Source organism: Lissotriton vulgaris, chromosome 5, assembly GCF_964263255.1.
Source record: "Lissotriton vulgaris chromosome 5, aLisVul1.2, whole genome shotgun sequence".
Lineage (NCBI taxonomy): Eukaryota > Metazoa > Chordata > Amphibia > Caudata > Salamandridae > Lissotriton > Lissotriton vulgaris.
The window spans coordinates 1,706,780,724-1,706,852,812 of record NC_141693.1 but is presented as its reverse complement, the minus strand read 5'-3'; positions in this window follow the sequence as shown (position 1 = coordinate 1,706,852,812).

Genomic DNA, 72,089 nt, shown 5'->3' with positions numbered 1-72,089 from the left:
GGAGTAATGTTTAAAGAAGAGCTGGATTTCAGACTCCTACAGACTAGTGAAGTAGAGGGCATAGAAGTGATGGGGTTTGCATTAGACTCTCTAAGTTGGAACCTACTTACCGGACTCCTATGCTATAGGCCCCCGGGGGGTTCTACAGACTATCAGAACCTCTTTGATGTTATTACCAATCTTACGCTGGCCCACTCTAGAATGATTATTCTTGGAGACTTTAATCTATAGGAAGATGGGAAGGCTAAAAACCACCTGCAAGATTTAAAACATACTTGTACTAATCTGGACCTCACCCAGATTGGGGAAAGCCCGACACATGTAGGGGGACATGTACTTGATCCGCTATTTTCTAACCAAGGTACAACAAGGGTACAAAATGTAATGCCTCAGAGTTGGTCAGACCACTTTTTAGTCCTCTTTAGCATCAGCACGATGCACTCAAGGGACAGTGAAGGCCAGCAAATGGGCGAAACTGGGTCAGATTAGACCACTAGTATTTGACCCAGAGGTCACACTCTTCGACTCCATGCTATCGGTAAAAGAGAACTATTCTCTATATACAAATCATATATCTGCCATCTTAGACCAGGTAATCCCTATGAAGAGGATAAAAATTAAAAGGAAGGCTTATGGCGCCTTGGTTCAATGAGGAGCTGAAACAGCTCCGCATGCTTCGCAAGAAGGCGGAGAGGAAATGGAGGAAGGGGTATGGGGAGGAAGATAAAATTGAACTAAGACGGAGACAGCTGTATTATAAGGAAAGCATCCTTAAGGCCAAGGCTGACGTCTATGCCAGGTCAATCGCCCACGCATCTGATGGGACAAAAGCCCTCTTTGAAATCACTAAGGCTTTGTCTGCCCTTAAATGTATGGATAATAAAGTGGCAGCATCTCAAAAAGTTTGCGATGAAATTGCCACACATTTCCAGGATAAGATCACTAAGATCGTGGATAGTCTCATTGCTAATAACAAGGATGAACAACTTAATCCTGTACAGACGGGAGCTGAAGATCAATTACTACCAGTATATCTGAATAATTTTCAAACCCTCCCAATGGCTGCATTTGATAGTCTGGTAGAGAGTGTATCTTCAGGCTCATCGAATGATCCCTTCCCCTCCAGAATATGGAAGTCATCTGGCTGTGATACTCTTCCCTGGCTGAGGCAGATATGCAATCAGTCCCTGGAGAAAGGAGAGGTCCCAGAGGAATGGAAACTGGCAGCGGTGACTCCACTCATTAAAAAGCCTTCCCTGGATCCCTCAGTACCGGCCAATTTCAGGCCTATTTCTCTCCTGCCCTACCCAGTGAAGATCCTGGAGAAAACAGTCAGTAGAGAACTGTCGCGTTTTCTGGAGGAGAACTGCCTACTTGATAAAGATCAGCTTGGCTTCCGCCCTGGCCAAGGGACGGAGACGGCCTTGGTCACAATGTTGGATAACCTGCGGATGTGTGCCGACAATGGGAATGAAACTGTGTTAGTGCTTCTCGATATGTCGGCCGTATTCGACATTGTGAACCACCTTATCCTACTGGGAGTGAAGGGGCGAGCATTGTTGTGGTTACAATCCTACCAGGCAGGACGCCACCAGGTGGTAACATTAGCTCCTTTCACGGCCAGTAAATCATCAGTCGTCCATGGGGTGCCGCAGGGCTCTGCAATCAATCCAATCTTATTTAATATTTATCTGCAGCCTCTGCTCCCCATTATAAAGTCTGCCGGAGTCTACACAGTCAATTACGCGGACGATACACAACTGGCATTCTCTCTAGAAGGAGACAATACAGTATCCCTTGACCTGTTTCAGGAATGCATGCGGAAGACAGCCAACTGGCTTAGTAGGAATTCACTTCAGTTTAATGCAGGAAAGACCGAGGTGGTCTATTGTTCCTCCTGTAGGCCACCTAGACAATTACCCTCTGAATTTAGGCTGACCGCAGAGGAGGAACCACTGACCCCGGCAAGCACAGTACGTAATCTGGGAGTGCTGATTGACAAGGATCTCCAGATGGAATCACAGGCTAATAAGACCGCCAAGGTCTGCTTTGCCCTAATACGCATACTGCGCAAAATACTGCCCTTGCTACCTATTGAGGTGCGCCCACTGGTAGTAAGTAGTATAGTAGGTAGCAGGCTGGATTATTGCAACTCCTTGTATTTGGGGGCTCCACTATACATTCTGCAGGGGCTCCAAAGAATCCAGTCTTCAGCAGCTAAACTTGCCCTTGGCTGGCAACGCTGTTCCTCGACAACAATGGCATTATGAGAGCTGCATTGGGTACCAGTGACGGAACGTATTCACTTTAAATCCCTTGGTTTGATTTTTAAAGCGGTACATGAGCTAGGGCCAGTTCCTATGCGAGAAAGGTTCTCCTGGTGTCAACCCACTAGGCAGCTCCGATCGTCCAGTGCTGCCCTACTTACGGTGCCTAGGTTCAAACGGGCCAGGCTAGGATGTAGAGCATTCAGTGTGTCCGGCGCTCGGCTGTGGAATGGACTTCCACAGAGCGTTAGACAGATTAGCGCCCTGCTACAGTTTCGCAGAAACCTGAAAACCTGGCTCTTTTCTAAAGCCTAGTTTGAGCCCCCTATTTAGGCTCTGGCAGATGCGACCTACTCAATCGTGGCTCAGTTTTTTTTGTCTGAAGTGCCAGGATACCCGTGGGGTGACAGTAAGCGCTATATAAGTTTTAAAATCAATCAATCAATCAATCAAATTGGTGTTACATTTTTATTTTTGGTTGTGTCCTAATTGTTTACTGAAATTTGGTTTTGAAATGCTTTACATACCTGTCTTTGAAGTTAAGCCTGCCTGCTCGCAGCCACATTGCCAAGGGTTGAGCATAGGAATACTTTTCCAAGACCTATGCTGAGTCCTACCATGTGCTAGTGGCCTCATTGCTACTGGCAGACCTACATTTGCCCCTACCAATAACCCACTTTCCAACAACATCTAATTCAAGTTCTCTCTCCTAGTCACAAAGTATCACAACACATCCCATTTCAGCTCTCGCTCCTAGTCACAAAGTTTCACAACACAACACATCCCATTCCAGCTCCCTCTCTTGGCCACAATGTATTACAACACAACACATCTCATTCCATCTCTTTTTTCTAGCCACAACATATTACAACACATCCCATTCCAACACTCTCTCCTAGCCACAAATTATTACAACACAACACATCCCATACCAGCTCTCTCTCCTAACCATAAAGTTTTACAACATATCCCATTCCAGCTCCCTCTCCTGGCCACAAAGTGTTCCAACACAACACATCCCATTCCAGCTCTCTCTGTGAATAGAACACTTTCTCTGAACCAGCAAGTATTACACCACAGACCACTTCAACACTGCCTCATTGCTGCCGTGCACTGCAACACACGTCATTCAAACTGTTCCTCCAAGCCATCAACTGCAATAAGATTCCACTTCAGCTCTTCCTCTAAGCAATGGAGGACTTCAATGCATGCGTCGTAGCCACAAGATCATACACCCCATCCAATTCCAACTCTACTTTTTTGCCATTGAATGTAACAACAAATCCCACTCCTGTCCTCCCTCATTGCCAACAAGAGGTACCATTTCAGTTCTTCCATCTATCCTCAAAGTCTTGCATCACATTCCATTCCACCTTTGCTTACTAGCCATCGAGTGTTGCATAACATTCCACTCCATCTGTACGCCTGAGCCATGGAGCACCTCAACGCATGCCATTCTAACCTTACCTCCAAGCTTCCAAACATTGCACCTAATCCAATTCCAGTTCTTCAACTTAGCCATCAAGTATTTCTCCACATCATTTTGCAATACTACCTTGTGGCCATAGAGCACAGCAGTGTGTCCTATTGCATCTCTTCCCCCTCTGGGCAGAGGGAGGAATGCAGAGTAACTCATTTGTGAGACCCATGTCTGGTTACTGTGATCCTGCAATTTCTCTCTGTCTAGTATCAATTCCTGGTAAAGGCTGGTGAATGTGATGCAACATGTCTCTCAGAAAGGCTGAATTAGATTTCCCAATCAGTTTTTTTTTGCACTTTTATATAGCCCGAAGGTAAAGGAGCGCTTACATGAGCACCAGTTGCTTTACACAAAGAATAAAGCCAAAAAAAACTGTCCTACAAAAACTCAGCCAAAGACCTTCTGGTTTAGCATATTTCTAATCCTAATAATTATTTCAATTATGTTGGTGGTCCCATGGAAGATAAGTGATAAGGCATAGGTGAATAACTGGTAGTGAAGTGCCCATCTTGTGGAAATGCAGCCAGAGAGGCTTAAGGGCAGCCTGCATTTTGAACTGCAAATGAACTAGTTTTTTCCAAACACATTTCAAAAAGTAATTGGGATAAACTGAGATAAACCAGACTGTTTCAGTACCAGATACAATCTACAACCATTCATACAGAAGTCAGAAAAAAAACAATTAATTTAGGTGTAAACTGACTGAGTGTGGAGAGCAGGACGATACTCTGCAAGTCTACAATGTGAACCCATTGACCTAGCAACATCTTAGAAGTTCAACACCACATGCTTTATTGTGCCATGGGTTCTCTCTTTATTCCAGGTCTCACATTGCAGCCGGTATCATCTCTCTCACCTAGCCTGCTGCTTGTTTCATGCAAGCATTATCAAGGTTACTTCTTGCTATGCTATAAGTCATAAATCTGAAGCTCCAGTTACACCTCTTCCATTGCAGTCAAGTACTAAGATCTTAAAGGCGGCAAATTGATAAATGGCCTTGCCAAACAGGCTTAATTGCCTTTTCACATCTGCTGATTTCTTCCACTATGTTCCACAGGGCATCGCTTTATAACCCATGGTAATGTTGGACCTCTACTATACAATAACAGTTTGTGGCCAGGAAGATTATTATTATTCCAAAATATAATCTTTTATTGAAAATTATCTGATATATATATATATATATATATATATATATATATATATATATATATATATATATATATATATATATATATATATATATATATATATATATATATATATATATATATATATTTATATTATTTATATTTTATGTAACATTGTTGCTCATAAATAGAAAGACAATAAAGTGCATACAAAATACAATATATAGACTACAGGCAAATGTATAGCAAATGACAAATTTGAATCAAAATTTATACCAACAAGCTGGTTATGAATAACATGCTCGAAATCAAGATAAGATAAACCATTTCAAATTTTTAACAAATGTCCAAAAGAAACAAAAATGGCTAACATAATTAGAATCTACACGCGTTTCGGCGGGATGCCTTCTTCAGGTAGCCATAAGTCTTATGCGAATGGTCAAAATAAAGGAAATAGAAAAAATAGAATTTCTTGAGAAATGTGGCCAGACAGTTGAATCTGGGCCTACTTAAATACTTTCACTGGAGAACTGTCATAAAGATATATGAATACTTCGGATGCAAGTCATAAATAGATGCTTCTTCAGATACAACGCTATGCCCCCTGAGTTCTCTTAAGGATATGGTAGGAATTGTTTCAACCTCACAAGCGCGTTCCAATTACTTCAAAACCTTGCTAGGTGGCAAACGAAAGTTGTGTTAAGATTTGACACCCTTAGATCACGAGGTATGGCATAAGTGGGTCAAGATAATGCCCTGACTAATGGCGAACGTCTTATTGCCTGTTGTTGAGGCTAGACAATGAATGATGTTGTGTTGTTCACTGTGACGCCATAAAGACATTATCTCCAGGATGAAGTAACGAACCAGTGAACAGTAATGGAACGTTCACTCATGAGCTTAGCATCTCCTATTCAGATGGTGAGGCTGCCGTCGTCTCCATATGTTCGGTCCCTCAGCACCCGCTATAGCGGTGTCGCGTGTTATGAGGAAAAGTGGGGCTATAGCGGGTGCCGAGGGACCGTACATATGGAGACGGAGGCAACCTTACCGTCCATAGGGGTGTGCACTATTTTTTAACACCGTACTTATAAATATTAGTTAACATACAATAAAATAATAAAACATTTAAGAATAAGTAAAGATGGATATATGTACACTCGGATAATTTTATAAAAATACAGCAAATAATATGATACTAAATATAAATTTATATTTTTTTAATGAAATAATGAAATACGACATAACATTATTTATGAAAAAGATTTATTTATTAAAAAAGATATAATATTGAATGAAAAATGTAAATTAAATTAATATACATACTTTTTTTATTAAATATTATTTTGCAAAAAAAACTTTTTCAAAGGAGTAGGTTAACATTTTTTTACATATTTTTTAGTGTTTTCCTACGTTTTTGAATTCAAGTCAATGGGTGAAATTGTCCATTTTTTTCTTTTTACTTTTACAGATGACGTTCGCGGTTGTGCGTTTGTTTCTACAGTCAGTGGAGCGTCGCAGTCAAGTAAGGAAGAGCTGTGGTCAGTTAATACAAAATGTATTTATTAAATAGAGATTATGGGTGACATCGTTTATTGGAAGGAGAGAGGAGAGAGGTAGTTGGATACATGTTCCAATTTGGTGAATGTTTAGAATATTTAACCATATTTCATTCCTATGCAGGTAGCTCACATTGGGTTGCCACCTGCAATGGAATGCAGGTAGCAACCCAACGTGAGCCCACATTGGTTTATTGCTTTTTTTTTCACTTTTGGTTTAAAAAATAATAATTATGTTGAAAGAATTATTAACATTTCTTTTAAACCAATGTGGATTTCAACTGTATGGAGTGTGGATTGCAACAACGGATTCCTTGTTGCGTTTTTTGCCAAACTTATTTCATTTTTAAGGATTTTTTGCGGGATGTGTTTTTTAAAGTAAATTTTGCAGCAGGGTGTTTGCTGTAATATATGCCTATGCCAATCTGTGTCTCTTTTGATAGGTTTGCACGGACTTTGGATTAGATAGTGTATTATCGATTTGACATTTTGAATTTTTGGTTTGCTCCAGACTCTAGGTGAACTATGGAATTTTACTAAATACCAAGAGTCGAAGAAGGAAGACAACTGAAGGTAGGAAACCCAACCTGTTTTTCTGATTTGGGAAAATGTTTTGAAAAATGCCAATTTAAGATTTATTTTTTTGTACAACAGGTAAGTAAGATAGAATAGGTGTTAGTGGTAGTTAAAAATGTAATATGCGTGCAATATTGTCTAGGTATTCTGAAGCCACCATCAATGAAAACTGTTGAATTTGTCCCAATAGTCTCTCGGACATTTCTTTTGTTTTTTGGAAATTTGTGTGTCCAGACTACCAATCAATGATTGTACTATTCCCATTTCTTGGAAACTTTGCTCCTTCTTCAAAATTTTCAAGAACTGATAAAAGTTTGGGTGAGATTTTCCAATTGATTTATTGAAGGAGTTGTGCCATCCCTCTATGGCATTATTGGTCTTTGCTCCTCCCTCTAAGCAGGTCGTGTATTAACAGTTCCACCACTTCACAGAAAACTTTGGATTCCCTTTGTGACCCAACTTGCTTAAATAGCCAATCCATGTGTCTTTAAAGTAATTTAGGGGCCGATTTTGATGTCATTCGGAAAGTTTCCGAATGGGATTCAGTATTGTAGAATCTGATTTGTAACCCTTGTTTTCGAACAAATCGTGCACATTTCTCAACGACCGATTATGATGCCCGGAAACTGTTTGGGCAGTCCGAATTAGTTCCAAAAGGCATTCGGACAGTCATAGTCTTTCGGAGCCGGATCGTACAACTCTATGGACACGGTTTCCGAACTAGCGTTTGCGATGACCGATTCGGACAGCTGTTCCGATTTGGTCTGCCCAACACAAAGCGGCTGTTGGAATCTGTCTTTGAGGACCCGTTGCCGGCTCCCCTTTACCCAGAAGCATCTGAGTGGGGCACATGGGGTACCCAAGGGACCCTTCTTCCCAACCATGCACAATGTTGCAGGCACCATGGGGTGCCCACCACAGGGTGCAAGGTTTTCCCAAACCACCCCTTTTTTCAATGGGAGCCTGTGTTCTCATTCGGTATACTGGCTCCCATTGAAGTCAATGAGATCTTAAAGGTGGCAAATTGAGAAATGGCCTTGCCAAAACAGGCTTCATTGGCTTTTCACATCTGCTGATTTCTTCCACTATGTTCCACAGGGCATCACTTGCAAACCTGTGGTAATGTTTGCGAATAGACATTGAGGAAATGAATAAAAAGGTGGACCTATAATATACAATAACAGTATGTGGCCAGGAAGATTATTATTATTCCAAAATATATTATTTTATTGAAAATTATCTGATATATATATATTTTTTATATTATTTATATTTTATGTAACATTGTTGCTCATAAATAGAAAAGCAATAAAGTGCATACAAAATACAATATATAGACTACAGACAAATATATAACAAATGACAAATTTGAATCAAAATTTATACCAACCAGCTGCTTATGAATAACATGCTTGAAAATCAAGATAAGATAAACCATTTCAAATTTTTAACAAATGTCCAAAAGAAACAAAAATGGCTAACATAATTAGAATCTACGCGAGTTTTGGCGGGACGCCTTCTTCAGGTAGCCATGAGTCTTATGTGAATGGTCAAATTGAAGGAAATAGAAAAAATAGAATTTCTTGAGAAATGTGGTCAGACAGTTGAATCTGGGCCTACTTAAATTCTTTCACTAGAGAACTGTCATAAAGCTATATAAATACTTCGGATCCAAGTCATAAATCGATGCTTCTTCAGATACAACACTATGCCCCCTGAGTTCTCTTGAGGATATGGTAGGAATTGTTTCAACCTCACAAGCGCATTCCAATTACTTCAAAACCTTGCCAGGGGGCAAACGAAAGTTGTGTTAAGATTTGACACCCTTAGATCACGAGGTATGGCATAAGTGAGTCAAGATAATGCTCTGACTAATGGCAAACGTCTTATTGCCCGTTTTTGAGGCTAGACAATGAATGATGTTGTGTCGTTCACTGTGACGCCGTAAAGCCACTATCTCCAGGATAAAGTAACAAACCAGTGAACAGTAATGGGACCTTCACTCATGAGCTTAGCATCTCCTATTCAGATGGTCAGTGTGCCGTCGTCTCCATATGTTCGGTCCCTCAGCACCCGCTATAGCGGTGTCGCGTGTTATGATGAAAAGTGGGGCTATAGCGGGTGCCGAGGGACCGTACATATGGAGACGGTGGCAGCTTTACCAACCTTAGGGGATGTGCACTATTTTTTAACACCTTACTTATAAATATTAGTTAACATACAATAAAATAATAAAACATTTAAGAATAAGTAAAGATGGATATATGTACACTCGGATAATTTTATAAAAATACAGCAAATAATATGATACTAAATATAAATTTATATTTTTTTAATTAAATACGACATAACATTATTTATGAAAAAGATTTATTTATTAAAAAAATATATAATAGTGAATGAAAAATGTAAATTAAATTAATATACATACTTTTTTAAATTAAATATTATTTTCCCCCAAAAACTTTTTGAAAGGAGTATGTTAATATTTTTTTACATATTTTTTAGTGTTTTCTTACGTTTTTGAATTTAAGTCAATGGGTGAAATTGTCCTTTTTTCTTTTTACTGTTACAGATGACGTTCGCGGTTGTGCGTTTGTTTCTTCAGTCAGTGGAGCGTCGCAGTCAAGTAAGGAAGAGCTGTGGTCAGGTAATACAAAATGTATTTATTAAACAGAGATTATGGGTGACATCGTTTATTGGAAGGAGAGAGGAGAGAGGTAGTTGGATACATGTTCCGATTTGGTGTATGTTTTGAATTTTTAACCATATTTCATTCCTATGCAGGTAGCTCACGTTGGGTTGCCACCTGCAATGGAATGCAGGTAGCAACCCAACGTAAGCCCACATTGGTTTATTGCTTTTTTTACACTTTTGGTTTAAAAAATAATAATTATGTTGAAAGAATTATTAACATTTCTTTTAAACCAATGTGTAAAGGAAGCAATATTTGTCTATTGCGTTTTTGGAGTGTCATATTTTATTTACAAAAAATATAGTGAATTTATGGATGTTCGAGCACGTGGACGTTTGGAGAACAGATAGCATGGATGACTAAATTGGTGTTCTGGACAATTTGGAAGTTTGTCAAAAGGATTTTAACTTAATGCAGGAGGATTACTGCATGTTAAAGTTTGGATTTTTGGTTTTTGTAAAATGTTTGTCAAACAATGGATGGATTTCAACTGTATGGAGTGTGGATTACAACAACGGATTCCTTGTTGCGTTTTTTGCCAAACTTATTTCATTTTTAGGGATTTTTTGCGGGATGTGTTTTTTAAAGTATATTTTGCCGCAGGGTGTTTGCTGTAATATACGCCTATACCAATCTGTGTCTCTTTTGATAGGTTTGCACAGACTTTGGATTAGATAGTGTATCATCGATTTGACATTTTGAATTTTTGGTTTGCTCCAGACTCTTGGTGAACTATGGAATTTTACTAAATACCAAGAGTCGAAGAAGGAAGACAACTGAAGGTAGGAAACCCAACCTGTTTTTCTGATTTGGGAAAATGTTTTGAAAAATGCCAATTTAAGATTTATTTTTTTGTAAAACAGGTAAGTAAGATAGAATAGGTGTTAGTGGTAGTTAAAAATGTAATATGCGTGCAATATTGTCTAGGTATTCTGAAGCCACCATCAATTAAAACTGTTGAATTTGTCCCAATAGTCTTTAGGACATTTCTTTTGTTTTTTGGAAATTTGTGTGTCCAGACTACCAATCAATGATTGTACTATTCCCATTTCTTGGAAACTTTGCTCCTTCTTCAAAATTTTCAAGAACTGATAAAAGTTTGGGTGAGATTTTCCAATTGATTTATTGAAGGAGTTGTGCCATCCCTCTATGGTATTATTGGTCTTTGCTCCTCCCTCTAAGCAGGTCGTGTATTAACAGTTCCACCACTTCACAGGAAACCTTGGATTCCCTTTGTGACCCAACTTGCTTAAATAGCCAATCGATGTGTCTTTAAAGTAATTTAGGGGCCGATTATGATGTCATTCGGAAAGTTTCCGAATGGGATTCAGTATTGTAGAATCTGATTTGTAACCCTTGTTTCCGAACAAATCGTGCACATTTCTCAACGACCGATTATGATGCCCGGAAACTGTTTGGGCAGTCCGAATTAGTTCCAAAAGGCATTCGGACAGCGATAGTCTTTTGGAGCCGGATCGTACAACTCTATGGACATGGTTTCCGAACTAGCGATTGCGATGACCGATTCGGACAGCTGTTCCGATTTGGTCTGCCCAACACAAAGCGGCTGTTGGAATCTGTCTTTGAGGACCCGTTGCGGGCTCCCCTTTACCCGGAAGCATCTGAGTGGGGCACCATACACAATGTCGCAGGCACCATGGGATGCCCATCACAGGGTGCAAGGTTTTCCCCAACCACCCCTTTTTTCAATGGGAGCCTGTGTTCTCATTCGGAACACTGGCTCCCATTGAAATCAATGCGAGTCCGACCAAATGATGTTGGGAAGCATTGTGATCAGTCGTTCAGACTCGCAGGACTTGATTCGGTCGACATGATTCTGAGACCAATACGTTCAGTACAGTTTCCGAATGAAATTGTATTCGGTCCCTTAGTAGGACACCCAATTTGTCTTCATTTGCAGTAATATACTCAGATTCAGTAATTGATGTGTCGTATTCATCCACAGTCAGGAGGAACATAGCACAAGGCAGTTCATTTTTTTTAACTCAAGGTACAGTTTACTGCCTGCTATGTAAACCTCAACTAAGGTTGATTTTTTAATTTCTCTCCAAAATGCCTGTGAAAAGTGAAAAAAACATCCTTGAATTCGGGTTTCAGGATACATTTGGGTTATGGCGTTAATCATGGATAATTCCAAATCAATTATCATTTTTCTAGGACTTTTATTTTGTGTTTTAGATTTTACCATTGTAAAAAAATCAGTGTATGTTGAGGGTTTCTCATCAGGGAGTAAACTGTACACTAAGGGAACTACAGTGGTATTAATGGTGGTGTGAATAGTATTTATTTGTGTGAATGGATGGGTTGTGGATTTAAACATCCGCTCCATCATCCAATTATCACTAGTTTCCAATTTTATAAGGTTATGGGGTGTGCTAAAGATTAGTAATCTTTTCTGATGGTTTTTGTTCTCATGCAAAACAAGTTCAGGAGGAATGTTAATATCAGAGTATGTTCGGGATGCTATACTTTGGGGGATACTTGCCTGTTGTTTTTCTCTGTATAATTCTGCGTAAATTTGGGATTATGGGCATACAATTTGTTACATGTATAGGAGATATTACGTGATCATCACTGCTTGCACCCCAGTTTCTACATTTAACTTTGGGTGAACAAGAATTATTCAGATACTCTGCTAGACTACCTTGATCGTACCATTATGATACCAATATATTTAGGGCTTGACGATATGCCTCTATATATTTTTGATGTGCCCTGATGAAGTTGGATTTTAAGATTTCAGCAATAGACAAAACAGGTGTTGGCAGGAAGAGAAAAAGACTAATGTAAATGGTCCAATGAAGGACACTTGACACCACAATCTCGACATCAGAAGTGATTTTTTTGAGTGCCTGTAGACCTATCTCTATGTACTGGAATGTGTTGGGATACCTCCCTCAAAACTGCACCACAGGGTTCATTGGATGTGGATGTAAGTTCTTTAATTTGGTTTATGCTTTCTCTAACTTCCTTTGCAGAGGCTGAGAGGTTATGCTCTGTTGTCCTTTCAACAGTGTCACCAAGAATAACCGATCTGCTTCTGCAATGGGATGAGTCATACTGCACACACCTCCAATGACTCCTGGGGTCAGTTAATCTCTCCTTACAATAAAGGTAGCCACCGGGCTATAGGAGTTGATTTCCTCTTTGGGATTTCAAGTAGGTCACTTGTCTTCTTGATGCCATTATGTATATGTCTGTAAAAGAAGGGAGAAAAAGAGTCTGTGCGTTATATTTTTTAACTGAACGTTTAATATGAAAAGACATTTTTTTTAGTTTTACATGTTTGACTATCAATATTTCAGAATACACGTTTTACAATGTTTTGCTGTTATTATGTGTTTTTCTAATTAGAAATTGTTTATTGATTACAACCTGCAAAAAAATGGTTAATGGCTATTTGGTTGTGTATTGAGTTTTTTAAGAACATGTTGTTTATTACATTATTTGATTAAGATGTTGCCCGCTGTGATTTTCTAATATGGTTTGTTGTTGATTCCTGTTAAAAGATAAAGAGGCACTTCATATGGATAAAGTAGTATGACTCACCTTAGTTCCTTTGTTTGCTTGTTTGTCCTTTTTCTGGTGTAGTTTGTTATCCTCAGCTGTTTTTGCTGATTTACATTTCTCTCTTCTGGTGATGTTGGGTAGGTCTAAAAGGAAAAGTGGATATTTAATGACTCTTTGCTTGGCTTTTTGTTTTCTAAAAAGAAATGTTTTTTTTAGTTTTGGTTGCAACATTAGGTTTTTTAAAAATATTTTACCTATGAAAGGACTTCTGCGTGCTGAGCAAGTGCTTGGGAAGATGTTTTGTAGTCCAGTGGATGGATTTGATTGTTTTGATTTTAGATGGAGTTTTTTCAAGTTGTGTTAAAAAAAAGATAATAACTGTATGTATTCACTTTTTTTTGTTTACATTAAATAAAGCAAGAAGTGACCAGCACCTTTCATAAGGCAAGCACCCTGCGGAGTAAGAATATTAATTTTACTCCCCACCACTGACCAGCACCTTCTCTAAGGAAAGCATCCTGCAGAGTTAGAATTGTAAGTTTGCCCCCGCCACTGACCAGAACCTTCCCTGAGGCAAAGAGTTAGAATAGTAAGTTTGCCCCCCCAATACTGACCAGCACCTTCCCTGAGGCAAGCACACGGTGTAGTTAAAATAATAATTTTGCCCTACACAACTGATCAGCACCCCCCCTAAGGAAAACACCCTGCAGAGTTTGAATAGTAAGTTTGCTCCCACCACTGACCAAAACCTTCCCTGAGGCAAGGAGTTAGACTAGTAAGTTTGCGCCCCTATACTGACCAGCACCTTCCCTGGGGCAAGCACACAGTGCAGTTAGAATAATAATTTTGCCCCCCACAACTGACCAGCGCCCTGAGGTATGCACCCTGCTGAGCTACAATAGTAACTTTGCCTCAGACTACTGCCCAGCATCTTTTATAATGTGTTTTTTATCTAAAAATCAAACTTGTTTAATTTTTTTACGTTATAAAATTACTTTAGCAGAAACCTACAGATGAATTTCTTCAGAGATTTAAATTAATTCTGGTATGTGTATGTCTTTCTTCAAAATCTGTGTATGTATTAAAAAAAATTAAACTTTGGTTTGGGCTTTTTTGTAGTTTAAAATTAAATATGATTTATGTTAAACATTCGCTTACTTTTTTTCAAAAGATGAATACTGTTTTGCTGTATCTGTTTGTTCAAGATCTGTGAACTTACTATATTTGCAAACATCATTTTACGTTTAGGTTTATCAATTATTTGATTTCTATATAAATATGTTTCGTTTACAACTTTCACTTAGTTCAGCCAATAGAGGGCAGTGTTTGAAGTTGAAGCTCTCCCAATTCTCCTGTTACTGCAGTTGCGTGTGGTCACCAGGGAACCATTGTACCACTGACCATAAAATGGTAGTTTGCTGAATATGTGTGTTTTTTGGTGGTTAACAAAATTTTAAAAGAAAATATGTCTTGAATTCTATTTTTCCACATGATTCAGAACCTGACAGAATGTATATTTAGTATGTTGTGTATTTAATGTTATTTATAACTTTCCATTTCAGAATGGGTGGCATTATGAGTAGGTGATGGCTGTGCTGCTGTGGTGGAATTAGAGGAAGGACACGTTTTTAATGCATTGTATGTATATGATTGTTTTGCCAATGAATGCACGCTGTTTTCTTACTGTGATTTATATCCTGGAAATGTTTTTCTTCTTTAAAATATTTTTGCGAAGTATTAAACTTTTGATTTGTTTTCACAACTTTTTTTCGTACATAACTTTAATCTAAGTTTCAAACAGTTTAATTATTATGCAATGTAATGGTATTCATTGAATTAGTTTACGTTGTAATAGGATGCATTGTAATGGCATCCTTATAGACATGCATTATGTAAAGGCATGTGTTTTAATGTCATATATTTATTTGTAGCTCACGTTTCGCCATGGCAAGGACAGCATTTTCCACTTCCGCCACCTCTCTGATGGTTTGAGCATGGTTGACCTCAAACACAAATCAGTCCTTGAATGCCTCCCCTTCTTTCGGTATGAGAGAGCCTTACATGAGCATCAGTTAGATTACACAAGGACACATTAATTTTTTGTAGGCGCAGGGAAATTAAGTGATTTGCCCAGAGTCACAGGATGTTGGGCCAACGCTGAGACTCTAACTAGGTTCCCTAGTTCTAAAGTAAGCAGCTCTGGTTGTTACGCCACATCCACTCCTTGTCTGTATGATATCGCTCATGAGCTACAAATCTCATTCAACCTATTTTATCAACACAAGGCCTACCCCTGGCTCAAACTAGCTATGAACCAGGGTCTAAATTAGTGAGGTAGCCTTCTGAGAATCCTACCCTGGTGGGATGCTGGGGTCGACTTCCCTATATATGGGATATGCCTATATATGGGATATGCCTGATAACCCTCACACCCTTGGACTCCCCAAGAACATTTCTTGGAGTTGAGACAGGCCTTTGGCCAGGTTGCAAACAATTCCATCACAGAAAAAAGCCTTCTCCCATCATCCATCACACAACATTTCAAAATATGCATGTTTCTGATGCCTGTGGCTCCAGGTTCTGAAGAAATGTTTATGTTAGTGCTCATCCTGCCATACTGACCAGGGGCCCAGCAGCGCCCACTGTGGGCTGCTTCAGTGAGCTGGGGCCCATCCAGGCAGCGCCTGTGCTGGCAGGGTCACTGGCGTTCCATAAGGAAAGTGGCTCTATAAGGGCCTCGTCTGGTGCTGGTGATGCTTTTGTCCACCCTGTGCTCCTCTCGACTGCCCTGGGTCCAGAGGTACAACCAGACAGCAGTGAGCTGATAGTCCAGTCCCCCAGACATGTGTGCAGTCCATAAGAATAGACAGAGCAGGCACTACACACCTGGAGTGATGAGACTAGACGCCACATTCGTCACTCTTGAGGTGGAAAACCGAGCCCATTCAGACAAAAGGCAAGTACCCTTGCAGCGGGCACAGGGGCTGAGGTTTGGCCCAAAACCAGCTTTGGGACGGGCCCTTATACAAAGACAAACATGCAAATATATGCTGACAATACCTAAATCTCAGCAATCAAAAAACCTGGGGTAGCTCACAAGTAACAGATTGCCTACCACAAGTCCAAACCTGGATGCATCAGCACTGGTGGCATCGAACGACTATCAAACCTGAGGTCACGTTACTAGGGGGCACATGCATCAACAGATTTTGCATTCGCAAATGGTGCGAATCGCAAAATTCGGCTGTTTGCGAATGCAATATCTGAAAATGTGATGCATAATTTTTTTGTCTATTTTGGAATCGCAATTACTTTTGCGATTACTTAAAAATTCACAAAACTAATTGCGATTCCTTAAAAACTCGCAATCCCGTTTGCGATTCCCAAAAAATTCGCAAATTTAAGGAATCCTTAAAAATGTGCGAAAAATGGAATGTATCAATTTTCGCACATGTCAGTAATTCTAAGAAAACACATTTAGTGCAAAAATAAGAAGAAGTGAGAGCAGGTGGTAATTTTTTTTTTTTTACACTACACATGTGGAAATGATTAGCAACCTATAAAAGGGACTTCAGAAAGACTCTGGATATCTTCCAGGATGGCAGCAGCAATTTTCTTAGCACGTAGATGGCGGATGAGAGCAGCAGGGAGGAGGAGAAGAGAACTCAGTGAAAGGGTTTTTAGGTTGCGCATTACTTTGCTTGGGCAGACACAGGCTGACATATATGATAAGTATAGACTTAATGCAGACACCATCATTGATTTAATTGCAGAGTTGGACCCCATACTGCAAAGGCAAACGCGTAGAACTCAAGCTATACCCACCCATGTGCAGGTTTTATGTTGTCTACACCTTTTAGCCTCTGGCTCCTTCCAAGGTGTAATCGCAGTTGCAGGGGGTGTTTCACAGAGTGCATTGTCTAGATTTTTCAATGACTTCCTGAATGCAATGCTCCATAGGATAAATCACCACATAATTTTCCCCTCAACGCATCAGGAGTTGCTGCAGACCAAGTTAGACTTTTATAACGTGGCACACTTCCCACATGTCATAGGATGTGTTGATGGAACACATGTCCCCATTTGTCCCCCTGCTGCTAATGAGTAAATTTTTAGAAATAGGAAAAGTTACCACTCTTTAAACATACAAGCAATCTGTGGTTCCATAGGAATCATCACTGACTTAGTTGCCAGCTACCCAGGTAGTGCCCACGATTCATACATTTTCAAACATAGTGCCATTCATGATCGCCTACTTTCTGGAGAATTTGTAGATGGATATTTATTAGGTAAACTGTTTTTGTTTACTGGCAATGCTAATGTTTCTGACATCCATTGCAATGTCTGTGATGTTAATTTACATATCTCATCTTTCAACTTAGGAGATAGTGCATATGGAGTGAGGTCTTACATTCTCACCCTATACCTGACTCCAACTACCCGCAAAGAACAACTGTACAACAATGCCCATATCTCAACCTGCAGCATAATAGAGAGGACGTTTGGGGTCATGAAGTCCAGGTTCCGCATACTGCATAAGACTGGTGGAGCCTTGCAATATCGGCCAGATGTGTGTTGCAAAATAGTTGCAACATGTGCAGTCTTGCACAACCTAACAACTAGGAGAGGCCTTGAACTAGATGTAGATGATTTGCAACCAAATAATTTCAACCAGCCACAACAACCACATGCAAGAGTTCATGGACCGGACGCAGCGGAAGGGAGAAGAAGAAGGGCCGAAATTACACAACATTACTTTTAAAAAAAGGTAGGAAATAATTTTTTGCTTCCAAAATTAAACACTTTATTTTACCATGTTTCACACAATAGTATTTTGAAAAAACAATTCAAAGCATGACTTCTCAAAAAGTAAAAAAAATCAGATATTGGCCTAATGTAATCCTTAGTCCATATCATTGTATAGAGAAAATGTAATAAATGAAATGCAACAATAACAAGTAATCACTTCTTCCTTCCACGCAAACCTAAAGCTTTATTTTTAACCGAATCAGAAACCATGACTGGGCAAATATTAATTTATTTTCCTCTTTTGCTACGGCGTTCACCCACATCATTGGTGTGTGCATCACCACTGGTTCCTGCAGATTCATTGATAACATTGCCTTCATAAGCTGTATTCTGGTTATCATCAGGTGGCAGTACATTAACCCCACTTTTCATATTTTTAAATCCTTCACATAGATCTGCACAACACTTTTTAATTTCCTCTTGCATGCGCATTGTGTGTTTGATGAGACGTGCATTGCTGCTGGTCACCCTATTCAGAGCCCGGGCATAAGTGTGCATACTTGCCACAGTTCTCAAATGTCTATTACAATTGGCAATGTTTTGACTTTGAAAGACATCAGATATTGTCACTAAAGCATTTGCGAAACGCTCAAAATTCTAATTTGAGGCAGTATGCGCCCCTTCAATGACCTTGGATAATGTTTTCAATGTCTTATTGATTCCACTGAGGTCTTCAACCATATGACTCATTTTTCCCTTTATTACTCTCAGATCTTTACCCTGAAGACGCTGCACTTTCAATAATTTGAGTTCAACTGTACTTGCATGGGCATCATCCACTGTGGAGTCTCTTGGATTGGAAGAGCGAGGCCTTATTCGGTAGAATTGTTGGATTCTTCTACGACCACTAAACTGTTTTGTTGAAGTGGCAGGCTTCTGAGAATCATCAACCACAATTTCTGTGCCATTTGCATCTTCCTCAGACTCTAATTCCTGTACTTTGCGCACTGATTTTCTAATTTTTTTTACGTGCACAGAGGGTGAAGAACTCACAGTATTATTGTCTGATTGGCTATGTATATCCATGCTGATCTCATCAAAAGCGTTTGCTTCATTTTCCTTTTGTAAATCTAAAATAAAAAAAATGATGCATGATATCAATGTAATGTCTTCTCTGATAAAAGTTTACAAATAAAGACAACATGTGTTCCAGATGAAGGACGCCTTTGAAATCTTCATTTACCATGTCTTTGAAAATTATTTGATAGGCAAACTGACTATGTACTTATTGCATTCATGAATAATAATTTGGACTTAAAAACTACAACTCCCATGATGCATTGCACTGTTCAATGAAATTGCTTTTTACACTAGTGAGGATGTAACAGAAGATTAGAATTATGTTACAGCATCAAAAACATGTCTACATAGATCCTGCAACCCTATTTAATTTAAGTGCCAGCATGCTCAGAGGTGTCTATGTTTCTCACTCCTACTACAGCTTCTGTTACAAGTGTCCCCTCAACCAAATCCTCAAGGGGAGTTGTGGGTTTGTTGTTAGGGGAGCCTCCACCAGTCTTCTTGCAACTCTTCATTCTTGTCGCAATACTTTCTTTTGCGCATGAGCGTAAATCGTACCAACGCTTTTGGAGGTTGGTGATGTCCCCGTGGGCAACCCCCACTGCATTCACTTTAGCCTGTATGGCTAGCCAAAGTTTTCTTTTTACAGCCTCAGGGACCTTTAAAGACAGCTTCCCAAACAGCTGGTCATGGCGCGAAGTCACCTCCTCAATTAGTATCTCAAGTTCTTGCTCACTGAACTTAATTTTTCGTTTTCTGACTTGTAAATCCTGACTGGCAGTTTCTGTCTCCATTTCTCCAACAGTAGCACTCCAAAACACTCCTCTACTGCAGACAAACAGAGCTGAATGCACCAACTGCCTGTTTTCTGTTTGAATCAGCTGTGCAGGTGTGTGCAATCAGGCTCCTGGCTTCCTGGGTGTGTCCTGGCTGTGATGCATGAAAATGCGATTTTATTGCGAATTCGCTCTTTGCGAAATCGCAAATTGCGAATTCACAATAAAATCGCTAAAATAAATGCGATTTGCATATTTTTGCGATTTTTACAGAATCGGTAAAAAATCGCAAAAATATTCATGCATTCCATTTTGCGATTCGTAATTTGCGATTCTCTATTTTTCGCAAATTACGAATCGCAAATCTACACAATGATGCATGTGCCCCTAGGTTCAGGCTACTTTTCCCTAAGTGATGTAGGGGACACATTACATATCCCAAATGCACATTCACTTTCTGTTTTAACCTTACCCCTATCTAGGTTATAAATAAATCATTTCTTGCTAGATGAGGTAATTTTAGATTTCCTATCCTGATGCGGATCCCAATTAATTTCTTCGATCAGAGAGATTACCGCCTGGTGGAGGAAAAGACCCGATGATGATGCTACCAGCTACTAGTACGTCAATGGCAAACCATATACCCCTGACCGAAAATAACTGTTGAGGGTCCCACAGATTTTTCTAAAAGGGATTCCTCTAGAACATATGATCCCACTACCTATTGAGTGTTTTGGTATAAGTCCGTAAGCTGTGTGGGTTCTGATACTTGTTGCTTCTCCTTCCCTCCTATTATATTTATGGTAGGTTCAGGCGACTCCAACTCACCTCACTCTGAGGAGCCAATGCCGCGAGCCCCGCATCATCTCATCTTCAAACTTCCCACAAGCAGAGAGTCGCTGTGGATGGAAGCCTGTCATTGATTCCACGAGCGGACAACGTCACCAAAACTACCTCCTGTCACTCACGCTTTAACTGGCGGCACTCCAGGATCGGCCAGTGTAATGCAATCCACAGAGGCCAACTGGCCAGGAAATTGAAAACCCCAAATTGTGTAAAAGAAGTGTCGCTTTGTGAGCACTTTGCCATTTGACTCACTTCTGGTTTAAAACTCTCAGTGAAGAATTGTAACTTCACTCTGCTTGGTACAACAGCGGCCTCTGTTTTTGACATTTCTGGTTACTTTGGTTGAAATACATCTTTATAGAGCATTTTGATGCTAATTTACATCTTGGCATCACTATGAAAGGTATGCATTATGCAATTTTGCTACAAAATGATTTTAGGACTGCAAATATAAGATTGCAGGATCCAACTGCCCTGCATGGAAAACCTTTTGGTTTCTTACCTGTCTGGTGCCGCTGAATGGCATAAAGGGGGTCGACAAAAGTGTCCATCGGCCATATTCATCAACATGAATTGCACTCGCAAAAGGCCAGATTCTGAGAATCTGGCCGTTTGCGAGTGCGATTTTTGCATTTGGGATTCATCATCCCAAATGCAAGAATCGCTATTACCGAAATCGCATATTTGCGAGGAATTGGATTTAAGGAATCTCTAATAGAGATTCCTTAAATCCAATTCATCAACCAATTGGAAATTGCGAATTCGCAATATTTGGTCGCAATTTACCACCAAGTCTGACTTGGTGGTAAATTGCGAAAAAAGAGTAAAAAGCACTTTAGTGCATTTTTTTCTTTTGCATGTTACACACACACATGTCCTCTGGACATGTGTGTGCGCAACACCTGTTCAAATGTGCATTTGAGGGGTGCTACAGGGTGTCCTTTGGACACCCTTGGCACCCTTCAAATCGCAATCTTATTTGCGATTAGCAAATTGCTAATCGCAAATAAGGAATACTCCCCATTCATTCCTATGGGCCTTTTGGCCCATAGGAATGAATGGGGAGTTTTTCCTTATTTGCGATTAGCAATTTGCTAATCGCAAATAAGGAATCAGTAGGAATCGCAAGAAATTTTGCTAATCCTACATGAATCCCGTTTTGCGAGTCCTTAATAGCGAATCTCTATAATTCGCTATTAGGGCCTCGCAGAACGGGAGATTGATGAATCAGGCTGAAGGTGTCCAGCTCTACATTCAAAAACATTGTTACTTTTAGGTGCAACAGGCATCCCGATTAAAGCCTCCCCTACTGTTTTTATTGAGCCTTCACAGTTTCACAGCATAAAAGTTAAATGCATACCGATTTAAAAAGAAGTGCTGGTTGTTATAAATAGACACGTGGGGAATACCATTTTTTGTTCAGTAAGTCTAGAGCTATTTAACAAGGCATATTAAAGGACTGTCTCAACCCCTTTCTTGTCACAGGCGGAACACAATTTCACAATTCACTGGCATAGCACTAAATTATGCTATTCAAATAAATTGTCCTAAGAAATAATGATCTAATGATAGAAAATGTCGACGAAGTTTAAAAAGAAATTAGACAAAGTTGTGAAACAAAAGTCTTTGTATCTTCACACATCTCTAACAAACACTTGATGCTCCGACTGCTCATGTAAGAAGCATTGGCAAAGCCAATAGGTCTTGCCTATGGGAGAGCTAGAGGCTTTGTCTTTTGTTTTAGCCATGTTATACAGCAATGCGGATGTTGTTCAGCATGGCTGACAATTAGGAAAAAAAGTGCTATGATGGCGCCAGCGCTGACCACGAGCGGCAATGATTCATTTTCTTAGTATGGGATTATACTCTGCCTTAGATAAAACGTTTCATTATTTTATACCCAAGCTAAAGTTCGCCTTTTTGGCCCTGCATGAAGACAGCACCAAAAGGCCATGCAGAGAAGGGACCGAGGTGCCGTTTGCATCTTTGCAGCTTCTTAACATTAACTGATGTGACTTTTGTGTACTTTGTTCCCTGGCGGGACAGGAGGGTGCAAGTAACCAAGAGAGAGGGTTCTGGGTGGATGGGTCAAGCAACAACAGGGGATGGGTGCACTGGACAACCAACACTGCAGGAGGCAGAGGGGGCAGAACAAGCAACAATATGGGGGTAGGAAGAAGGGGGTGCAAGAAAAAGGAAAAAGTACCTCTGAAAGCGGTGAGCAGTATAAGGACATTGGGCAAGGGAAGCAATACTTGGTTCATGCTCCAGGGTAGGGAAAAACACACAAATAGGAAGTAAAGCTGTCAGTTGCTGACCAAAGAGAAGCTGGGAAATGAGATAGATGATTAAACCAACCACTGGTAAGAAATGGGCGGGCTCTAAGCCCACTGAGTAAACAAAATGTTTTGCATGTGACATTGTATGAGCTGTCACAGGCGAGACCTAAAGTATAGGGTGGGCAAACTGTCAAAGAGGTGAAGGTTACCGACAAACATTCTGAACATCATAAAACAACCAACAACGCCTCCAAAACATTTGTTTCTTGCCTGAGTGAAGCAGCCTTTACCTCGCAGCCTTTACCACACACAACCGTTACCGTGCATTCTTTAACTCACAGGTATTTCTTTTAAAAAGAACATACTTTTTATGTTATTTTGTAGTGTAGTTCCTATTTTCTCAATAGGCCCTGCGCATTGGAATAACATAAACAGTAGTATCGACGTAGAAGTGCGGATCTTCTAGGCCTCTACTGACTATGCTAAACTTAATTGGGTTTGTTACCAACTAGCTCAGAGGTCACTGGAAACTTTCTTGACTGAATAGGAAGTGATCAGCTTCCCTGGCACAGCCAAGAAGGGATTCAGTTTTCCAACAACCGTGTAAGCATGGGCGAATTTTGCGAATCTCGCGTTCGCGAATTTTGCGGATTTGCGAACTCGCAATCCGCAAAATCCGCGAATTCTCGCGAATTTGCGGATTTTTTTTTTTTGTGTTTGCGCGGGTTTCTGCCAGTTCGCGAGGGTTTTTTACAATGTCGCAAATTGCGAACTTACCTGTCGGGTCGCAAGTTTCGCGAACTTGTTGTTTCTACGTGTCCAGCCTGTTTGGGACACTCTTCTTCATCACTGCCACTCTCTGTCACCACTGCCACTCTCTGACTACTCATGCCACCCTCTGGCCCACCCATGCCACCCTCTGTTTCATCACAGCACCCTCTGGTTGTCCAGTCAGTGTACATTATTGTGGCAACACAAGCACACCTTCCCTGCCTCAAGTGACCTGAATTAATTTGGGGCTGATTAATGTGTCACAGAATATTTTTTTAGCTGGCACCTGCTTCCTTAGTGCTTCCTGATTAGTGATCTTTTGCACTTGCTAAGTGCTTTCATTGTTGCAAAATTAGTTACAACACCTGCCCTGCCCCAACTGACAATAATGCATTAGGGGCTGATTAATGGATTTGAACTTCCAGCCTGGCTCCTGCTTGTCTCCCTTAGCTGTAATTCAGGACCTTTGTGGCATATGTGTAACTATTCTGAGGTTCAGGGCAGGGTCACATAATAGTTTCAACTGGCAACTGAACTCTGGAGGGGCCCCTCAGGAAGCACTACAGGAAATGGCTACTAATGATGAGCCTGAACTTTTGAACCTGGTAAGTAGTTACTTTCAGTTTTGCTAAGATCGTATTTCTGCAATTTTGCACTTATTCGCGGGGCGTGAACTCACGCGAACAGTGCGAACAGTGCGAGCAAAATCCGCTGCTCGTGGATTTGCGGATTTTGCGGGAGATTCGCGAATCTCGCGGATTGCGAATTTACCGAAAATCCGCAAAATCCGCGAGCGAAACGGATTTTCCGCCCACACCTACAACCGTGCAACATGACAACTTTGCTCCTCAGATAAGAGTCAATCTCTAGGGTCGTGTGAAACAATAGACAGTTATTTTACTCAGTCAGTTGTTGTGCAGATTACTTTCACAATATGTAGAGAATAGAGAGACGGGCGTTTTCAATAAAAGGTATTATTTATTGAACAGTCTTTCTTCTCATACAAGAGAAATGAATTGCCACAATTGCAAGACTTGTTATTATAAAAAGTACGTACAGTAAAATGAGTATTGCAAAATAATACTGTAAAAGCATTGATATGGTTTCTTAGCCATACAATGGTTTAAAATGAATAAAACATATATACATTCATATATACATTAGCTAACCTATTCAACTGGTGCTTCTAACTACGCCTACCCCAGTGTACCTGACCTAAGCCTAATACTTGGAAGGGGAGTAAGTAAGTAGCTTTAGTTAAGTTGGTTTTACCAAGGTTTGCTTCAAGAATTCTCTCTAAGGGTTTAGTCAACAACATACCTCTGAAATAGAATGTTGGAGGGCTTGTATCTCCTTCCAGGGACTCGATATCCCAGTCACTCGCAAGAGTAGGCTGGAAACGCCGGAGCTGGATTTCTCGGCAGGAGAAAAGACAGCGTCTTTCTCAGCGCGTCGAGGAAGAGGAGGAGGGGCAGTGTCCGCGGGCAGCTTGCAGGGGGATGGCTGTTCAGCTCCTATGTTCACCACACCATCGTTCGCTCGTTAGCAGCGATAGCAGTAGCGATAGTATCATCAGCAGCAGCTTCAGCGTTTGCCTAAGGCAACGTTGGTAATATTTATACCTGAAAGGTGCCTTGTTTGACGTACGTTTTTGGACATAAGACGTCAATAAAGATGTCACTAGGAAGTGACCGTCTATCAGTGCTCATTAGAGTTCTATTACTAATCAAAACATAGCAAGCGGGGCTTTCCCAGGTTGCTGAGTTTTTATCTTGTTGAAGAACTCGGAGTGTTAATCTAGGAATCTTAGATAGCGTCTTCTGCTGTGTCATTTGCACTAATGAGCTGCAAAGGAAGTTGCAGAGGAAGCGATTCTGAAATGTGGCTCTGTTCGTGTGAGGCCAGAGGTGAGTTTCTGAATATTGCATTTGATCGGTTATGCCAATATAGGGGTACAAAGGGATTATAGCCATACAAGGGCATAAGGTCACAGTATCGATCAGGGTCCTAGATTAGAACGCGACACCCACTCCACAAATTTATGTCCATCAAATTACTAAAACTAGAGCAATAAGATGCATGTGTAACATTGCCCACCCCAAAATACATATATGCATTTGAAATAGGCGTATTTGAAATACGTGAAAATATAGGTACTGTATGTCATTAAGCATAGAAATCATTCAAAATTATAGCATATGTAAGCAACGATTATGCGAAAAAATTACACATGAAATATCTCTTAATACAGAAAAGAAGGGCGAGATAATTTCATCACATAGAAATGCATTGCAGTAAAATGTGCTAGAGGCTGATGTAAAGTTATTATGTCTCTAGATTTATCTAAAAATAGAAGTAGAAGCTTCTGTTCTTTATGAATAGGTCTACTTTAAGCAAAGAATTTTCGTGCCAAAAAAAAGGTGAATATTTTTTTTAAAGTGTTCAATTCAAAAGAATTCTTGTTGAACGGGGGAATAGAGTTCCAACGCTTTTTAGCAGTTTTTGTTGTTCAAAACTGAAGGCCGAATTCAGAGTTCATGGGAACGCTGTGTGTCGGAATGCTTCTCTAAAGTTATTGTTTCTGTTCGGGTGAGAACATCATATCAGACAGGCTCTCAAAGAATTGGTCTACAAAATCAGGTGACAGTTCGACCAAATTCGATAGTGCTGTAACTTGGCAGGTGTGAGAATGATTGCTGTCATCAAAGTCTGGATCAGCAATGCTCACAAAAGGTCGTATGCAAGATTGCCATATCGGTCTGAATGAAAGGAACCAGGTCATGTTTAGATCTCTCAGCCTGGCCAATCCAAGGACTCTAGTTATTCTGTCCCGGTAGCGGATTGCTAGGATTGTTTCTTCCATCCTCGTAGGAGTCATGTCTGAGCTTTGGCTTGCCATATCGGAGCAGGAGGGTCAAAAATAAAATCCCTGCTAGAAGTCCCAAAAATAGGGGTATGCCGCCAAAGACTGAGTGGACAAAATTAGGAATGATTCCCAGAATTGCTTGAAATGGTGTTAGCAGTCCCGTAAAAATCGTCTTAAATATGCCTGGGATGCCTGTGGCACTAGACATGTTAAGGAGTTGGCTAAGCATTTCCGTGAAATGCACGGGGCAATTTGTTGATAAAAGGTCATGAATCTCTGTAGCTGTCCTTGCAACTAGGAGATCATACATCTCTCTTGATGACGTGATGGGCACTGTTGTCTGCAAAAGCACAGACTTCATTCTGCTCAAAGTATCAATTCGTATAGAAGAGAAATTCAAACGAGGCCAGATGGGAGTCTCTATGTCTCCAGGCCCGCTCGGAAACAATGCTTGCATACAGCATTTGACCATGGAAGTTACGCTTACGAGATAGGCTTTCCCTGGCAAAAGGCCACAACAGCTGTGATCCGTTATTAGAATGTAACTCCCATTCGCGAGTTGCATAAAGAAAGGCTCTATCTGCGTTGCAGGTGTGACAAGTTGGTGGCATGAAAGTTTGTTAGAATTACCTTCACAGGCTCCGTGTAAAGAAATACCCTGGCACAAAAGTATACCGCTTAGTGAACGTTTACAGTTTTCACCACTAAGAAATACATTTTTGTTGCTGTCACTATAGCATGAATGTGTGTATGGTAATTTCCATGCTGACTTAACATATCCTTTACCCAATCGTTCATACTGGCCAGTAGGTATGTATTCAAGGCAATTTTTAAATCGGAAAGTTGCTATCGGAATTGTGATAATCCCGTGTATTATCCATTCAATGACAGGACTTTCTGACATTGTCAAAGGTAATCTCTCAAGTTTTTCGATGCTCAGGATTGTATAGTCTGCTCCTTTCTGTGCCAAGCTGATTTGTTTATCAGTAAGGTTAAAGATGGAAAATAATGACGTTGTGTTGATTAAACGCCAGGGCACATAGCCTGAACGAAGATTTTGCAGCGTCCAGCCTAACTGTACAATAGAACGTAATTGGGACTGGCCATGCTGTAACATTAGCAAGTCTCTGTCTATTATATCAAAGGCAGATGATACAATATTGTCCAACGAATATATTCTGGAGGACAGAGTCATTAACCCATTGTCCACTACAGAAAGTGATTTTTCCAAATTAATACGATCAATTTCTCGTATTTTTTCAGCTGTTTCAATTTGTGTGACTTTCCAAGCCTCGTTGTATACCGCATAGATACTGGTCGCTATGAAACGCTTTTGACGCTGTTTGCATGGTCCCATAATAAAATCGCGCAAATCAGCACCATCTTTAAGTAAAGACAAGTGTTGCTTAATTTCAGCCAGCGTGGATGATCCTAGCCATTCGAGGCAGAGTTTCCCTACACTGTATGTTGTTACTATCCCTGGTTGTTGTATCTGGGAGTATCTAGGGTCTTGTCTGGTCATTTTAACCCCTGTGTTTTATTCAGGAATCTATCTTGACAGTTGTTTGTGTCAGTAGGCCAGATTAACCACTTTTTCCAATCAGGATGTGTTCTGTTCAAATGTAAAAGTTTAGATACGTCTATCTCAATATCTGTTGTTGCATTTTCAGGTATTGGTTTTGGAATAGACAGTTTGTTTAGGTCTTTGATCTTAGCTAGGCCAAGACAGGATGTTTGATAAATTGTGTCATTTAAAAACATCATTTGTTCTGGGATCATGCAGGCTTGAAACAGTGCTTCTAGGCCTTGTACCTGCCACTCTTTTGTACCCCAGATGGTTTTTGTTTTAATGTTATTTTTCCAATAATCAAAACCAAATGTCATCATTTTATCATAAAATGCTTCTGAATATATCAATTTAGTATTTGTCAGCATTGTTTTCAATCCTGTTTTATCTAACAGTTTATAATAAAACGTTTCTGCATCACTGGTGTTGAACCCTGAGAAGTACTTGAATTTCTCAAAGAATGTTTTAGAACTGCTTTTAGGTGGTGTAGCACAATGCTCCCATTGGTTATACTTAAAAACTTTTCTAGGCTGTGCAGATTTATGCAAATAATGATCACCATAATGTGTGAAGCAGAACATCTGTTCATAACTAGACGAACCTTGTAAATAATCATGTTCTGTGAATCTAGCTGACATTACCAAATCAGACATCATATTATTAATACTGTCAAAGTCCCAATCATCAGAGAATGTACTAGGTTTTACAAAGTCACTTAAGGAAACCTTGAATTGATGAGGATACTTCAGGATCTCGACCGGACCATAGATTTCATAGTCAGTTTTCTCCCATACTACCCCACCGGGTATTGGAATGGCTGTGACATTTACTGTTGACAGTTCTCTTTTCTTCACGTGGGATGATCTGTGTGGTTTGAGGACTAAGTTGATGTTCTGACTTGCTGTGTCCATTCTACTGTATTTTCCCTCAATGAATTTTCCCAAACAAAGTACCATGATGAGCCAAAGCAGGAGGAAAAATACACCTAGACCGAACCAGAACCCTAACCATGGAGAAATAAGGTAAATTTCCTTTAGTTGATGAAAGAGTTCTGTTGCTTTTTCTTCAAAAGTCTTTTTTATTTCTGGCATCAATTCGGGGTTGCTTTGATCCTCGGAAAAGTTATCAAAGTAGATGAAATAGCCAGAGGCAGTTCTGTCAATTGTTGGAATTGTTCTTTCAATTTGTCTTTCGGTAGCACATTCAGATGCCACATCATTGTAGACTGGTGTTTCTTGACGAACTGTTTCAATCTGTGTCTCAAGAGGCACGAGTTCCATCGCATTATTGCATAGTCCCTCTCTGTGCACTGCAGGCTGATCGAATGTGATAAGTCTTTCAGTTTGAACCTCTTGGATTGTTGCAAGTTTGGGTATTCTGTTGTTTCTCAGGAGTCTACTGGGCCTACTGTTGATTATAGGCCACATGCTTGTGGTTTTACCAGGTCGATTGATACTACTCTGTTCTCCTTTTTACCAGCAAGGGGCGGTAGTACTACTGATTTTGTTCCGTTGATTGCCAAGACAGGTACTGCTTTTCTGTAAGAAGGCCGAAATTCCTTCTTCACCGCTATTTTTTCTCTGACTAGATCCCCAAGCTTTGGAATCCAGACAGGCCTTGCTGGGGCTGGTGCTGGTGGTGCCTCGTCAGTGGTAGCTGGCTGTTGCTTTAACTTTATGTTGCTTAAGGATTTTCTTGTTTCATTTAAGTCCTGTAAAACAGCCAAACGATCTTTGATGTCAAAGTCTGTTTTCTTATCTTGTACCACTGATACCTGACTATCTAAGTCCTGAATTCGCATTCTAGTTCCGAACAATAGTTCGTATGGGCTGAAACCTTTTAGAGAATTTCTTGACAAATTATTAAGACTGATCTGGACACTTATTAAATGTTTTAACCACCCAGCACCCGAACCTAATACCTTCGCTGTTATAGATTGCTTTATGTCCCGGTTTTTTCTTTCTACCACACTGTTCCCTTAGGGGTGTGACGGACAAGAATACCGCAACCCAACTCCCATGCTGGCCATGGCCTCCTTATAAGCTCGAGAGCTGAAAGCAGGACCCTGGTCAGAATGGAACATGGCAATTGCGTATGTGCCGATAAAGACTCGCAGATCTTTTATAACCGTTCTGGCGTCAGCCGAGCGCTGGGGCCACATTTTTTTAAGTGGATTTAGCCTTGATGTTTAATAGGACGCAGGATGGCATGTAGACAGCATTACGCTGTTTCTGATTGGTAGCCGGTAGCGTAGTTCACTACTGCGATCCCTGTCACAGTCAGGACAGTTATTTACATATATTTGATGTTGCACGCTCATTCCCAGCCACCAGTATACTGATTGTAATTCAGTCAGAGATTCCTTGATCTTTTTGTGCCTAGGACCCAATCCCATGTGTGCGTCTGCTATTAAAAATATTCTCCTGTTCATGTTTGGAATTACCCTATCCCCCACTCCAGGGATTCGAGCAAAAGGAACGGAGTTTGCATCGATTATGTATGCATAATTGAGTGGATACTTCACGGGTAGTGCTGCACAGTCGCCTTTTACCGACGTTTTGACTGCCAGCATGGTTTCCCTGTCTATGTATTTTTCTGCACGCTTTTTTGTGGCTACGGAAGCCGGTTTAGTTGCTTCCGCTGTGGCTGTTTTAGCCAATGAATTCCCTGCAACGTGAACGCCATCACGTTGATGACTCAGAGTGTGTATCACGTGAGTCTTTTGTAGTTCTTTCTGTAAAAGAGCTACCTGTTTCCAGAGCATTTTATGCTTTATTGTGGCACCTGTGTCATCTTTGAAACCATTTTCAATCCAGCTCTGCAAATTATTATTGTAAGAATTGACGCAAAAATGAGAATCACACACGATTAGTGTCGGGAATTCATGTTCTGCATTTTCAAGCGCCATCTTTAAAGATCTGATTTCAGCTCTCTGAGCCGAACAGTTTCTTACTGATTCAGTTTTTGTTATTTTCGGTCTGAATTTACCGCACAGCCAACGACCTTTAACAATCGCACAGGCTGCATCGTAGGATTTGTTCTCTACGTTGAAATGCTGTACAAATCTATCTGTATAGATTATACAGGCGTACTGCGGGAGAGGCAGAAGTTCGATTGGCAGAGGATATTCTTCTTCATATTCTAAATCAATCAGTTCTTCGAATTGCGGGGCGAAATAGTATTTCACATCTTCCGCTCCTAGAGAATCTACATACTGTATCCATTTCGGATCCAGTGACACTGTAGGCAAGTTTACTGGGCTGAATAGCACCTCGAAGGCGGATTCCGCTGTGAGGATATTAATCCTTTTACCATGTGCTAGTTCTCGTTCATTTGCTAATGCAATTTCTACTGCTTTCACAGTATTTTCTGTGAGACTGAATGTTTTTTTTGCTTGTGTGTACAAGTGAGATTTAATTGAAATTGGTACCTTTTTTCCCTCATTAGAGGTCAGGTACGTGAATCCGCATCTTCCTTGGATGACTCGGATTACAAGATTTTGTGTGTTGTCACGTGTATCTAATTTTGTTTTTGCTACTATGTCTGTTTGCAGTGATCTCAAAATTTCTGTGTGTTTTTGAGTCCAATTGATTTGTTTAAAATCAGGTTTAATTAGTTCGTAGAGAGGTTTAACCCTCTCTGCGTAATTTAGAATGTAAGTTCTACCGAAATTCAGGAAGCCTAGAATCGATTGTAAGTTCTTCAGCGTTTTTGGAGCTTGGAGTACAGCGCACTTCTCTAAGAAGTTGTCCGCTAGGCTTTTTCCTTCACTTGATAATTCGTATCCTAAAAATAATACTGTCAGATGGGCAATTCGGGACTTTTTAAAGTTGAATTTGTAACCCTCTGCTGCGAACCCAAGTATAATGGTGTTCACTCTTTTACAGTGAGTATCCAAGTCGTTGTCTGTGAGATAGATATCATCTACGTAAGATAATGCCTCATTATCATATATTTGTAGTAACTCTGTTACTCTAGCTGAGAATAGTCCTGGGCTGTTCTTGAATCCCTGTGGGAGTCAACAGAAATTTTTCTGAGACCCCATTACTGAGAAAGCGGTCAAGTATCTGCTTTCTGTTGCAATGTTTTGACAAAAGAAACCATTAGATATGTCTAATGTCCTTTTATATTTTTTCCTAGCTATGTTATTCATTAGTGCAGCACTATGCGAATTTTGTACTGCAAATGTTTTGCAACATGCATTAAGGTGTCTGTAGTCCAAAACTAGACGATATGAATTGTCTGGTTTGGAGACAGGAAACAAAGGATTGTTCATTTGAGAGGTGCATGTTTCAATCACCCCCTGGTATTCAAGTTGATCTAAAATCTCCTTGACTTGTTTTTTAGCTTCTTGCTTAATGGGATACTGCCTTTGGGCAGTTGGTTCACTTTTTAACTGGATTTTGTGAGGAGGAGAGTCCTCATCCCATCCTACATGATTTTTATATAATGCCGGTGCCTGGGCTACTGCCCATTTCCTTGCATAAGTATATTTTTTGTGAATCGGAATATGATTCGAGAAGGCAGGCATAATCATTTCTTCGCCACGAGGGCACTCCCTGACAAACTCTGGGGCCAATCTTTCTCAGCTAACAGAATATCATAGCCTTTTGAGAGTTTATCCCAAAATAGACCCTTTATTTTCCTAGTCCTATCACCCTCTATACGCAATGTTATTTCGTATATCTTATGGGGCTCTCTAAGTCTGGTGACGGCAGTTTCAACCTGAATGTATTCATTCGTGTCTCCAGATGACTCATCAGGATCTTGCGTGCTATACTGATTTCTGCTGCACGGTCTAGCATTGTCTGTGCCCACTCTCCGTTTTTCAACTGTGTCCTCAGTATTCTCGGCATGGTTGATTACTCTAATACTGGCTACCTTCTTTTTTGTAAATTGAGATTTTTTACTCTGAGCAGGTTCCTTGTCTTTGGACTTGGTTTGCTCTCCTGGGTCTGACTGTCCTCTTCTTTCCGATTTCTGCGAAAAAGATCGAGAGGGACGTGTATCAATACTTTGATATCCATCAGGCTTCTTCAAATTATCCCTATTTCTAAGGTTATATCTTTTCTCAGAGGGCTCCCTCTGGGGAGACTGGTGTTCTCGAGTCAGAGTTCTTTCCCTCCGTCGAGGAGACCTTCCTCTGGACTGGAAAACTTTTTCTTTGGGAGTGGATTGTTTATTTCCATCCCAGCTCTTTTTAGGAGTGTTTGAATTATTTTTAATAAATAATTTTTCAGGATTTTCGAGCAGTTGGGGCTTTACTGGTTTTCCACCCAAGCAGTCGCTACCTAGTTCTTCATAGCATTTTTCTATGATTCTGGCAAGCTCAATTGGTTGATCTGTTATATCTGTTTCCCTCAACTTCTGGCGGATCGCCACAGATGCTGCTTCTCCTTTTATGTTGGCTAATAATATAGCCGAGACCTGCTTGAAGTCTTTCAGTAATTTCATACCAAGAGTTAAAGCAGGTTCTGGACCGTATTCATTCTGAATCTGTTTTAGCACTTCAGGTATTACCGCCATAGACGGAACACCATGTGTTTTTGTGTAAATGGAAGCAAAGACTGTACCCCAAGTGTCACAGTCCTCCACGTGTGGTGCGACCCCCATAGGAAGGCAGATGGTCAAGATTCTGTGTTTCTCAATAGGGGTAGTATTCGAAAATACTGCCTCTATTTGAGTAATTTTCTGCGCTAACCAGAAAGGGATTTGTTCCCGTTTTATGGGTGTTTTACCAAGACATGACTGTATGTTCTGTGGTGTAATTTTATTAGTGTTCCCCTGATGAGGGGTCAGCTGTGGTACATTAACAGCTGATTGGACTGTAGCAGTCCGCATTACATATTGGACTAATTGCCTATGTATTTTAATTAATGTTTTTAGCTGTGCTAAAAGTTCTTCTCTAGACATTTTATCAATGTCCGGATGTGGTGTGTAGCTGGCTAGAACCGGCCACGTTGCTCCTGGTCTACCTAGTGGACCGAGCCTGGTAATATGATCATTGTGTTTTAGGGCGCCATTAAACCAGAGCAGGTGCTCTTGGAATTTTAATGGGATTTCAATCTCTTCTAAAGGAGCGTACTCTCCCGGTGGATCCTCTATTTTATAATAGTGGAACTCATGAATAGAATACCTCTGTCTGCCGATATTCGTGTGCCTCTATCACGAAGACGACTGTGCCACCTTGTATGGTCAGTCCATTTTCTATAAGTTTTGACGTTATAGATTTTCTTAAATGTGGCGGGATGATTATTGCACCCGGTTCAGTAGTCCCGTCGGGACCCTGCTGAGTCGCATTTACTGCGGCCTCAGTTCCGTTGTTTTCTACTGACATTTTATAAATGCAGGTTTTGCAGAGTAGGTCTCCAAGGAGACAAAGATTAGGTGCACAATATTTTGGAACACTGTATCCTTCAACGTTGAATAAACCAGAGCTTTACATAGAAATCTCTTCCTACTGAGTTAGGGCGGATTTTAACCTTTCACCCACTCCAGACGTCTATTGGAGTATTTACGGGAGAAAGGGGTCTGTGTGAAAAATGCACGACTGAGTTACTCTAACGTCTTGCGTTAGTTTATCGCCTTACCAAACGGTTGGGCGCCATGTAGTGTAGTTCCTATTTTCCCAATAGGCCCTGCGCATTGGAATAACATAAACAGTAGTATCGACGTAGAAGTGCGGATCTTCCAGGCCTCTACTGACTATGCTAAACTTAATTGGGTTTGTTACCAACTAGCTCAGAGGTCACTGGAAACTTTCTTGACTGAATGGGAAGTGATCAGCTTCCCTGGCACAGCCAAGAAGGGATTCAGTTTTCCAACAACCGTGCAACAGGACAACTTTGCTCCTCAGATAAGAGTCAATCTCTAGGGTCGTGTGAAACAATAGACAGTTATTTTACTCAGTCAGTTGTTGTGCAGATTACTTTCACAATATGTAGAGAATAGAGAGACGGGAGTTTTCAATAAAAGGTATTATTTATTGAACAGTCTTTCTTCTCATACAAGAGAAATGAATTGCCACAATTGCAAGACTTATTATAAAAAGTACGTACAGTAAAATGAGTATTGCGAAATAATACTGTAAAAGCATTGATATGGTTTCTTAGCCATACAATGGTTTAAAATGAATAAAACATATATACATTCATATATACATTAGCTAATGTACTCAAGTGGTGCTTCTAACTACGCCTACCCCAGTGTAACTGACCTAAACCTAATACTTGGAAGGGGAGTAAGTATGTAGCTTTAGTTAAGTTGGTTTTGCCAAGGTTTGCTTCAAGAATTCTCTCTAAGGGTTTAGTCAACAACATACCTCTGAAATAGAATGTTGGAGGGCTTGTATCTCCTTCCAGGGACTCGATATCCCAGTCACTCGCAAGAGTAGGCTGGAAACGCCGGAGCTGGATTTCTCGGCAGGAGAAAAGACAGCGTCTTTCTCAGCGCGTCGAGGAAGAGGAGGAGGGGCAGCGTCCGCGGGCAGCTTGCAGGGGGACGGCTGTTCAGCTCCTATGTTCACCACACCATCGTTCGCTCGTTAGCAGCGATAGCAGAAGCGATAGTATCATCAGCAGCAGCTTCAGCGTTTGCCTAAGGCAACGCTGGTAATATTTATACCTGAAAGGTGCCTTGTTTGATGTACGTTTTTGGACATAAGACATCAATAAAGATGTCACTAGGAAGTGACCGTCTATCAGTGCTCATTAGAGTTCTATTACTAATCAAAACATAGCAAGCGGGGCTTTCCCAGGTTGCTGAGTTTTTATCTTGTTGAATAACTCGGAGTGTTAATCTAGGAATCTTAGATAGCGTCTTCTGCTGTGTCATTTGCACTAATGAGCTGCAAAGGAAGTTGCAGAGGAAGCGATTCTGAAATGTGGCTCTGTTCGTGTGAGGCCAGAGACGAGTTTCTGAATATTGCATTTGATCGGTTATGCCAATATAGGGGTTCAAAGGGATTATAGCCGTATAGGGACATAAGGTCACAGTATCGATCAGGGTCCTAGATTAGAATGCGACAATTTAAAAAAAGTGATTTTAGAGTTTAGCAATGGGTAGAGTTAAAGGGAGGTAAGGGTGACTTTAGGGTCCCAGGGTCGGTAAAGGTAAAACAAGATGAGGGTGATTTGAGGTTCAGAGGCGGGGTGAGGTAAAGGGAGGTGAGGGTGATTTGAGCGTTCAGGGGTGGGTAGAGGTAAAGGGAGACGAGGGTGATAAAAGTTCAGGTGTGGGTAGAGATAATGGGGGTGAGGGTGACTTGAGGGCTGACTGTACTTAGAGGCAACAGGAGGTGAGGACGACTTGACTGTTCGGGTGAAGGGAGGTGAGGGTGACTTGAGGGTTCAAGGGTGAATAGAGGTAAGGGGAGGTGAGGGTAACTTAAAGGCTCAGGGATGGTTAGAGGTAAAGGGAAGTGAGGGTGACTTGAGGACTCAGGGGTAGGTAGAGGTAAATAGAGGTGACAGTGACTTGAGGGCTCAGGGAGGGGTAGAAGTAAGGGGAGGTGATGATGACTTAAGGTCTCAGTGCTAGCTAGAGGTAGGAGGGTGAGGATGATTTGAGGCCTCAGGGTAGGTAGATGTAAGGGGAGGTGAGGGTGACCTGGAGATTCAGGGGTAGGTAGAGGTATAGGGAGGTGAGGCTGACTTGAGGGCTCAAGGGTGGGAGAGATAAAGGAAGGACAAAGTGGTTTGAGTGTTTGAGGGTAGGTAGAGGTAAAGGGAGGTGAGGGTGACTTGAGGGTTAATGGGGTGGGTAGAGGTAAAGAAAGACGAGGGTGACTTGAGGGAGTTCAGGGTTGGGTAGAGGTAAAAGAAGGTGAGTGTGACTTAATTGGATAGTATGATATGGTACGGCCTATCATTGTACAGTATGTTATGGTGTGGTATGGCCTGTTAGTATATAGTTTGGTATAATATGGCATGATATGGTACAGAGTATGGACTGTCATTGTATTGTATGTTATGGCTTATTATTGTATAGTATATTATGGTATGGTTTGTTATGCTATAGTATGGTTTGTTATTGAATAATATGATATGTTATAATCTGTTATTTGTATATCTTGGTATTGTAGAGGTGGTATGTCATGGCCTGTTATTGTATAGTAAATGATGGTGTGGCGTGAAATTGAGGGGAACAGTCCTTGAACTGCTAACTGCACGCATACACATGAATTAAGGCAAACGCCAATAACACCAGTTGGAGCAATTTAAAATATGTAACTTATGTTTGCTTTACGAAATTGGGAAGGAATGGTGTATTATGAAAACGAGGATGAGTTTGAACAAATACACCTTTTGCAACATGTAACATGTAACAAATTGTAATGTATTGTTTTTTTTATTATGAGACTCAGACAAGACTGGTCAGAGAAAAGAGGCTTACTGGAAAGTGAAGTTTTGTAAAATCTGGAAAGCAAACAACGAGAGAGGGGAGCAGCAGGCCCAAAATGAAAAAGCAAAAATGAAGGGGCATTAAAAAAGCTACAACAACGAGATATGGCAGTACTAAAATCCAGCAGCATGGACGGACATTGATAAAGAAATCAATCAGTACCTGGTCCATGGTCTAGAGAAGAAAACGAAAACATGGAGACTAAGTGAAGCTGACATGCACATGCACGTTCACCAATGAAAAGGAGCAAAATAAGAGCCACAACGAAGACAACCAAAAGTAAGTAATGGGGGACTAATAACCCTGTTTTAGAGTTTTTTTGTTTTTTTGAAATAATAGTTCGTCACCTGAGAGACCTAACAATCAGGTAGGAGGAAGCTTAGCCAGTGTCTCCTAAGTACCCCATAACGCTGCTGTTTAAACACACCCTTGGATTCTCTGCATGTTTAAACCTTTGTTTGGCCTCCCCTCTTGACCAATTAGCCATCTCTTTGACATCACACAACCTAGAGTGTATTTATGATACCTATTTATAATGTAATTTACAAATGCAAGCCTGCATAACATCTTCCAGACACACTGGATTAAGGCAGCGGGGACAGACGGATGCTGAGTCGCCGTCTCGTGAAGAAATAAGAATGTGCAGAGATCACACATTCCCTTGATTTATGAGTGAGTCAAACAATCACTAAGGCAGCGTGATCAGACGGACGCGGAAGCGCCGTCGATTGAAGTTACCTTCCTTTGAGGTTCCACAGGAACTGTGGGGCATATTACCAACAACTAGCGATAATTATTGCTATGTTGGTTTAGCAGCGATATTTTTATCGCCGAGCTGCGGCGATTTTTATCGCTTAGGAACCTTACTATTATCAAGGTATATCTCCTAAGCGATAAAAATCGGCCGAAATGCATGAATATCGCTGAAAAGTCCGCGATATTCATGCATCACCGAGCTAATGCTCTTAGCCATGTTATCCACCTACCATTGGATAACATGGGTAAGAACTGCTTAGGTGTAGGTGTTAGCTTTTGGAGATATTCGCGCTTAGCGCGAATATCTCCAAAAGTTGTTAGTAGGAGATAGCGATGTTAGCGACTGTTTCCAGTCGCTAACATCTTGGCACACCCACTTTGCATGTCGTTAGTGATAAATATCACTGACATGCAAAGCGGGGCCCAAGGTCGCTATCTCCTACTAGCTGTCGCTAACTAGTGTTAGCGACAGCAAGGTAATAGGGAGATAATTTTATCTCCGCTTTCTTGGCTTTTAAAGCCAAAAAAGCGGAGATAAACCCCCTTGATAATATGCCCCTGAGATCCACGTTGGATTGCCACACTGGTACATTTGAGGACCTACTGAGTCATCTATAAGCCACCCGAGTTCTGTAATAAACACAAGGCTAACTTACCGGCTGTCTTGTAGCATCTCTAGTCCTGAAGAAGACCGGTGGAGATGATTTACATTGACACTCTTAGAATAAGGCTCGAAACGTCGACGTATTGAACAGACATTCTGCACTAGCACTTCACATATTGGTGCCCAATGATAAGGCTCTATGTGCTAATTAATATGCAAAGATATTGCGGATGCCAAACATAATATTTCTTTCTTCCTTTCCTTCACAATGTGCTTTTGTAAATCTTAAATGTTGGTCTATGTTGATCACATGATGCATAACTATGTATGTAATGATATAGGGTGTTGAATTGTCTTATTTAAAAAATATATATATTTGTATATGTGGTGTGTTATATGATATATGAATGACAATATATCTTTCACAGTCCAGTGTGTCTAGTTTCAGTTTTCTTTTGTGTCTGTATGGTATATAATGCGAACTCTATATCATTGATTGTTTTTCCTAGTGTTCAGGATAAAATATAACTCCTAAAGTAATTCTAGCTTCCTAGACAGAACCAACCATTAGTACATACTGTTCTAGTCCCCGAGGTTCCGTGACATACTGGGTAACCGCATTCATATTTAATGTGCATAAAATCATGCACATAATACAGAAATATATTTACGGTCTGATTTAGAGCACTCCATCACAAACTTGAAGGATGTCCTGTCTGTCTGATTACAAGTGCCACAGGATATAATGCACGTGCAGTGAAGGTGTGCTGTTTGGAGTCCTCCTATGCTTTTCAAACCAGTTGTTAAATATCATTGTCTAAAGAAAGACAAGCCTCTGTGGCAGAAACTGTGTCTGGGACACAGGAGTTTAGTATGCACTATGTTTTATTCCAAGAAAGTTTGTAATGTTGATGCAAAGTTAGTGCCATGGCGTACTAAGGTATTTCTATTTACATTGTAATTTACATTAAAATAGGACTGTGTGTATTTTGATTTCACTCAAAATGTGAGCTGGACTACATCGGTCACAGTGGTGCACAGGAACGAAGATACAGCCATCTTGATTATTAGTTGCTGATATGCGATGCATGTCATAATACCAAGTGACGAAATATCATGCTGCCATAATATGGTATGGAGGATAACAGCTACAGAATATAGTGAAGGTAAATATGTATGGGTAAGTAAAGCTTTATTATACTTAACCTGACATCTACGTACCTTGATCTGCCAATCTGTTATCAACAAGGCACCAGGACAGCTGTTATCAATGCAGGGTTTTCTTCACCCCGACTCTGTTCACATATTCTTTTCCAGTGAAAACGCAAACATATACTCCCTTTCAAACCCCATAGGTTGGACACCACTTAGCCCTTATTGTCTCGATCCCTATAGCAGGATAAACATCACTCTTGGGCACGCTCAAAAACAATGATCGTAATAGGAATATTGAACATAATTAGAGCCTTAAGATCCTGGAAGCAGCACAGACTTATTCATCACACCTAGGCCTGTATTATATGTAGGACGCAATGCCCTGGTCTGTGCCATGGTGCACCTTTAACTGGGTGCGCCAGGTGCAGACTGGCTCAGTGTGCCCTATTACATATAATGTATTTACCCCAAGGCAGGCATGAGCTCATGTATCCCCCTGGAGGCAGTATATTAATGGCAGGTGGCAATGTGGCTTGTCTTGCAAAGGAGGACAGAGATGCAAGACAGGCAGGTGCAGTGAGTGGCTGCACCTATTTGCTGGGGAACGTTTAGGGGGGTTATGGAACCCCCGTTTCCTCATTTTCAAGGGGTGCCCTCAAAAGGTGCATGCATTGTGTGCCACCTTATGTGGGTAAAAACCTAGGACATCAGCAAGGTTGAGAGACCACTTAGCATAAATCAGTGGGTGCAAAGGAAAAACGAAAAAAATTAACTTGTATACAAAAATATATTTAATAAGGGTTAAATAAAAATCATATAGAAAAGCAAACTATATGATCAAGTAAAAACACAGTTCATTAAAAACAGACAACACATATCATAATGCAATACAGTTCCTAAAAATCATATACATGGTAAAAAATAATACATTCATATACTTCAATGACATTGGAATACAATTGTGAGACAACTCGACGCGCGTTTCGGCAGAAAACTGCCTTCTTCAGGAGTCTCTGCTGATAATCTAGAGAAGTATATACAAAGAAAGAAAAAGACATATGTGTCACATAAAGCTATATATTTTTTCATCCGACTAGTTAACATATTTATTGGACTATTGTTAAAATAACAATTACACATTGATTATACATATCAGGTACAATTATGCATAGCATCTTCGTTAACCTTCACAACACACTAGATCTACATGTTACTAATCTGGTCATCTCATGTCATATGGTTGACAGATATATATAACCTCATTGTGCAGTACTTAGTTATCCAAGATTTCAGTTGTTTTATACTTTCAGATTAGATGTCTTGACAATTATCACTAGGTATGTATAGACCTTTTCGTGACACAATGGGTTCCTATTTAAACAAGGATAGCGTTAGCCCCCATATAAACAGTATACACTTACATTGATGTATTATTCTAGCAGTCGTTGATATCTTCATATATATATAAAAAGTCAGAGCCACTTGATAAAGGCTAATACCTGATCAAAAGATAATATGAATAGATGGAGTTAAGGAGGGGGGGACATATAACAAAAAAGGAAAAGATGAGATCACTTTGAACACATGGTGCCATTAACAAACCAGGAAAAAGGTATGGGATATTTCATTGTTCCTGATGTTATACTTCGCATATTTTTTAAATTTCTAGCTGATTGTTATAACGCGAGAGAAAGTGCCTAACTAGGCAGATGATGACCGCAGCCTGGACAGACTTGGGTTCAGCTGATAAATGATTAATAATTTCAGCAGCAATAGTGCCATATTGCTGCCAAGCATGAGAGACTGGATAATAAGGTATCGGACTATCTCTCTTAATAGCATGTAAATATCAATTATTTGAGAATGGAGTAATAGATACACGATGAAAACACGATCAAAAAAGAATGTTTAGATTACCTCTAAAACAATGTGACTGTTGAGAAAAGAGAAGAGTTGCAGTAGAATGATACAACCATATAAGCTGAGTCGGGTGGCTATTATCTAGTAGTGTATAGCAACTGGGGATAGAGACAAATACATACCTTTTGTATCAATATAGATAATGTTGTAGAGGGTTCCTGTTTATGATGAATCCCGATTGAAATATCCTTTTGTGAAAGCGAAAGGTATGTGTTTGCTCTTTCTCTCATTTAGTGATAATCTACTTGCAAATACTCATACCATTACACATCCGTTTTTGAGCTATTAATACCAACCATGGTTTTTTGTCTCTAACTCCTCAGCTATTAACCAGCTGCTTTACTTGACAACATGAGCTTCCATGGCAAGAAACTTGCATCTTTATCACTAGAATTTTAGAGGTAATCTAAACATTCTTTTTTGATCGTGTTTTCATCGTGTATCTATTACTCCATTCTCAAATAATTGATATTTACATGCTATTAAGAGAGATAGTCCGAAACCTTATTATCCAGTCTCTCATGCTTGGCAGCAATATGGCACTATTGCTGCTGAAATTATTAATCATTTATCAGCTGAACCCAAGTCTGTCCAGGCTGCGGTCATCATCTGCCTAGTTAGGCACTTTCTCTCGCGTTATAACAATCAGCTAGAAATTTAAAAAATATGCGAAGTATAACATCAGGAACAATGAAATATCCCATACCTTTTTCCTGGTTTGTTAATGGCACCATGTGTTCAAAGTGATCTCATCTTTTCCTTTTTTGTTATATGTCCCCCCCTCCTTAACTCCATCTATTCATATTATCTTTTGATCAGGTATTAGCCTTTATCAAGTGGCTCTGACTTTTTATATATATATGAAGATATCAACGACTGCTAGAATAATACATCAATGTAAGTGTATACTGTTTATATGGGGGCTAACGCTATCCTTGTTTAAATAGGAACCCACTGTGTCACGAAAAGGTCTATACATACCTAGTGATAATTGTCAAGACATCTAATCTGAAAGTATAAAACAACTGAAATCTTGGATAACTAAGTACTGCACAATGAGGTTATATATATCTGTCAACCATATGACATGAGATGACCAGATTAGTAACATGTAGATCTAGTGTGTTGTGAAGGTTAACGAAGATGCTATGCATAATTGTACCTGATATGTATAATCAATGTGTAATTGTTATTTTAACAATAGTCCAATAAATATGTTAACTAGTCGGATGAAAAAATATATAGCTTTATGTGACACATATGTCTTTTTCTTTCTTTGTATATACTTCTCTAGATTATCAGCAGAGACTCCTGAAGAAGGCAGTTTTCTGCCGAAACGCGCGTCGAGTTGTCTCACAATTGTATTCCAATGTCATTGAAGTATATGAATGTATTATTTTTTACCATGTATATGATTTTTAGGAACTGTATTGCATTATGATATGTGTTGTCTGTTTTTAATGAACTGTGTTTTTACTTGATCATATAGTTTGCTTTTCTATATGATTTTTATTTAACCCTTATTAAATATATTTTTGTATACAAGTTAATTTTTTTCGTTTTTCCTTTACACCCACTGATTTATGCTAAGTGGTCTCTCAACCTTGCTGATGTCCTAGGTTTTTACCCACATAGGTGTTTACCCTGCCCTAGGAGTTTATATTGATACCCAGGGGGTCCTTGTTTTTCTCACACTTGTGTGCCACCTTATACGTGGTGCACAATCAGTGTGCCCCGGACAGCTTCTCTACCTCTTGTCTATAATACTGTGAAGTATATAAACAAGCATTTGCAATGCAATAGGTCTCGCATTTGTGAGAGTTTAAGCTATTGGCATTATAAATGACATTGCCTTTTATTTATGTGTTTTGAAAACCAACACAAAAAGCTTTGTCATTTCTAATGCCAATAGCTTAAACTCTTGCATAGTAGCCGAGCTTTCGGCGAAAGGGAGCTCCACGTTTATAGGAGCTCTCCATGTGGCCTACAATCAGCCATATTGGGTGGGAGAAAACATTTTAGCGCAATAATGAGAAGCAGAAAAGGTGGACCATTAGCTCCCTTTACCAATCTTTGTTAAGTCATCTTGGAAGTGCATAGCATGGTCAGTAAACAAGGTTTTAGTACACTGAACAATATGAACTGATTCACCTGTACGGCTATGGGAGACAGTAGGGTCTGCCTTTGGTTAAGAATGTAAGATAGAGTACAGGGGCCTGATGCCCCTGCTACCCTGTGCTCTAGCAAATCCTAGTACCACTTTCTGTTGTTGATGAATACTTTTAATGTATGAACGGAATTAAAACTCCATATCATTCTGTTTTTGGCCTCTCTGCAGAGACAGCCAAAGGAGTGGCGGGTTTAACATGATTGACCTTATTTCACCTCGTGCGCTCCCAGTGGCTCAATGTAAAAGAAAACATAGCAATACGTGTTACCAAAAATGTACAACACACCAGCATGAGATGGGTACCACGGAAAACGGCTGCAATATCACAGTCCAGGTGACATGGCTCCTTGCCTCCCTCAACACTAACCCTATAGATGGCTACTGGGATCAAAGGTCAGGCTCTGAACTGACACAGCCACTGCAGCATCCCACAGGCTGGTTCTCTGCAGAGGACAGGTGGAGAGGCAGTGGAGCACCTGCACCTGGCAGTGCTGACCCCCAACTGAGTGGAGGGGGTATGACATTTTTATAGCAGGGAAGGGTTAATGACTGACAGGACCCTGGCTAAAGATCTGCGTCCTTGGCTGAGTTTAGGTGGCGGCTGTGGTCTTGGAAGAATCGGGTACTAGTTGTCTCTCTGCTTGGAGAAGTGAGGTGCCAGGGAATGATGGTACAGTCAAATAAAATGAACCTCTGAGACTAAAATCTAACTGTGGAGGTCTGGGTGATCAACCCCAGAGCTCTCAATCGTGCCCAGTGATGAATACCCACACACAATCTGAACTTACCCAAACGCCCTGGGACGACTCATTTCACAGCTCTATACAAGAGTCCCATGCTGCATGAAAGAAAACTAACTACAGACGCACACGCACGCACGCAGGCACGCACACACACACACACTCTCTCTCTCTTTCTCTCTCTCTCTCACTCTCTCCTGGAAAAAACGCAAATACTGCTTGGGAATGCATAATGCAATAAATAAATAAATAAATAAATAAATAAATAAGATGAAGCTAAACAGATAAAATATATAAGGGAGGGCAGTCTGACATAAACTGTCATTAAGGTTTTTTACAGTCCTTGCTGCGATTTCTGACTATACTGTTATAGAATATAAATATAGAGCCCGGTCGTTTCAAAAACAGTGTTTTTGACCCCGCTGTCTGCAGTCTGTGCAGCCCACTGATCCGAATTCACTCACATCGCCATCCCTGGGGCTACCATCTATAGGAGGGCCAGGAGGAGCCAGGATTTTAGCTCTGGGTACCTGCCTGTGACTACCGCCTGCATCCCATATAGCATCCCCCTTCCCTTGCCAGCACTGCGCTGGTGCGATGCCCGTAGAGACAGTAGGTGGTGCGCGGAGCGTGCAACTCCCTGGCAGTCAGGGCTGTGGGGCGCGAGAGAGCGTGGCCCCTGCTGCTGGCACAGGGCGCTGAGGGGCGTGAAGGCGTCCTCTAGAGCCCCGCTGCTCGGAGGGCGGTGAGGTGGGACCAGTGGCTCGGCTCCGCTGGGTCCTCGCGCTCCATCCTCCTCCATGCAGGCGCTGCGAAGGAGCTGCTGTTGACCCGAGGGGCGGAAGCGCTCACGGGGGCTGTGCAATAGTGCGCGCGCCCCCCTGTCTGAGCACATTATCCACCCCATACCCAGCAACCCGCACGCGTGGGAAGGTCCCACTCTGCTCTCCAAGTGCTCTATTTTATTTTATGCGATTTTATATAGCGCGAACATTACCCAAAGGTGTCAGAGCGCTTTACATAAGAACCAGTTGCGATACATAAGTATTTAGGATTACATGCATTACATAAAAGATACAAGCAGAAAAAAATTGCAAATGTACAAGTTATAAAGTCACACAAGGAAATGATATAAACAGAAATGAATTGCAAATGTACAAGTAGTAAAGTCACTCAAGGAAGGGATATGAATGGATAAACTCTAAGAGTCACATAGGAATGGTAGAGAGTACAAAGGTCTACTGCATATACTAGTGATTAAAGTTATCTCTATATACATATATATATATACAAATAGTGGATTTTCTCAGGTGAAGACCCACAAAACCAGAAGAGCAGAGTTCCATCAAGAGGGGTCGGAGGGGGAACGCAGTCACAGCACCAAGGGAGAGTGGGAGGGATACAAGGTGTCCAGGGAAGATGATGAAAGAATAAATAAAGCTATTGTCAAGTGTGAAGTCTCCCACACCGTACGTCAGGGAAGTTCTACATTTATCTATTTTCTGCAGTAACAATATTTTCTGATTTGATGTGGGGATAACTGTCCGTTTAGCGTAAAGTATTTTTTCTTTGGCAAGCCTTGAGATATTTCATGGTGGTAAGGTTTTTGAACTTTGAGCTTATTTTCCGCATTTCATCTATGCCAGCAATGCCTCTTTCTTCTGTGTGCATACGGATCATCAAACAAGTACCTCCTACGTGTGATACATTCAAATTAGTACTAACGGGTGACTCAAGCCCCCCCTGCTCTCTATGAACTCTCACCTAACCTCATGTATCTCCCAGCTAACCCTGTTTTCGAAAGTCTCTGACACCCAGAAGGTCCTTCCACCCTGTCCCCAGTGAAGGGGTCTTGCATACGATGACAGGTCGGAAAACAGCCGTGGACAGGTCGCTCATACGCACCGTGATTATCCTTCTGGCCGATGCTGTGGGTCCTGATGAGAGAGGAGAGTCGACGTATGTCCCCTTTAAAAAACGCACTTACTTGTGCACCGGGAAGGCACCACTAGGGCTGAGCGGCCGCCCTGTGGGGGCAGAAGGTGAGCGGACTAGCTTGTGGTTGCTGAACATTTTGCCACACGCTTTGCCGCTACTGCGGGTATAGCCAACCGTGGCCTCCTCGTCGGGCTCCAATAGGTCCTCATCTTTGCTGGGTTTCTGATCTCTGCGCAGGGAGCGGATTTTCTCTCCGGTCATGATCTCTCCTGCTGGAGAAGCTGGCGGCGGACCTGCTGGAAGACTCAAGCACAGTGCATGGGGGCTGCTGCCTCTGATAACGGAATATAGAAGACAACAGTTAAAGGACTGTCAGGACTGACTTTGGAGCATCCCTGAGGGCCCTCCGCTCAAACAGATGGGGCACGGCCATAATCCGCCGATCGTATCAGCCGCTCTGACACCTTCGGGTAAAGTCAGCGCTATATAAAAACGCATTAAATAAATAAAAATAAGAGACAGCAGCCACTGCAGCAACTAGCGAGCACGGAGATCACTATTGACAACAAGCTGAGGCAAGGAGATAAGAAGCGAAACAGAAAGCAGCTCAGTATCCGGGCTGAGAGGAGACCTAGGAGAGCGGGGACTGCCCGTGCATGAGAGCTATTTGTAACTTTCGTTGTGAAGAGGGAGCTCTAGCGCCAAAGAGGAAGTGCAGGAGCTGAAGTCCTGGGTCCCAGGAGGGGGCCCGGGTGAAGACCAGCTGATAGCACTGCAGGGCTCCCATGCCTAAGGAGAGGGCCCCGCGTCGTGCTGGCAGAGGAGCTGGAGTGCTCCGGAAAAGCGCCGCAACCAGCTGCTGTTGAGGAGGAGTTGCCCCCGCACACAGGTGAGTGGGGGATTCTCCATTTGTCTAATGGTTGTGCCTTCAGCACAGTGTACAGATGTATTTCCTGAGCGGACCCGCCGTTGCAGGCCGCTCGAAAGATGGGGCAAGAATTAGTTTACAAGAAATAACTGAAAGTGAAACTGCATGCTGGCTTGAAGGAAGGGGGACAGGAGATGTGCACGGCGCGTGGCTGTACGTGCACGTACACCTGCTGAAATCACCTAAAGTTTTGCGCGTACCCATCTCCTGTCCCACTTCCAGGGCAAGTCCCTAACAATAGAGCTCGCTGGCGACAGCGCTTTCGCGCTGCTTACGCCAGGCTCGACCTAAAAAGTGTTGGATGGAATGCTTGAAATCATCTCAGCTACTGGTAATTACTCGGGCTGCATCACCGTCTATTGTTATTTTGCACACCATGCAACCTCAGTTTGGACCCAGCCTATGTAAAGCAGTCTAGACCCTACACCTGTGGGAACAGTTCAGCTCCTTCCTGAACCAGAACACAAGCAACCAAAGTCCGGTTTCGCCCTAGTTAGGGCTCATCAGCCAGGTATAGCCTGTCTACAATACGGCACAGAGGCAAAATATTCTTTTATTTGCTTGGGGCTGCGACCGTTGTGGGATCGCACAGGTGCCTTGTGCGCAAAAACACAATCTATATTTTAAAGAAGGAGCTTCCTAAGTGGCTACAGCTCCTTCTGTATAATCAAAGTGCTCATGGCGTAGAAATCAGAACAAACACATGCACGTTACACCCCCTGGGCACTTTCAACAATACAGGTTCTGTATGATTTAGTAACTGGAAAGACCGGCATAAATGTCCCATAGACTTTAAAATCACCCTCAAACTACAGATAGAGGCTTTCTAAAGATAAGTTTCATGCAATTTATTAAATAAAACCAGATAAGTATAAATACTATGCTATAGACCAACAGACGTCATTAGGAACAGGGTCTTAGGTTATGCTCATCCCAGGTCATTCAGACATTGAGAGAACCCTAGGGAGCATCACATTCCATGACTTCATAGTGAGCTCCAGCTAGCAGGTCTAGCAAAATACCTCATACCTCCAGCTACTGAAAGCAATAGGCACTAAACGTACCAAAGCAAAAAACATCTCACAGCAAGCACAAACCAAGGGGAAACACAACCACAAAGCATAGCAAGGAAGAAATCGACCCAGTCTGAAATAAAAACGTTAGCACTCTGATTCCTATCACTCCCCGTGCACATACTATATGCACCTTCGCAGCACATGTATATCTGCATCCCATCCAAAGAGAAAAATATTTTTAAAAAACTCTCTCCACCGTTACACTAGACCTAACTTCAGCACACATACATACAAGAGACCAATAATAATTTCAGCATGACAAACAAGCCACTTGCATATAGTCGTTTTCATTTATTTATTGATTGTGTTTTTTTAAAGAGCAAAGTCAATGATACTTAATCTTATATAGTATAATGATATCTATGAACTAGATGATAAAGTTATCAAAGATACAATGGAGCAAGACCCCTGGCCTTCTGGTCAGGAGATTCATCTTTGGGCGTGCAGCCCCACCGTGAGGGCATCTGCCCCCACCGCCCTCCGCTGTCCGCAGTGCGAGGCCCTGTGCCTCGCTCTGCTCCTTTCTCCTCATTAGCTGCACTTCCCTCTCCTGCTCTTTTTGTCTATTTCTTCTTTATTGCCTTCCTGCCTTTTTTTGCCTTTATTGGGATTTTGCCTTTTGCCTTTATTGCCTTTTATTTCTTCCTTATTGCCTTTTCTTTTTCTTTTTTTTCTTTTTTTCCAGCCTTTTTCTCCCTTTCTTTAGCCTTTTTCCTTTTCCCCTTGTAGCTTTTCCTTTCTGTTTTTCACTGTTTCCATTCTGTGTTCATTGTTTCCTGCAGCTGCTTCCCCCACAGCCCCTCACCCTCTGGCATGTTCTCGCTCCCACCTACCAGCTGTCCCGCCCTCTCCCCCACTCCTACTTAAAGGCAGTCACTGCACGGACGCGCACTGGTGCGCCAGAGCCGTGACAAAGGCAAACCTATCTGCGCCTGATGCAGCATTACTCCGGAAATGTTTTCTAAAACCATATCACCTTTCCCTGAAGTACCAAATCATACATTACTCATTCGTGGGGCCCATGACACTGCGAGTTACTCACAAACACTTTCATCTTACTTCATGGATTGGTGTGATTCAGAGGAGAGCTGCTGGATCATAGCGGAGTGTCTAAATCAAAACTAAATATTTATACTATTTACACCTGCAGTTTAATTCATTTTACCATGGTTTTTATTAATGAGACATTTTATTCATACACACCACCATTATGGTCAGTTGATCTGCTAGTTATGTTACGTTATGTTATGTTCAAACGGATCATTTATAGCGCACAGCTACTCCGAGGAGTGTCCCGGCGCTTTGACAAAAACCAGAGAAAGAAAATCCAGGGCAGATGCGAGGGCGAGCAGGAAAATTACTGGGTGAAAAGCCATGTCTTCAGCTCCTTCCTAAAAGCCAGTAGGTTGCTGATTTTCGTTAGAGAGACGGGCAGGGAGTTCCAACATCGAGGTGCCAAGTGGCGAAAGGAGCGACCTCCAATTCTAGCCCGCCTGATGGAAGCAACAGAAGCCATAGCCAGAGAAGCTGATCTCAGAGTTCTAGAAGGCACATAGAAGGCCAGGCACTTCCTAATGTATCTGGCCCCTACATGGTGGAGCGCCTTAAAGGCAAGTGTCAGTGCCTTGAAAGTAATCCGTCTTGAAACAGGATGCCAGTGGAGCTTTTTAAGCAACTCCGATGCACTCACTCTCCACTGGAGGCCGTAGATAGCCCTTGCAGCGGAGTTCTGCACCATCTGAAGGCGCAAAAGAAGACATTTTGGCAGTCCCAGATAGAGCACATTCGCATAATCCAGGCGTGAGCCCATCAAGGCCTGCACAGTGGTCTTTCTATGCTCCAGAGACAAGATCTGGAGGAATTTTCTTAACATTTTCAAAATGCCAAAGCATTTTCCTGTAAGCCCAAGAATCTGAGGCCCAAAAGAAAGGCCGTCTTCAATCTGAAAGCGTCTGCCGGAGGGTACATATCCGGGGGTAAAAAATTACTCTAAGGAAAATACAAGACCAGCTTAATTCTCTCCATTTATCTAATTTTTATTAAAGCAACGTTTAGCATGTCTAAGAGTTAATTCGCTTTATGTATTTCTTTATTCAAAAAATAACCTTAAAAGACTAAAGTTTTATCTCAAACAGTTATATTCATTTATTTCAAGGATTCAGAATTAGACATTATTATTTAGGTTTCAGGACACAAGTATTAGCAAAAGACAGATAGTTCCCAAAGTTAATTTTCTCCTAGCTCCCTAACTAACATCCTCATCTAAAACTCATTTCTCATTCAAAGAAAATAGAAAATGTATTCAAAGTCTTACATCTCAGGAAAAATCAGCATTCCGACAGCATCTCAGAAGGAAAAGTCACGTCTTTTTATTCCCTATTTCACTAACTTTATCTATCTACAAAAGTAACTGTCAGTACAAACTCAAGTCCTGATTGGACAATTTGTGGGTGGATGAGCATCGCCTCATCATTCTAATATTCAATTTCTGTAGCATCCGCAGAAATTAAAGAGTTCATTGTTTTAAAAGTGTCCAGCTTAGTCACGTCCTCAACTGGTTATATGAAGTTCCTTTCCCACGATTCATAATTCAGATGTCCATAATTTATTGGCAGTCAACTGGACTTTCAGGGCAAGCTGTCCTTGAATCGCTCTCGCTCAGGCACAGGCAGCTCACATTCAGTCTTGGCTCTAGCCACACATGCGCAGTATCTTTCACTGTCACAGTAATCGAAAACCTCAATTTTTAGGTAGGCCTCACGAGCCAGAATGGGAACTATCATAGAAACAAGAACAAATAAATGTTAATTATTGAAATATAACCCTTCTGTTTACCTCTCCCCATACTAAGGTTTTTCCTGTTAGTTGTTACCTAGCAAATAAGCAACACATATGCATGGTATGCTCACCTGTGTTCATGTTTTTGCCATAAAATACATAAAGGGAAAGCACATGTATGCCGCTTTTGATTAAGTTAAAGCTTTTGCAATAGTAAACACCATGACAACATTACTAAATTAGTCAGTTATAGTTTTCCATGCAAGCAGATTAATATTCCCACGTATATTTGTGTGTGCATTCTATACTACGTTGACTAGTATATCAAACCACACAATTAATAAAGGTTACAGTTATGAAGAAATGACTTCACGAGGTGTATACAAAGTTTAGTTTCTTCACCTCGCTCCATCATGCCCTTCTGCCACCCGACCGTGGCCAGCGCCAGGGGCCCTACCAGTGCTACAGCTCCGCGGTCTCTATTTACTCAACATTGGGAAGAACAACAACTGAAAGCTCTCTTCACCTTTCGACACCCACGGACCCTTCACCTACGCCGAGACACAAGACCCACCACCACCTCCACCCTCCGGCAACACCTCCATCACATCCCAAACCTTGCAATGCATCCTATGCAAAGTTCGTTCCCTCCACAGACACACCACAGAAATCTGGGACCTCCTCGACAGCACCACCCCTGACATCACCTTCTTTACCGAAACGTGGACGAATGCCACCTCTGGACCTGACATCGGGATCGCCATCCCCGAAGGTTACAAGATCACCTGGAAGGTCCGCCCCAACTGCTTCAGAGGAGGCATCGCCATCGCTCACAAGTCCAACCTCCGTCTGAGCACCTACACCGACGGGTCCACAGACCTGATGGAACACCTCCACTTCAAGATACAGACCAACCCATCCACCACCCTCCAAGGCACCCTCATCTACAGACCACTAGGACCTGTGCACCTTTCTCCGACTCCATTATTGACATCATCACCCCGCAAGCCATCACCTCCAACGACTACAACTTGCTGGGAGACCTCAACTTCCACCTCGACAACCTCCAAGACCCCAATTCCACCTGCCTGGACAACCTCCACAACATCAGCATGAAACCCACGCACTCAGCAGGACACCCTTGACCCCATCTTCAAAGCAGGAAGCTCCATCACCATCAGCCACACCTCCAAACTGCCATGGATGGTGTCGTAGTAGTAATGTAGACAAGTAGCCAAGTAGAAGTTTCCAGTAAGTAGATGTATGCAGGTTACAATTCCAGATCAAGTATATAGTAGATAGTTAGATAAGAAGGCAAAGGGTAGCCGCACCAGGAGCATCTTCTTATCTGCTCAGCCATCCATCTGCAACTACCTGTCTCTCAGATCATCATGCACACCAACATTCCATGACGGAATCATACAATCAGGTAACATACAGGCTGAGCAATAGAAAAGGTGGGAATAAAAGTAAGAAGAAGCAAAACACATTACTACAGACGAACCATTGCTGCATCCACTTCACCTTCAAAACAAACATCACCTGCGAACGTCCTCACCAGCTCCAGCACAGAAATTGGACCAAGATCTCCGATGACCAGCTCACCACCTCCCTCAGCAGCTCTGCTCCCACCTCCACGAATGACGTCCCTATCACCACCGTCCACACCCTACTCAACTGTATCACTGACTGCGCCAACACCATCGCCCCCCCTCAAGATCACTTCCAACCCACACCCCAAGAAAGCCAGTTGGTTCTCCACCAAACTCCGAGAATCTATACAAACCTGCAGACTCCTCAAAAAGCTATGGAGGAACTCCAAAACCAGGCAGACCTTGACAACTTCAAAGCAGCCACCACCACAAACTCATCAGACACTCAAGAAAGAAAGCACTCCAGGACAGAATCTCCACTCACGCGCACAACAGCAAGGAACTCTTCGGCATCTTCAAAGAGTTCATCCAACCCAACAGTGAGACCACCGACATTCCATCCTCCCTGGACCTCTGCGACAGACTCAGCGCCTTCTTCCATCACAGAATAAAGACCATCTATAACAACTTTGACAACGACAACCTACACACAGATCCCACACCCACCGTTCCCTACACCATGGAGCAGACACTTGACAGCTGGATCGCCCTCAGCATTGAAGACACCCTGAAGACTATGAAGCCAACTCACTCTGGGGCCCCCACGGAGGACCCCACCCCCCACCACATATACTACAGTGCCGCAGACATCATCGCCCCCAGGTTTCGACAAATCATAAACCGATACTTCGAGACCGCCTCTGTGGTATCCTGCTCCCATTTCTGTCTAGTCCTTTCTCTGTGTTCTGTACTCTGCTGCTCAGCCAGTGTAAGTGATGCCACAGAATGTTCCCTGTGTGTATGTTTGAGTGGAATTGTGAGTTGCCGTATGTGGGCTGAGCAGCAGGCCTCCTTCCCAGAGAACTGGAAACATTGAGAGATCAACCCTCTACTGAAAAACCCTCGGCAGAACCCACCGACCTCAAGAACTTCAAACCGATCTTCTTACTCCTGTATCCAGCGAAAGTCAGTGAAAAAGCTGTCAATCGTCAACTCACCTCCTAACTAGAAGAAACATGCTCAACTCCTCCCAATCAGACTTCACGAGGAATCACAGAACCGAACTGCCCTTCTCACCGTAACGGACGAGGAGAGACTGCAGCCCTCATCCTCCTGGAACTTTCTGCTGCCTTCGACACAGTCTCACACCGCACCCTAGCATGCAGACTACAACACACAAATCTGTAACAAAGCCCTTGACTGGATCCGCTCATTCTTCTCTGGCAGAATGCAGCAGGTCAGACACCATCCTTTCCTCTTGAAATCCACACCGACCACCTGCAGAGTCCCCCAAGGATCCTATTCAGCCTCACCCTGTTCAACGTCTGCATGACCCCACTCGCATCCATCATCAGATCTCACAGACTCAACATTGTATCATATGCAGATGACACCCAACTCATCCTCTCCCTATCAAATGAACCCAACATCTCCAATCACAACATTCAGGAAGGAATGGAAGCCGTCGCCTGGTGGATGAAGAACAGCTGCCTACAACTCAACCAGAACAAAACCGAAGTACTCATTATGGGCCCACACCCAATGCCTGGAACACCACCTGGTGGCCCCCCACCCTTGGGAACCATCCCTACCCCACGGACCACGCGCGCAACCTCGGAATCATTCTGAAATCCGAACTCAAAATGGACTGCCGGAACAATGCTGTCACCTTTTCCTGTTACCACATCTTCTGCCTCCTCCGAAAGACCTTCAACTGGATTCCCTTGAACACAGGAAAACCGTCACCCACGCCCTCACCAGCAGCAGACTGGACTATGGCAACGCACTCTATGCCGGGATCAACAAGAACCTCACCCGCAAACTCCAGAACGTCCAGGGCGCAGCCGCCCAACTAGTCCTCAAACTACTGCGCCATTGCCACATCAGCAGACACCTACGGACACTACACTGGCTCCCTGTCAAGAAGAGAATCACCTTCAAGCTTCTCACCCTTGCCCACAAAACTCACCACAACACTGGACCCACCTATATGAACCACCGCCTCTCTTTCCATGCACCCCAAAGATCCCTCCACTCAGCCCAGCTCTCTCTTGCGACGGTACCACACATCAAGAAGACCATAACAGGAGTACGCTCCTTCTCGTTCCTCGTGGCCAAGGCATGGAACACCCTCCCTCTCCACCTCTGGCAGACACCAACACTCTCCAAGTTCCTGAAGGACCTCAAGACCTGGCTCTTCTATGAATCACTGTGAACGTCCATGAGCTGAGACCCCTTTCCCCATCAGCACCTTGAAACCCTTTTGGGTGAATAGTTGTGCTCTACAAACCCCTTATTGATTGATTGGTTGAATGCTGTTTGGACTGCCTCTCTAAATAATTATTTGCCAGCCTGGTAACATAGCTTAACAAAGTACAAAAAAAAAACCTTCTTACTAGAGCCATATTGCATTACAAATCAAGCTGTCCCATTGCCAAGACCCAAACTGAAATATTGGACACCCAAAAGAGCCTACATATACTTTTACGTAATGCTGTAATCCTTCAACCAGAAGCGAACACCACATCTGCAGATGTTACTATTGCATCTAATGCATTCATGTGCCACATCTATGTGGTGCCTCCCTCAACTGACCCATCAGTACACTGCTTAAACCACAATCTGCCTTTCATATAATTACAGTTCCTATCTTTACATATAGAAACATTACCCTCATACACATCTGCACTGATCATTTGGCACAACAAGATCATGCCGTACCAGCAAAGGTGTTTTGTTTATTACAAATTCGGTAGCTAGTACTTTAATTAGTTGTCACACTTCTGAAAACATTTTCCCCACTCTTCCAATTTGCACTGAGTGTCAGCACTGAAGGCCTTTTCAGCACTTTTCAAAGGTATAGATTGCGGCAAAGGCAACATGGTGGATCTCCACAATGCTCACACACTGCATCACTGCCAGGCAGGCAAATGTCAAAGCAAAACTGGCAAGACTTCAGCAGACAAGCATCATAGAACAGGTTGAAGCCCCCATCCCATAAGTCAACTCAACTGTAGTGGGCCAAAAACCAAAGTAACCAGATGAGGTATGTTTCTGTGTGTGTATTGACCTAGCAGCCTTAAACATAATGCTACCTCACACTGACTGTTTACAATCTGGTTGCTGCATTCAACAGAGCTAGTTTGTCCTTCCATATGGACCTTGATTCAGCTTATCATCAACTGCTCCTTGACCCTGAATCTTGAAACAGCAGCACTTTAGGTATTAATGTGGGGCTCCATTGAAAGCAGAAGTTGAACTCTTATATCTACATTGCCACTGTGGTTATCCATAGCAGCATCCAAGAGGTTCTCTCAGGGTTGGTCGCAGAGATCAGCATCCGTGAAGAAATCTTAGACCATTATAAAACATCAAAGAACGCCACTCTCCATTGAAAGCGTACAACAGCTCATGCAAGACTGCTACCTACTGCTCAACAAAAAGAAGTGTGAACTCCTAAGACAATATAACTTTTTTAGGCTATAGATTCTCAGCACAGGGGGTGGCTTCTGAACCGGCTAAAGCAGAAGACATCAAGTGCACTACACGCCATCCTCAATATCCATAGTAAGACTTTTCCTTGAGATGATGACCTACTGGAGCCCAAGGCCGAACTGGTCATTTTCCTTGAAGAGTATTTCCCCAGGAGGCTATATGGAGGGTTTTTGATGGACCAAGACCACCACGATTACTGTCTGCAGCTCCCTGGGGTTTACTGGAACAGGAACAGGAACAGAGAAACAATGATATGAGGAGAGAGAGGGAAAGCTGTAGAGAAACATAGAGAGATTTATTTTAATTTCTACCTACCACCCACTCTAAACTCTCTGGACTTCATTAATATGCACTCCTCCATATCTATGGGGAAGTCTTGCCCAGCCTGACTCTGCTTATTACAGAAGAGATCACAAGGACCATACATTTGATTAATCAGCCTCACTCATTTACCCCTGCTAACACTATAACTTTCCTCTCGATCATGAACTCATCGGCCACCACTCATCACTCTTTTTAACCCCCATACTTTCTTTTACCCTATTGGATGGAAACATGTGATGGCCTTGGTATTGCTTTAAAAGCCTTCTGCTGATCCTTTTGCCGTGTCCAATTACAGTCCTATCTCCTTTATCTCACTTCTTCCTTACCCAGCCAAAGTCTAGTCAACCAGCAACTCACCAGCTACCACAAGTCTCACCTAAAACTCCTTCCCTCACAATTTAGCTATAGAGCCAATCATGGCATGGAACCTGCTCTCACTGCCAGCATGGACAACATCCACCATCAGCAATAAGGGTGCTAAAGCTGCTCTTATACTTTTAGATATGTTGGTGCCCTTTAACACAGTATTGCACACCATTCCACCCCAGGTACCTTTTCAATGCACAAATCTCTTATTCTGCTCTTCAATTATTTACTTTATAAATCGCTCACTGGACCCATTCAGTATGTCTCTCAACCTTTCAATCTGATGCTTCCAAAGGATCCGCCCTGAGCCCCACAGTGTGTAGTGTTTGTATGACACCACTGGCATCCATCATTAGATCATTCAAATGTAATATTATCTCTTTGTGCCAATGACACTAGGATTATCCTCGTTCTCTCGGAAGACAGAAATTACAGACTCTAACCTCATGAGCTGTATGTCTGCGGTTGCTGACTGGTTGAGCTGTAATTGACTAAAGCTAAACTGTCAGAAAACCAAGCCTGTCCTATTAGGTAGATAACTCTCTGGATCACTGCATGGTGACTCCCCTACCTTGGCTCTTACACCTACCATTTTGATGATCAGCTTTATATGGCAAGCCAAGTCACTGTAGTGTTTGCCTGTTGCTTTAACACTTCCAAAATGCTCAGAATTGTTTTTAATGGCTGCACTCTTCCTCAAGAGACTTCAAGTGATCCAGAATACAGTTGCCAGGCATGTTCTCATTCTGTCACAGCCCACTAACATAATCTTCACTGGCTGCCTGTCCATAAGCATTCCCTCTACAAGCTTCTTACTCATACAGCCAAAGCACTTTACAATCTTAGATCTTCTTACCTTGGCAGTCACACACACCTCCCTGTTCCTTTCAGACAAATTTGCTCTGCATCTTAGATGCTCTCTTGCCAGCCTTGCATTTGGCATGCCAGAGCAGGAGGCATCTCTTTTCCCACCTGACACCTAATGGTTCGAATAAGCTTCCTTTCTCTATTTGTTCTGCTGAATGTCTCTCAGAATTTCAGTAGAAACTTAAAACCTGGCTGTTGTAACTTAACTAAGTTTTGAACCCCCAGGAAATTACTTTCTGTTCCCCACCATGACATCCTTACAGGTGAGATGTGCATGTTAACCCTTTCGATGTTAATGACGGAACGTTTCCGTCATGAGCATCGGTTGAGCTGTGCTCATGACGGAACCGTTCCGCCATGACCACACCCATTTACATCAGGGCCCAGCACCGGGGGTAAATCTGCACCGCACGGATGAGGTTAAAATACAGATTATATAATATAACATACAGAGAGATATTAAGGGGGTGTTGATAAGTGGGCTGGGTTGAAACTTTTACCAGGGATGTTTTTTGGTTCTCTTACTGGCCCTGCTGCAGCTGGTTCATTCAAAGCCCCACCTGTCTTACCAATCCGTTGAGAGTGTTTCTAAAATGTACATAGGATTGGGAATGAACAAGGGAGCAACAAATATGATTGTCAGGCATCCAACAACACTCTGTCAGCAAATACCATCCTCAAATATTTTGTCGCTAGCAAAGAGACATTATTACTAACAGATGCTAGTTCCTCAGTTCCTGGGGCTATTCACTTCTAGATGCAATCATGCAGAGAATGAGCTCAATAAAGTATGCCAGTGCGATGTTAACATCTACTGAACAAAGATGCTCAAGAAACAAAAATTGCCATCCACTAGGGATGCAGACACTTCCACGTTTACCTATACGGTCCCTCCTTCCAACTGTCAACAGACTACATACAGCTGGTAGTTGATTTCTGGGAATCATCTTCCAAAGTCCCAACACAAATCAAAATACTCCATAACTGCCATCAGATTACTTATCAAGAAACCTCAGCCTATCATTATCATAGAATCTGAAACTGCTCAAGGCAGAGAGAACTACATGTCATTTAGAGGTAAAGGAGTCATTAGCCACTTGCAAAGAAGAAGTCATTCCAAACATAATTATTGTTGAATGGTAGCCAACAGGCAAACGGGCGCTCAGCAATGTATAGGTCAAAAATCAGGATACCTCAATAATCCAGGTGCTACTAGGGGGGAAGGTGTGGTTACCACACAACACCCACCTCGACCCACCAAAGTGAATCTAATACTATATACAGTTCTCCCCGAGCACTCAATTATAAATTCATAATATCTGTAAAAATATGACTATCAAAAATGACACAGTCACAGAAATCCACAGTCCATAAATGTGATCCAATATGCCAGATCCTTGTGTTCTCACAACAGGTTTATTTCTCCAAGTTCACATCTAAAAAGTTATTTTGTGCAGCCTTTGTCTTTCCAAGTTCATATCCAAATACAGCAGCCAAGTTTCGTCGTGCTGGTTCAAGCACATTGACTTCGTCAGGGCTGCAACCCAAATAAACAATAAATGTAATTCCATACCCATATATCAGTCTAAATATCACAAGATCTCTTATTTTATCCACTCAGTGGAAAAGTAAAAAAATCCTGTGTTGAAGATAAGAATGGAACCAAAGCCCAAGTGCTCACATCACCCGATCACGTGTAAGGCACAGTAAATGATCCACCACCATTGTATAGAAGAAAGCACATAACAAAAATGACCTGTTCTCTAATTTCTCAATAACCAATTCACTGTCCATCCACCGGATATTTCCAGTACATACATCCTGAAATAATAATTCACCATCAATACTCAAAAAAGATGCCCCAATATGAGTCACCAAAGTATGTAAACCAATCTACCATCCCTGATTAAGTTGCCCCAATTCATCCCTCACAAGTATCTATCAAATTATGCCAAACGTTACGTCATGTAAAAGTATGGTAAATCAATACTTATTTCAAAATTCACCCCAAAATAATCCTAAAAGTATACCTTACTACCATGTGGCAGTATAACATTGAGATTACCGTATTAGTCAAGTCCAACGTCGTATTGTCCTATATCCCAAAATCAATATTCGTATATCCAATACTACCGGTAGCTCCTAAAACAAAAATTACACAAAAGCAAATTGTAATATTATCGTCTACGTAATGCGTCCCACGCGTTTATTTTATTAAAGATTTAGAGACTGTGAAAGCACCACCTACTCACCCCATATCTTCCAATAGAAAGAGCACAAATCTCCCTCTGTTCCAACAATCGGTCAATATTCATTCTGATTAGCGAACCAGCAATAACATATATTAAGACGGTTCTGTTGTTACTCATCCTTCCTAAATGCTGTGATAATGATACATAATAAAAGCAAAGCCTGTACAGATAATAGCGCTCACCATATGTACTTCGGGTCATGTATATCAACAGTTCCCCACGGTAGCCGGCGTTCTACATCAGTGCCATATTGGAATCCCCATTATATAGTTTAGTTACACAGACGCCATCTCGTAATGTGCAATATCCACATAACTACATATAATCTTAGTCACATTAATTAAAGTTATTAATTCTCCCCAATACAGTATAAGCATTACATAAAGCAAAGTCACTATGGGCAATAATGCTCTCTACTGGTGGAGAAGTGTGGCTCAGGGGTTAGAGGCGGCAAACCCGGAAGCTGAGATCGGTCCTGGACCAGGGTTCAATTCCCCGCCTCGGCGGGTCTTGGGCTAAAAAATTCCACGGACTTGATAATTCTCGTTCCGGTGCCTACTCGACTCACAGGTTCACACTCTGCGACTCTCGGCAATAGCTTGCTTAATCTCCACTATGGCCCCTCGCGGCGGGATGCCTGGCTTTCACCTTGTGGATACCCTGCTGGGGTTATCTCACAGGGGAATACCAGGACGGGTTCCCAAGGCAAGCGCCTTGATGCCTTCGGGTGATACGTACGCTATATAAATCGCAATACATTTACATTTACTTATGCATTGAATTGCATATATAGGCACGTTCACTACGGTTGCCGCCGTTCAAAAAACCAGCACCATATTGGTATATCTATCAAATAGCAGGGTCCCGCGGACGCCATCTTTCAATTTATGAAAACCCAAACATAATCACACATAATCTAACCCAAGCATAATATAATCATTGTAGATTGTACATGCTGTTCCTAATATACGTATCATGTATGAATATTTATAACTGCGCTCTGTGGTTACTAGTAATGTGTACGCCTCTATCCACGAGTCATGACAAAGTATGCTAAGTATGCTTAAATAGCAAGATCCCGTGGGATCTTGCTACTTAATTGGTATTCCAATATGGCGCTGGTGATACAATTTAGGTATGTGATATTTAGCATACTTTGTCATGACTCGTGGATAGAGGCATACACATTACTAGTAACCACAGAGCGCAGTTATAAATATTCATACATGATTATGTTTGGGTTTTCATAAACTGAAAGATGGCGTCGGCGGGACCCTGCTATTTAATAAATATCCCAATATGGCGCTGATTTTTTCAACAGCGGCAACTGTAGTGAACGTGCCGATATATGCAATTCAATGCATAAGTAGAGAGCGTTATTGCCCATAGTGACTTTGCTTTATGTAATGCTTATACTGCATTGGGGAGAATTAATAACTTTAATTAATGTGACTAAGATTATATGTAGTTATATGGATATTACTGTGTAACTAAACTATATAATGGGGATTCCAATATGGCGCTGATGTAGAATGCCGGCTACAGTGGGGAACTGTCGATATACATGACCCGAAGTACATATGGTGAGCGCTATTATCTGCACAGGCTTTGCGTTTATTATGTATCGTTATCACGGCATTTAGGACGGATGAGTAACAACAGAAAGTCTTAATATATGTTATTGCAGGTTCGCTAATCGGAATGAATATTGACCGATTGTTGGAACGGAGGGAGATTTGTGCTCTTTCTATTTGAAGATATGGGGTGAGTAGGTGGTGCTTTCACAGTCTCTAAATCTTTTAAATGCTTGGGACGCATTACAAAGACGATAATATTACAATTTGCTTTTGTGTAATTTTTGTTTTAGGAGCTACCGGTAGTATTGGATATATGAATATTGATTTTGGGATATAGGACAATACGACGTTGGACTTGACTAATACGGTAATCTCAATGTTATACTGCCACATGGTAGTAAGGTATACTTTTAGGATTATTTTGGGGTGAATTTTGAAATAAGTTTTGATTTACCATACTGTTACATGACGTAACTTTTGGCATAATTTAATAGATACTTGTGAGGGATGAATTGGGGCAACTTAATCAGGGATGGTAGATTGGTATTACATACTTTGGTGACTCATATTGGGGCATCTTTTTTGAGTATTGATGGTGAATTAATATTTCAAGATGTATGTGCTGGAAATATCCGGTGGATGGACAGTGGATTGGTTATTGAGAAATTAGAGAACAGGTGAGTTTTCTTATGTGCTTTCTTCTGCTCTATACAATGGTGGTGGATCATTTACTGTGCCTTACACGTGATTGGGTGATGTGAACACTTGGGCTTTGGTTCCATTCTTATCTTCAACACAGGATTCTTTTTACTTTTCAACTGAGTGGATAAAATAAGAGATCTTGTGATATTTAGACTGATATATGGGTATGGAATTACATTTATTGTTTATTTGGGTTGCAGCCCTGACAAAGTCAATGTGCTTGAACCAGCACGACAAAACACGTGTTGGCTGCTGTATTTGGATATGAACTTGGAAAGACAAAGGCTGCAAAAAATACCTTTTTGGATGTGAACTTGGAGAAATAAACCTGTTGTGAGAACACAAGGATCTTGCATATTGGGTCACATTTATGGACTGTGGATTTCTGTGACTGTGTCATTTTTGATTGTCATATTTTTACAGATATTATGTATATATAATTGAGTGCTCTGGGAGAACTGTGTATATCATTCCAAACATAGACAAGATTCTTACACTTTTGAGTCTCTCCTCAGTGGCCCTAGGGCAATGAAGAGGATCATAAGAGGTTCAATTCATGAGGACTTTAAACAAAGTTATTCACATAGCCCATGCTTCAAGGCACAACTCAGAGTGGGATTTGTTATGGTTCCTGACAAAATATTAAATACCCTCTCAATTGAACACAAATGACCCCCGTGCAACATTTCATCAGGGATTGTTCACCAACACTATCCAACATCATCCCACTTGGGCAGCAACTCTGCCTGGCAGCAAAGCAGCAATGACCATATCAAGCGTGGATATCTGACATCAACACTGGATACCGTAGGCTAGTAAAGAACAAAAGAAATAGAGGAGAGCAGTAGGGAAAAATGCTAGGGTTCACGCTCAATAAATTATTAATAACAATGAAGAAACCCTTCATATTAAGCTCACTCTTAGTGGAGGAAATATAGAACTGTATTCTAAAAGCAACTCTGTAGTAAGTCATGAAAAGTCGAACCTGCACTCAGTACTGGCTACTTGACCTTTCTTCCCTAATGCTTGAGTTGCTTTTCTCACCTCAGGAATTCAGTTTTCTATAGCTCTGACAGCTCCGGTTTAATACCAGTAAACTAGAATCTCTCCCTTGTTAGTCCCTTAAAAAGAAAAGGTCCTGATGGACGGGATCCATGAGGCCCCCAAAGGCTTGGGGAGGGGGTAACATGCCCCCTATAATTACTTTATGGCCCAGGGAATGGTGTCCCTGGGGCCCATTTGGGCTCGGGTAGAGGAACTGCATGCCTCCCTCCCCTAATAAATGGTTTTTGGCCCTGGTATATTGGATCTCCAGGGCCCATTTCCACTCAGGGAGGGGGGCTGCCTGCCCTCACTATAATAAATCTATGACCCCAGGAGATGCGGTCCCTGGGGCTCTTAATGAGCAATACTGTTTCTAACAAATGCCATCTGAGTGGCTGTGTGCCTGTCTGTATCAGTGTGTGAGTGGGTCTCTGATTGGCTGTATGGGTATGAGTGGGTGTGTGAATGGCTGCATGGATCTGTCTGTGGGAGTGTGAGTGACTGTATAGGTCTGTCATTGAGTATGTGAGTGGCTGTATGGGTCTGTACATGGGTTTGTGTGGTTTTATGGGTGTGTGTGAGTGGTTATGTGGGTGTGTGAGTAGGTATGTGAGTGGCTGCATGGGTGTGTGATCAGTTGTATGGGTGTGTGAGTAGGTGTCTGAGTAGCTTTGTGGGTGTATGAGTGGGCGTGTGAGTTATGTGGGTGTGTGAGTGGTTGTATAGGTATGGGTGTGTGAGTGGTTGTGGGGTTATGTGATTGGTTGTATGGGTGTTTAAGTGGGTGTGTGAGTAGTTTTGTGGGTGTGTGAGGGGTTGTGTAGGTGTGTGATTGGTTGTATAGGTCTGTAAGTGGGTATATGAGTGGTTGCATGAGTGTGTGACTGGGTGTGTGAGTGGTTGTATTGATCTGTGAGTGGGTGTGTCAGTGGTTGTATGGGCATGTGAGTGGTTGTGTGGGTGTGTGAGTGGTTCTGTGGAGGATGTCATCAATGATACCAATTGAGATACCATCAGTGATGTCACTGACTATGTCATGACTGATGTTATATGTGAGTTCATAGCAGTGCATTGCGGGGGAGTAAGTTATTGTTGGCTCCGGTAACTGTGTTATGTTATGGGTTTGTAAAGTGCAACAGCTGCCCTAGCAAAGAAGCATCCCGACGCTGAAAGGCAGAGAAATGACCACGCACAGACTGGCAACAGGAAGGCCTACGGGAGGGGAAAGAGAAAAGGTTTGATAGCTTCTCTGAGTTGAAGGTAGTTAGTGAGTCCCCGGATGTGGGCCGGCAAAGAGTTCCAAAGGATTGCAGCTCTACTCCAAAAGGAACGGCCTCCGGCACGTACCCAACTCACGCGGTGGACCACTACCAGGCATTGTCCGATAGAGCGGAGCAGACGCGTGGGAGTGTAGGGTAGAGGTAAATCAGTTAAGATTTCCGGAGATGCACCTTTCAGGATTTTAAAAGCTATACAAAGTGCCTTATACTCAATACGCCTAGCGACAGGCATCAGTGAAGACTACGAATGGCACCTGTCACTGAGCAGGGTCTGCGCAGGCTGAGCAGAGCTCTTGCGGCAGCATTCTGGACTCTCTGTAGCCTTTGTATCTCTGACCTATTGGCTCCTAGATACAATGAACTGGTGTAGTCAAGTCTTGACATAATCAGAGCCTGAATAATGATCTGCCTAGTAGGGGCATCAAAAAATCCCCAAATGGGTTTGAGTCCACGCAACAGACCATTGCAGGTTCCCGCCACCTTTTTGGTTTGAGTCTGAAAGTTGAGTGAAGCGTCCATCCAGACCCCTAAGTTCTTCACTGCAGGTTTAGGGGCAGGGGCGGTGCTTAGACTCCTAGGCCACCATCACTCGTTCCAACGGTCCTGGTTCTTTCCCACCACCAACAAATCCGACTTGTTAGCATTCAGTTGGAGACAGTTGGTGGTCATCCATTCAGCGACCGCCACAATATCACCCTGAAATCTGGTGGCGTCCTGCTCAAGATCGCTCAAAAGAGCCATCACCAGCAGTGTGCCGTCTAGCATAAGAGACCATGGTCAGCCCTCTGCTCTTGACTACTCCGGCCAGGGGTTGAACATAAAGATTAAAAAGCAGAGGGCTCAGGTACGAGCCCTGTGGAACCCCTTGACCTATAGAGAGAGTGCTAGAGGCAAAAGGGAGGCTATCAGCTGAAATATCCTGAAATATTGAATACCCTCTCAATTGAACACAAATGACCCAATTTCATCTGGAATTGTTCACCAACACTATCCAACGTCATCCCACTTGGGCAGCAACTCTGCCTTGCAGCAAAGCAGCAATGACCATATCAAGCGTGGATATCTGACATCAACACTGGATACCATAGGCTAGTAAGGAACAAAAAACATAGAGGAGAGGAGTAGGGAAAAATGCCAGGGTTCACGCTCAATAAATTATTAATAACAATGAAGAAACCCTTCATCTTAAGCTCACTTTTAGTGGAGGAAATATAGAACTGTATTCTAAAAGCAACTCTGTAGTAAGTCATGAAAAGTCGAACCTGCACTCAGTACTGGCTAATTGACCTTTCGTCACTAATGTTTGAGTTGCTTCTCTCACCTCAGGAATTCAGTTTTCTATAGCTCTGACAGCACGGGTTTAATACCAGTAAACTAGAATCTCTCCCTTGTCAGTCCCCTAAAATGAAAAGGTCCTGATGGATGGGGTTCATGAGGTCCCCCAAAGGCTTGGGGAGGGGGGCAACATGCCCCCCTATAATTACTTTATGGCCCAGGGAATGGTGTCCCAGGGGCCGATTTGGGCTCTGGTAGAGGAACTGCATACCTCCCTCCCATGATAACATTTTTGGCCCTGGGATATTGGATCTCCAGGGCCATTTGCACTCACGGAGGGGGACTGAGTGCCCTCCCTATAATACATCTATGACCCCAGGAGATGGAGTCCCTGGGGTTCCTAATGAGCAATACTGTTTCCAACAAATGCCATCTGAGTGGCTGTGTGACTGTCTGTATCAGGGTGTGAGTGGGTCTCTGATCGGCTGTATGGGTGTGAGTGGGTGTGTGAATGGCTGTATGGATCTGTCTGTGGGTGTGTGAGTGACTGTTTTGGTCTGTCATTGAGTATGTGAGTGGCTGTATGGGTCTGTACATGGGTTTGTGTGGTGTTATGGGTGTGTGTGATTGATTATGTGGGTGTGTGAGTGGGTATGTGAGTGGTTGTATGGGTGTGTGATCAGTTGTATGGGTGTGTGAGTAAGTATCTGAGTAGCTGTGTGGGTGTATGAGTGGGCGTGTGAGTTATGTGGGTGTGTGAGTGGTTGTATAGGTATACGCATGGGTGTGTGAGTGGTTGTGGGGGTATGTGATTGGTTGTATGGGTGTGTAAGGGGGTGTGTAAGTAGTTTTGTGAGTGTGGGAGGTGTTTTGTAGGTGTGTGATTGGTATTATGGGTCTGTAAGTGGGTATATGAGAGGTTGTATGGGTGTGTGACTGTTTGTGTGAGCGGTTGTATTGATCTGCGAGTGAGTGTGTTAGTGGTTGTATGGGCGTGTGAGTGGTTGTGTGGGTGTGTGAGTGGTTCTGTGGAGGATGTCATCAATGATACCAATTGAGATACCATCAGTGATGTCACTGACTATGCCATGAGTGATGTAATATGTGAGTTCATAGCATTGCATTGCGGGGGAGTAAGTTATAGTTAGCTCAGGTAACTATGTTATGTTATGGGTTTGTAAAGCACGACAGCAAAGAGGTGTCCCACCAGGTACCTCCAGTAATCGTGCAACAGAGCTACGTTGCAGAGAGAGTTAAAAAGGGGCGTGGCCTCAGAACACCTCTCTGCAACGCAGCTCCCTGGCACATAATGGAAGTACCTGGTGAGCTTGTTGGCTGCTAGGGGACTTCAGGATTCAAGTTTGCACAGTGGTGAAGGTAAGGGGTGGGGCCTAAGGTGATATATGTGCAAACACACCCTGTGGCGTGTTTTAAGTTCGGAAATTAATTCCCCAACTTAAAATGCACCACAGGGCGTGTTTGCACACATGTCACCGCAGGCCCCATCCCCTTCCTTCACCATTATACAAATATTCCTCTAAAATCAGTCGAACTACGAATTCCGATTTACTCACCAGTTATCAAGATAGAACTTAGTGCTGCATCATTTAGCCCAGCACTGACCCTGAAAAGTAATTCTAAGCATACTTACCGGTAACTTGTATTTCCTTCCATAGGAATCCATTGTGTGGTTTTCAGCAGAAAAGTTTCGAAGTGTCCATTTTTGAAACGTACACATATTCCTCTAAAATCAGCCGAACTACGAATACCTATTTACTCACCTGTTATCAGGAGAAAACCCAGTGCTGCGTCTTTTAGACCAGCACTGACCCTGAAAAGGAATTGTAAGCATTCTTACCAGTAACTTGTATTTCCTTCCAATACGAATCCATTGTGTGGTTTTCAGAAGAAAAGTTTCTAAGTGTTAATTTTTGAAACGTACAAATATTCCTCTAAAATCATCCGAACTACGAATTACGATTTAGTCACCTGTTATCTGGAGAGAACCCAGTGCTGCATCTTTTAGCCCAGCACTGACCCTGAAAAGTAATTCTAAGCGTACTTACCAGTAACTTGTATTTCCTTCCATAGGAATCCATTGTGTGGTTTTCACCAGAAAAGTTTCTAAGTGTCTATTTTCACAAACTAAAAATATTCCTTAAAAATTGCCTGTATGACTTAAACGCATTCTTTTGATTGTTTACAGGAGATGCACCCGTGCTGGATCCAGGATCCACCACTGCGTAAGAAAAAGTAATGTTAACACTACTTACTTGATAAGTGAATTTCCTCCCATAGGATAACATTGGTGATTCTATGTGAAAAAGTTTCAACTTTTAAAATACAATTATATTCCTTAAAAATCACTACTGTAACCAAAACGTTTTTACTCAACTGTTTACAGGAGATATCCCAGGACTGAATCTAGGATCTAGTCTTGTGGTTAGAAAAGTAATCCAAAAAGTAACTAATTGCATTTAACTAGAAATTCACATTGAGCTCAATGTTGCATTGTGTCTGAAATTGTGTTGCGCATTACAATAACTGTAACTACTGTACTTAAAAGTCTATTTCCTATTTGCAAAGTATTTAAACTAAAGTAATTCATTCTGAGAAAGTATATTTTGTAATGTAATGTATAATGTAATTATAATGTAATTTAAAAAATAAAATATCTCGAAATAAATAGTTTAAAAAAAATTAGTAAATCAGTATCAAAAAATAAATATAAGAATTCATACATTTAAAAATGGTCATTTACAAAACCTTTGAAATTCACTGAAAAAAACATAGGTTTCCAACATGTTATAGTTAGGAATTAGCATTGAAAAAACCTTTGAAATTCACTGAAAAAACCATAGGTTTCAGACATGTTATAGTTAGGAATTAGCAACTAAAAAACCTTAGAAATTCACTGAAAAAAACATAGGTTTTAGGGGTGTTATAGTTAGTTGGACATTTCACTCGTACAAAACCATTGAAATTGCCCCGTTATAGTTAGTTGTGCTAACTATAACTCGCGCGCCCGCAATCCACTGCTGATGATGTCACATATTACATCATTCATGACATGGTCAGTGAAATCACTGATTACATCACTGAAGCCAGTTAAGCCTTGTCAAACCCACTTTGGTTGTTTTGTAATCTTGGTTTAGAATGTAACCGATAAAGTTTGTTGAAATGTTGAATATGAGAAAGGTATGGCAGCGAGAATCGGTAGTCTGCATCAAATTAATTTAAGTCTAACGCACGCACTGTTATGCTGAAAGCTAGTTGCTTTATATTATTTTGAAGGGTTTATAACTTTTCTAGCAATGCGTTGCATTGTTTTTTTATTGTACAGCATTTCAAGCTGTATAATGCGATGTCGATTGATTTGGTGAGGCTTGCCAGCCTCGCTGCGGACCGCCAACGCAAGAGGCGAGCAAGAGGCGCTGCCAGTGTGTATACGCTGGTTTTTGACTTGGATTCATAAAGAAGTTTGTTTGCCCACTGTGGATATTGATTGGAGAGAAGAGATAACCATTTACAACTGGCGAAGTGCAGTGCACACAACACCCGAGCCGTTCGAGGTGCACGGTAAATTGTCTTCATTGTTTACAAATATTTTGAATCCCAGTAGATGGCCGGCGTAACGCGATCCCTTAGAAGTGGGACTTACGCTGAGGCATTGTGAGCAGCAGAACGCTTGTTAGCGAACTTTTACATGTTAAACAGAAATGGCCATGGCAAGAAATGTAAAATGCTCCCAAGCAGCGGAGAAACTTTTTGACATTCGTCAACCCGATGGGAAATATGTTGACGAAAATGATGAAACAGGAATGAATATAACTCCAAATAAAAAAGCTTTAATTGATAAGTTATGGAAAGCAATTGGAAAGGGGCAACCAATCGGTCCCCCCGAACGTATGGCAGAGTACCACGATCCCCCCGGGAAGCCATCTTGGGCGGGAGGCGAGTCTCGGCTGGTATGCCCGAAGCGGCGTAGCCAGGGCGCGCCTTTTCCCGCCCTAGAGTGGGTTGGCCTAGACACTGACGCGGCTGGCCACGCCCTTGGGGCAGGCAGGGGCGGGTTTACGCCCGCCCTGAAGACGGATAAAAGGAGGAACAAGACCAGAAAGCATCCTCTTGTTCCGGTGCTCTGAAGCTGCACCTCCTCGCTGCACGTGAGCTCGAGACGGAACGAAGAGCCAATTTTGAGCGTTGTAATCATTCTTGTTTGTTTTCCAGATACTCTGTTGGAGAATGCCGAAGAAGGCGGGAAAGCGAATGACTACCGACCAGATGCTGCGTGTTCTCATGAAAGAGGTGACCGACCTAAAGAGGCGAATGGATAAAGACGAGGAAGGGGGGCCGAAACGTCCTTTGGTGGGAGCAGCCCCGGGAGGAAAAGGCAAGAGGCCCAGGAGGGGAGCAGCTGGGGGAGATATCCCGGGTCCCAGTGTCCCGCTCGAAGCACCCACTCCCGTGCCGGAGGAAGGGAATCCGATTCCCGTTGTGGTCACCCCCGTGTCCGGGGAAGATATGCCGCCCGAGCTGGCAGCACAATTAGCAGCGTGGTTGGGTAAAGGTAGCGAGGGCGCCACGGCTGTCGACGCGCAGGTGTTGATGAAGCGACTGCGTGAAACACGGGAAGCAGCGAGGGTATCCACGCCGGCTGCGGCCGTAGAGAAGCCACAGGGGACGGTTTCAGTCACAGACACAGCGTCCGGTTCAGGTAAGCGGCCATTGCCGATTGCGAGGGAGGAGTCGGCACCCTCTCGAAGGGAGAAGTTGGGTCAGCATGTCCCTTTAGCTATTAAAGAAAAGATATGGGCAGGGGAGTATGTAAACATCTTCTCGTTGCTTACTGATCATTATGAGATGGAGCATGTTAAAAGCCAGAAGGACCTCATGCATCCGAGTGTTTGGCGCGCAAAGATGGCCGCCTTTAAGGTAAATGAAAACATTGGCAATTGGGGAAAGGCGTGGGGGGTTTTCACATCGATCTTGGGAGAACGAAGGCCCGAATTGCTACCCGAATTGCCGATTTATCAGTCACGGATCATGGGGTACTCTGTATCACACGAGGGTAATCATTGGTTCTGCTATGATAATATTTTCAGAAAAGCAAAAGAACATGATAAAAACTTAACTTGGGATTGTTATGATTCTGTGTCCTGGTCCAAAATGAAGGATACTGGTATGTTGAAATTGCCATTGGTAGGGAGTAACGTGGGCGAATCCTCCCGTCAGTATGCGGGGACACCCTTTCGATCAGGTACGGGTACCGACAATCACTCGAGGCCTACCGGTAATGCAGGTAAAAAGGGGCTTTGTTGGAACTTTAACAGGGGGAAATGTACTAGGCCCCAAGGGTCGTGCAAATTTAGACACGAATGTAGTGGGTGTGGGCAATCATCCCATCCTGAGTCCACGTGCAGAGCCAAAACGGGTGATAACGGGGGTAGAGGAGGTGCCAAACAGGTCTAACATAGTCCGAGGGGCGCCTTTACCTACCCCGATTGATACCTTGGCAATGATTCCCTGGCTCAGTGAATACCCGGATCGTGCTTCCGCTGGGGTGGTGCGGAACGGGTTTTCATATGGTTTCCGCATCCCAGTGGGGGACTTTCAGGGTGTGGAAAAATGCAAGAATCAGATATCGGTCTTGCAGCATACGACCGTGGTACAGGA